General features: G+C 38.0%; 2 protein-coding genes across 2 annotated transcripts; both read left to right on the top strand.

Moving 5' to 3' along the window:
* Positions 1-3,397: 3,397 nt before the first annotated feature.
* VPS4B (vacuolar protein sorting 4 homolog B) lies at positions 3,398-24,098 on the top strand. The gene is made up of 11 exons (XM_015811514.1): positions 3,398-3,449; positions 5,592-5,703; positions 7,203-7,353; positions 8,538-8,605; positions 9,932-10,051; positions 11,983-12,139; positions 13,521-13,669; positions 13,884-13,965; positions 15,190-15,409; positions 16,482-16,619; positions 22,180-24,098. The coding sequence occupies exons 1-11, from the start codon at positions 3,426-3,428 to the stop codon at positions 22,279-22,281; spliced, it is 1,323 nt and encodes a 440-aa protein (XP_015667000.1). The 5' UTR covers positions 3,398-3,425; the 3' UTR covers positions 22,282-24,098.
* A 9,990-nt stretch (positions 24,099-34,088) lies between these two features.
* Positions 34,089-63,854, top strand: KDSR (3-ketodihydrosphingosine reductase). The gene is made up of 10 exons (XM_015811513.1): positions 34,089-34,269; positions 44,180-44,269; positions 48,107-48,163; positions 52,383-52,448; positions 52,551-52,646; positions 53,975-54,166; positions 55,534-55,617; positions 61,126-61,212; positions 61,789-61,890; positions 62,669-63,854. The coding sequence occupies exons 1-10, from the start codon at positions 34,141-34,143 to the stop codon at positions 62,777-62,779; spliced, it is 1,014 nt and encodes a 337-aa protein (XP_015666999.1). The 5' UTR covers positions 34,089-34,140; the 3' UTR covers positions 62,780-63,854.
* Positions 63,855-72,089: the final 8,235 nt, after the last annotated feature.

The following is a 72,089-nucleotide window of genomic DNA, read 5'->3' as shown; positions in this document are numbered from 1 at the left end:
CTTTATATCAAGATCTTTAAACATTGGCAGTATAGTATCAGACTTAACAGAGATACACAGAGATACAGATATAGACAGACAAACACATATACCCAAAAATCTGTACTTGGGCTATATGATCTAGGAAACAATAATGAGGCTTATCAGTTTCTGCCAATCCAATGCTTCCCTTCACTACTAATACATTCTTCAAACAGCCAAAACTTTAACTGATACACATAGATTTTAAAGAAGCTGGTTAGAAAAAGTATTGATGTTTTCAACTTTGGTGTTGAAGAGAGTAGAGTGGATGAGAGTAGAGTGGATGAGCAAAACATGCAGATCATAGACCAAATCAATGCAGATCATAGACCAAATCAATCCAAAATTCTCACTTGAGGCACTAGACTCAAATTATATGTTGGGCACATAATGCTTAGACCCAGCTGAGAAGTCTATAGGAAAGTGGAAAGAAATAGAAGTGGATGGCCAGCAGCAAGCAGGATGGGTTCATTTACAGTGGGAATGGATGCATTGTTGGACCAGTTGAGACAGATCATCCTAAAGGTCTATCTAAGAGATGACCTGGATTTGATAGCACATAATCAGTCAAGGAATTAATATCTTATTGCAATTTGCTGTTCTATTTCAGGAATGTGCAGCCCATGTCTTCTATTGGAAAGCAATTTACACTGAATATCGTAGGTCCAATTGTAATAACGTGAAATCTCTTTAACTTTAGCTGAATATCTTTTTGATTAGAAGTATATTTGACTTGATTTGTAAAAATAATCTGTGGTCAGATTATGTTAATACCTTCATTTTGGTGACCATCCATGAGCCCAGAATTTTATAATCTGAAGGAACTTGTCATTTACACTTCTAGTAAATTACATAATAAAAATGTTCAATCATTTGATATGAAAGAAAGTTGAACTGGCCTTGGGAAGGGAGAAGGAGTAATCAAGCTGGGAGGAAATTCAGAAAAGATTACTCAGTATGGGAAAGAAGAAAGAATCAGAAAGAAAGTCAAACACCATCTTGATTTTGTTTGATATAGGATAAACCAGAGGCAGAAAGTCTTTGTCAGACTTTCAAGAGTCAGTTATTCTACTGTACAGCAATAAAAGAAACATTCCTGGACTTCCTTGCGTGCTTATGTCTTGACTTTCCCTGTCTTGAAGGGCCGATACCTGGTGAAAGTTATTATTTGTGCACATAATTTAACAACCTTAAAAATATTGTAAATTTGTCTTCAGCACATTTGCTATTCTTTACTTGGATGAATCTGCAAAATAAAATATCTGTGTCTCAGAAATCCAGAGGAAGTTCAGGAGATAGCAATTTTGAACAGTTTCAGTTCAACTACTAATATTAACTAGTAGTCATTAAAGATACTATATCTACATGGAGGGAACTAAGCAGTGGGGTACCACAAGGTTCTGTCCTAGGCCCAGTACTCTTCAACATCTTCACAAACGACCTAGATGAGGAAATAGAAGGGGAACTTATCAAATTTGCAGATGATACTAAGCTGGCAGGAATAGATCAGGCAAGTCAAACTACCAGCCCACGGGCCAGATGCATCATGCCGAAACCGCGCCTATCCCATTGTCGGCAATGGGGGGAAAGTCGCGATACGTCACGCAACATCGCAAGTTTGACATGCCTGCCCTAGATGATAGGCTCAAGATTCAGAGGAATCTTGACAGACTTGAACACTGGGCTCTATCTAACAAAATGAAATTCAACGTAGAGAAAAGTAGTCTTACACTTAGGCAAGAAAAAACAAAAGTACACATATAGATTGGGTGAAACCAGGCTTAATAGCAGTAACTATGAGAGGGATCTTGGAGTCTTAGTGGACAATCAATTAAATATGAGTGAACAGTGTGCGGCAGTAGCCCAAAAAGCCAATGCAATCCTCAGTTGCATTAGCAACTGAGATCACGTGAGGTCCTAATACCACTTTATAAAGCCTTAGTAAGACCACACCTAGAATACTGCAACCAGTTTTGGTCTCCACACTATAAAAAAGATGTTGAGACTCTAGAAAAAATATGCAAAGAGCAACAATGATTATGGGACTGGAGGCTAAAACATATGAAGAACAGTTATAGGAACTGGGCATGGCTAGTCTAGTGAAGAGAAGGACCAGGGGAGTCAGGACAGCAGTGTTCCATAATTTGAATGGCTGTCACAGAGAGGAGGTCAACCTATTTTCCAAAGCACCTGAAGGCCAGACAAGGAATAACGAATGGAAATTGATCAAGGAGAGATTCAACCTGGAAATAAGGAGAAATTTTCTGACAGAACAATCAACCAATTGAACAGACTGCCTTCAGATGTTGTTGGTGCTTCATCACTGGAGACTTTCAAGAAGACACTGGACTGCCATCTGTCAGAAATAGTGTAGGGCAGGGATTGGACTAGATGACCTACAAGGTTCCTTCCAACTCTGTTATTCTATAACCTGTAACTAGTTTTGCATGTGTTGGGAAAACTTTAAGGTAAGATGCAATATCCAGTGCAAAAGCTACCTATTCACATAAATCAGCATTTCTGAATGTGATATTTTCGGTAAATCCTGCACTAGAACTTCAATTATACCCAGCTAGCTGGAATAATGGCTCTAATCCAGATGCTGACAGTTTGGGGAAGTCTGACCTATCAAGTACAGATAAACGTGCTTTCTCCATTAGTGTCATCAACATGCCAACGACGCCCAACGCAATGATGTTCAAAGGGCTTTAATTCCATAGGAGGGCTCACTTGTTTAGCACTAATGTGCTTTTCTTGATGGAGCAAGAAAAGCTAGCCTATAAAACAGCGCAATCTCCATTTCTTCCGCAGGAAGTCGTCAGCACATTAAGCATCAATTTAAGCAAGCCTACTCAGTGCAGCAGGATTGCAGCTTAGGATTTTTAAGTTGCTTTTAAACAAAAGGCGCGTTCATTTACATTTATATTACAACACAGGAAGCAATCATCCGCATAACTGCGAGCGTGATTATCTCTAAACACCGGACAAGGAAGGACCCGAACGCAAAACAAGGAGGCGGAAAAATGGACCGGCTGCTGCGCACGCGCCTCCCCGTATTACTAAGCCCACCATTTTGCACTTCCGGTTTGACTTCCCGTCGGTCCTGTTCCGACGGAGACGCGATGTGTGACGTCAGTACCTTTCAGCGGATGCGGAAGAGCCGTTTGGGTCGATTTCGGCCGGCTGCGGGGACTGAGTTACGGAAGTGCTAAGAAACTCGGGTTAAAAAAAAAAATAATAATAGTCATTTTGGTCTCGGCAGAACGACGGAGGAGCGGGGGGCGGGACCGTAACAGAGAGACGGACTTTCTTAAGGCGGCGGGCGGCGCAATAGTTTTTATTTTTTTTCCCTTCCGGTTTTCTTTTGTCCTTTTTTTTTCTGTTCCCTCCTCGCCCGGCCCATCATGGCGGCCACATCCAACCTGCAGGTGAGCAGTTGCTGGCCGTGCGTCGCATTCCGGGGGGGAGGGAGAGAGGTCGCGTGGGAAAGGCGTCGCCCACATCCCAAAAGGAAGGGGGGGCGGTGACGTTCAGAGGGACGGGGGGGTGGCGATGCTTGACTTGGGCTAAAAAAGTTCCACCTGCGCCCTCCGTGGCGGTTTTTAACTTGTGGTGCTGCTACAACGCCTCCCCACCCACCTCAGACTAAGCTCCGTTAACGTGGAAGTTGTCCGGCCCGCTGCTGCCCTTTTTGCCTTCCTCCTGCCTCTACGATGAGTAACTGATTGGCCAATGTGAGCCAGCGCTCTCTAGAACCGAACTTGTAAACTTAAAGAAGCTTTAAAGAAGCCCGGAGGAGGAGGAGGAGGAGGAGGAGAAGAGTTGAGCTAAAAGGAGTGGCTAGGAGATAAGTGGTTTCCTGGAGGAAGTTAAGCTTTAAATCACAAGGATTTCTGGGCCTGGGTTATTAGGTTTCAAGGAATAAGGCTGAAGTTCAAAGGCCTTGTGGCAACTGCTGGATATTATCCTGATTGTTTCCGTTTGCCAAATACAGACAGGTCTTGACTTACAAACAGCTTGTTTGGTGGCCGTTCAAAGTTACAACATCGGTGAAAAAAAAAGTGACTTACGACCGTTTTTCACACTTGCAACCGTTACAGCATCCCTGTGATCGTGTGATCAAAATTCAGGCACTTGCCAACTGGTTCATATTTATGACGGTTGCGGTATCCCGGGGTCCTGTGATCACCTTTTGCAATCTTCTGGCAAGCAAAGTCAATGGGGAAGCCAGATTCACTTAGCAACCCTTGTTATTAATTTGACAGCTGCAATGATTCGCTTAACAACTGTGGCAAGAAAGGTCGTAAAATGAGGCAGAACTCACTTAACAAATGTCTCACTAGCAACAGAAATGTTGGGCTCAGTTGCGGTCGTAAGTCGAGGACTACCTGCGGCTCAAGAGCTTACCTAGGTCAGAGTCAGTGTAAGGAACTCAAAATTTGAAGTTGGTTATTATGTGGGTGGAAGATGCAAGGAGCATTCTTATTTATTCCTCTTCGTAATCAGTTGATGGAAACAATTCCAATTTAATGTGATTATGCCTCTGGGTCCGTAGCATAATTGTAGCCACATTTCTAGATTCTCAGTATTCTTCCACAAATACTTTAATTGCAGAGCCACACGGGAAGTGTAGTGGTCATGTTTAATTGTTCTGTTATTAAACCAAGTTATTGTTTGATTGGAGTTGTTTAACATACAGCTAAAACAAAAAAAATGCTTAATTAATACTAGTAGCATGGTAATGAATTAGTTACTCTTGCATTAAGTTGTTAGTATAACTTTTATTATAATTTATAAATGTAAAGTCTTACTTGAAAACATGTATGTATGTATTTGCAAAGTAATTATTACCTTATTTTATCCCAATTTTAATGTAACTATTTTTCCAGTAAATGATTCAATACTAATGGCACAGTAAATAAAATGTTTCCTGGTTTTTGCAAACAAACTTACAATATTAAGTATGTTGGAAACTTAAGTATCTGTTTTTTTTAAAAAAAAAATCTGTTAATAAAGATTTTTGATATACATTTTATATATTATAAAGAATGAAACATCTATATAGTATACAAGCCACGTTCATATCAGTGAAATGTGCTTGGTCATCATAATTTTTAATTATTACTATATAATATAACATGCTAGATACGGGACAATATCTTTTAGTAATCCCTTATGGATCAATTTCATTGCTTTCAATTGCAGTGTGGATGCCTCAGGATTCAGTATAGATAGGAATGTAAATAAATGCAGGCAATTACAAAAACAAACTCATACCGTATGACGTAATAAATCCTCAGGTTAGAAGAGAAAGAAAGCTTCTGCTGAAACTTTGGAGCCTGGCAGGAATGTTTTTGTGGGATTCATAGAAAATAATGCAACATAAACATCACACACAGAGACTTTGTTTTCACGAGATCTGGGCAAAGTACTAATAACAGAATAATGGTTTAAGGCTGTTACAAAATGGAGTTGTAAGGTAATCGAACTGTATTCTTGGGTTTGTGTGTTGAAAACCTATTTTAATTTAAAGAACAATGGACTTAATATTTTTAATATTTTTTTTCTAGAAAGCAATAGACCTCGCTAGCAAAGCAGCGCAAGAAGATAAAGCAGGGAACTTTGAGGAAGCCCTTCGTTTGTATCAACATGCTGTGCAGTATTTTCTTCATGTTGTCAAATGTAAGAATTATACTAAATACACATGGCTGGAAATAAACTTCACATTCTTCTCTGTTTTAGAAACAAAATTAAATGCACTGATCTTCCCAATCGCTTTTAGAACTTTTGGGGTGTTTTCTAAAACGACAGATTACATTTAAATTTTTATGGCCTCAAGAGAAGGATACGATTAATTGTTCTGATTAGGGTCCTATCCTACTGTCCCTTAAAGGATTCCATTTGAAGGTGGAAATATTAACTTAGTAATAAATTAAAATGTTAATATGTGACTTGTCACAACTTCAGTTGAAACAAGCTCATTAGCATTTTAAGGAAGAACTTAAGAATTGTTGTGAAAGAAATACTTGAAGAAATGTAAGTCGGCTACCAGTGAGAGCAAAAGGCAGAAAATGAATATATTCTGTGTTTGGAGAAGAATGCCTTCCAAAAGAATCCTAAGATTATCAGAAAGAGTAAGAAAAAGCAACGAAGATAGGAAATTAACTAACTTGGGAAAGAGTAGCAGGAGAGGGAAGGACTAAAAATGGAAAAGATACATGAAGACTCTGAACACTGAAGTATTGCTAAAAGAGGTTGACTCATCTTACCTATAATATCTGTATTTATGCCTTGCTACATTTTCTGAACTATCAAAAGACTATCTAACACTTCAAGGAAAAGTTTTAGACCAGTGGTGGTGAACCTATGGCATGGGTGCCAGAGGTAGCACTCAGAGCCCTCTCTGTGGGCACGCGCGCCGTCGCCCCAGTCCTACGCCTTCAGCTGGGTTTTATAAAACCTTTTCACTTTAGGCTTCTGCCGCTGTGTACAAAAAAATCAGTCAATTTCAACTTCTTACGGGGGGAAAAAAGATCTTGCAAAGTTGGAATTGATTGATTGAACTTTTTAATCCCACCCAGTCTGCCATTACCACTGCAGCCATGCCCACCCAATGGGACACACCCACCCGATTGACCATACCCACCCAATGGGACACATCCACCCGGCACCCGACGATGCATAAATGGGTTTTGGGTTGCAGTTTGGACACTCAGTCTCTAAAAGATTCGCCATCACTGTTTTAGACATTTATTTAACCTTTCCTGCTCACTCCAATTTGTTAGAAATAACTAAGTAATAATTTAGTTACTATTTAGTTTATTCATTTGCTCATGCTACTGATTTTACCTCTTTTTATCTATTTCGTTTTCTATGGCATTATAATGTGTTTTTTTCTCCTGAGGAAAGGTTTGCTGAAGTATAGAAACAAACAGATGCATATCTGTTTGTTTATAGGTCCCAATCTCTTAAAAAAATATCCTAATCCATTTTGTTTTTAAGTTCTTTAAAAAATCTAATAATTGTTAAGCTACTTCAGAGTCTTAATTGAAAAATCAGCAAAACAAGAATAGTTTATTCATTGATAATAATTTGAAGTGCTTTAAAGAGAAAGATTGGGGGTGTGTGGTTTAAGAAGCTATTTTTTTAAGAAGTAAAAGTTGACTTTTTCTTATTATCAGATGAGGCACAGGGTGACAAAGCAAAGCAAAGCATCAGAGCAAAGTGTACTGAATATTTGGACAGAGCAGAAAAGCTGAAGGACTATTTGAAAAAGAAAGAGAAAACTCCTCTTAAACCAGTGAAAGAATCTGGTTCAGCTGATGAAAAAGGGTATGCCAGCTTCATTTATTCCAAGATTTTATAAATTTGTTCCTCTCTGCATCATGCAAAAAAGTACTCCAAAAACATTGCTGGGTTTTGGCAAATTATGGAAATATCACACTATATTTTTAGAAGTTATTCTCTACCAATTTTTTTTCTGACTCCAATTAATTTACATATCATTGTTTCTTTAACATAGTCATTGTGCTTGTTTCTAAAATATTTAGTTCTAAAAATTATGTGCATTATGATTTCCTTTAATTTGTTTTTCCAGAGGTGGTTAGAAAATAATGAACATAGTACTGAAGGCCCTGGTTTTTTATGTATGCATGTATATATCTGATGGACGTACATCTTAGAATCAAGGATAAAAAAAGGGGAAGGAATGGAGTCAAATACCACTGAAGAACTTTTTGGTTTTTGTTAATTAAGCGAGACTTTATTTGGGTATAACTTTTGTCAAGGGTACTTTGTAAATTTGGTTCTCATCTGCTGGATTGAAATCAGCAGTGGAATGATTTCCATGGTATCTGTTTCATCTATCTTGTGGGGGGAGATTGTTAGGCTTTTGGCGTCTGCCCTCCTTTCCTTGCATTTTTTGAAAATTTGTGGTAGACTTATTGTTTCTACTCATGAAATAGTGAGCAGTAGAATATTGGATTGAATTCAGAATTAATGGCTGTTGATTTTGTTGGGTCTATTCCAAAAATGATTTAAAATCGGATGCATCCATTGTATTCAGATTAATTTTGGACCTCAGTGCTTTTTCCTGTTGAAGGCAGAAAAACAACTTCCATGCTGTTTGGAGAGAGCTTTGACTAAACCTATTTGGTTCTTCCCTGCAGCAGTAGCTTTCCAAACTTTTAACTCTCACACTTACTGGAAAAAAATATTAAGATTAAATGTATACCTTCCTCAACATGTTGAGGAATCTTGTATAATTTGCGGGGTGGGGGTTAGAAGAGTAAGTGGCCAGGTCAGAATACTTAAGAAAGACTAACTTACATCTGGCTATAAACAGTTTTTTGTTATTCTTTTGATAATAATATATATTAAGCTGTATAAGAACCTGAACTTCTAGCATTTTTTGATAGATTTTCTGAGGGAAGATTATTTGTGTTAAAAATGAATCAATCGTGAGCAACAGAATCTGTCTCTGTTTTAGCTGTGTGCTTTACTTACACCCAAATTAGGAATGATAGTGATGGGGAAGGAGAATCAGATGATCCTGAAAAAAAGAAGCTACAGAATCAACTCCAAGGTAGCCTTCCATCAAGCTTTTAACATTTTGAACAAAACTGTTTCTCTCAAGATGTCAGAAGAAGAGTTGCAAGACATGTAAATATTGAGTGCACTAAGAGGCACCTAGGATACTTTCAAACCTGATTCACTAGTAAGGGATTTGCAACTGGGTTGTGGAAACGGCATCCTCCCTTGCACAAGCAAGTGTAGCCGCTTGCGCAAATGGAACTGCGTGTGCACACTTACTGGCTGCTTGTACAAAACATCGCCTCCTCCCCCCCCCCACACCACCACCACCACCAGTCCACAAAGCCAGAAATGTTGGCTAGGCTTCTTTGAGACTTCCCAGAGTATTACATATCTTGCTCTTGGTGATGTTAACAGTGGGGTTGAATTGCCTTCATTTGTACACGATCTGCCTGACTGAGACCTGATGGAGTCCAAACTCTGGAAATAGTTCTGTGACGTTTTCCTGCCTAATGAGCATCAACAGCTATTTTTGGGAAGTGCTCAAAAAATCTCCTTTGTTTAAACCATGGCACACTTCTTGTGTTGCGAAGAACAGACTGTTAGAGAATATCCGGAATTCCCCCCCCACACACACACATACACTTATCCCTGACTATCTTCTGTTGATTGAAATACCTGACTCTAATTTCCCCTTCAGATGAAATTATAATCCTAGAGGTTCATATCCTTTTGCCACACACAGATATTTAACTTTGGATCATTTTCCTCAACTGATAAACAAGCATAATGTTTTTGATCCCTTTATTTAATTGGGATGTTTGTCTAGTTTTAGGGCTTGTTTGGAGAACAGATCCCATTTTAGGTCATATTTTTGCAGAAATATTAAAAATTCAAATACGCACATCCACAAACCTTTTAGCATCACTGTACCTATGGTGAATTGGTATGAATGATATAAAAAGGCATGAGCTGTCTTATGGATTTCACAGCAATCTAAGGGCATTAAATAAATCTTCCCTGTTTACTTCTTGGAAGGTGGACCAACGTGCCTCGGTTCACCCTATTCAAGTTAAAATTGAGATTTAAAGAAAAACATACAGGACCTTTAAATTTTGGCAGTCACTCAATGAAATTGTAGTATTAGTACAGTAGCACTCTGCAGTTAGCTTGGGTTAGAATAGTATTTTCTGTAGTGAAATGAATTGCTTACTTGATTTTGTGTGAAGTAAACCCTAAATATGCTGTGGTCGCATTCTTCTATTGAATGTCAAAAATTTTGTTTCGGAAGTGATTCTACTTTAAAGGAGATATTTACATTTAATTTTTAAAGAATTATAGTATGGAATGTGGTTACCTATGGTCTTTTGCTTTACAGGTGCCATTGTCATGGAACGACCAAACGTAAACTGGAGTGATGTTGCTGGACTAGAAGGAGCAAAAGAAGCCCTTAAAGAAGCAGTAATATTGCCCATTAAATTTCCTCACCTTTTTACAGGTGATAAGCAAGTGAATATACAATCAGTGCCTTCTTGGCATAATCCTCAGGTGTTTGAGATAGAGAGTACAAGTAAGGTCATTTAGCTTTCATAAGAAAGATACATGCAATGTAAGTGAGGCAATACAATTAAGAAATCTGTTCTCAAAGGAAGAATAATAGTTATGGCTAAATGCAAGAATATGAATGTATGGAGTTATCTGATTGGCTGTTTTTGGATTACTTAATGTTACATATCTCTATGGGATTTTGTTGCTATGTAATGGAGTAAAAATCTCCGTTTACAATTTTTTGTTGTATATTTGTTTTGTTTTTTATGCTAGTCGTGTGACTGAATAGACTGTGCTAATTCTTGAACCAATGCCCAAAATTTGTATCTTTATTACTGAGGAACTTGTTGGATACTGCAGTTTTCTATCAAATACATAGAACTAGTGCAGAGTCCCCAACCTTTTGGGCACCAGGGACCGGTTCCATGGAGAGAGGTTTTTCCATAGACCGGAGGGTGCGTGGTTTTGTGTGCTGCCTGCATCCCACGGATGGGGCTTTGCTTGTTTGTGCAGACCAATTGCTGGCATGTTGCGGCCCGGTACTGGTCCACGGACTGGGGGTTGCGGACCCCTGAACTAGTGTAATGTAGAGCTCACTGAAGTGAGACTTCAGACTGGAAACATCTACATTAGTATCTCCCAGCCAGCTTAATTAACTATATTTGGGCATAAAATAGGCTGAGCAGAGGCATTATGTACTGGCTATGTTCCTTGAAGAGAAAAATAAAAAGTGACAATATTTTTCATCATCTAAGTAAAGTCTTACTCTTCCAAGAAATTTTAACTACAAAAGCTATTCTTATTCTTTAATAGAAGCTCATTAAAAAAACATTCAACTGTTTCATTGTAGAGAAGATTGGTCAACACAAAATTTGCGTACAGGTAGTCCTCGACTTACAACAGTTCATTTACCGTAGTGACCATTTGAAATTACAACAGCAATGAAAAAAGTGGCTTATGACTTTTTTTCACATTTGTTGCAGCATTCCTATGGTCCTATGATAAATATTCAGACACTTGGGAACTGATTCAAATTTATGGCAGTTGCAGCATCCCAGGATCATGTGATCCCCTTGTGCAACCTTCTGACAAGCAAAGTCAACGGGGAAGCCAGTTTCAGTTCACAACCATTTTATTAACCACTGCAGTGATTCACTTAACAACTGTGGCAAAAAAAGGTCATAAAATGTCCCGGCAACAAAAAATTTCGGTTCAGTTGTGGTCATAAGTCGAGGACTATATGTGTTTCTTGTAGACCAGCCATCCCCAATCTGGTACTACTGAACTACCTTGGGATAATTAATTGCAGTATTTTAGGCTGTCTGGGTCTAATGACAATTGGGACAATTTCATTATTGTGATGAAAATCATAATGTTCCAGAGTCAGAGTTATTTTAGTTTTGGGATTCTGTAATTCCACTTCCCGTACAAGTGTGGCTTGATATGTGGAATAAAAGTCGCTTCTCCACTTTGTCCATGAGTCCCTACTTGGTGTTAGCTTTGGACAGAAAGAAATCCTGCTAAGGATGGTCATGTTTGTATGGATTATAGTAACTCTCCCACTCCTATGATCCAGCCTGCATTGAGTGCTGCACAGAATTCCTGTGAGGACACAGCCAAGTGACATCAGCTCTGTCCAATTCACAAACGCAACTCAACTTCCTTATCTATAATTAAGTTCTGACCTGGCATTAAATAATAGTACTACTAAGCTGACCAAGCTATCCAGATTAAGTCTGCGCAAAAAGGGAATGCAAAAGGGATTTTTTTTAACCTTTAAAATATATTTTGAAAAGTGTGTGACTGCTTTGTGCGTGCTAAATGAGCTGGTAACTTACTAGATTTTCAAAAAAAAAAATGTACCGTGTCACTCATTTTTAGGGAAGCGAACTCCCTGGAGGGGGATCCTTCTGTTTGGACCTCCAGGAACTGGGAAATCCTACTTGGCAAAAGCTGTTGCAACAGAAGCTAACAATTCTACATTCTTCTCCGTATCATCTTCAGATCTTGTTTCAAAATGGTTGGGAGAGAGTGAAAAGTGAGTAATAACTGATCAAACAATTTAAACGTTTGGAATCTTAGAGTTATATATAAACTTAAAGAGCCAACTGTTGCCTAACATAAAATGTTCAAAGTATATAGAAATTATTACACTGTGGAGCAAGGCAAGCAAGCTGCCACTGATATCTGAGTAGAATTGCAATAGATGTTCGGGCATGAAGCATTTGTTCTTCTCCCGCTCCAATTATATTCAATCTATCCTGGAATCCTGAGAAATGGAAATTATATGTATCTCTGGTTAATGTATCCCTATGAGGACTGATTCTATTGTTCTCTGTCACTCTCACATGTATCACATGCATCATTCACAGCAGCAAGACCCATTTCATAATGGTTACTTTTTTTTTAAGAGTTACTCAGTTCGGGTACATACATAAAAGAATCAGATTTATAATCCTGAATTTCTTAGTTAGGAAAGAATTAAAACAGTGGAGTCTATAAAATAATTTATCCTTCTGAACAGGTATAAAGTAAATTTGATGGCTTTGCACTTTTCATGATAAGCATTGATGGGAAAATGCTAGGAGCTAAGATACCTTGTTGGGGGAAAAATTGAATGAAGAGCTGGATGAGCAGCTCTTTTTTTTTTGTCGTCTTATACTATTCAGCAAAACAATGTGCTACTCTCTGACCAGCAATCTTCAATGTCTAATAAATTTTGTCTAGATTTTGATCCAAATCTAGGCATTGTTACAATTTTACTCTCTGCTGGAAGGGGACAAATGGTCACCTTCTGCTCTCTGAAGCCCCATAATATCTTCATCAGAATGAGCAGTTTTGCTTTTAATTATTGGGCCCCGTGTTCTCTCAGTTATTCATTGACCATATTTGATAAAACAGTGGAATGAATTAAATGTAAATTTTATGCAATTTTTATGTGATCAAGGGCTAACAAAAGGGATTAAAAAGACTTAATGATTAAAGAGTAAGGATAAAATGAGTCAGAAGGGAGGATGGTCTTATAAATTTCTCTTATGGATTACCTCCCAAAATATGTGTGTTTCACAATTATTTATTTTAGAAATGTTTAAGGCCATCCAATTCCTATAACAGCTATTTATCATAGATTATCTAACTGCTTTGCAGAAAGGATGTTTGAACTAATGATCATTAAAAGCTGTCCAATAATGTGTGACTTTATAGTTTAATTTGTGAAAATGTGTCTAAAGCAATTAGATGAGAGTTATTTTTATCTGAATGACTGATACCTTAACTAAAATTTAATTGTAAAAGCTTTAAATGCCTTCCTACATATGGTAGATTAACATTTTACATTAACATTTTATACCCATAAAAAGTGATTGTTTGCTGTGCTTTATCACTGCACTTTCTTTGATATAATTTAAATTGCTTTCTAGGCTGGTGAAAAATCTATTCCAACTTGCCAGAGAAAGTAAACCTTCAATTATCTTCATTGATGAAATTGATTCTTTATGTGGTTCCCGAAGTGAAAATGAAAGTGAGGCAGCTCGGAGAATTAAAACAGAGTTTTTGGTTCAGATGCAAGGTAAGATTATTAAAGTAGTTGGTTAAAGTACATTAAAGCATGAGTCTATATTACATAATGGCTATAAAATACAGTAGTGTTTAATGAGACTACGTGCATCAGGCTGTTTATAATATGTGGAGCTGAAAAGTTTTATAGTATATTATTGATGCTATACTTCTTTATGCTATACATTCTACTAATGGGCACTTACTAAATTGACTTGTTGTTTTAGGAGTTGGAACAGACAATGAAGGAATTTTGGTTCTTGGAGCTACAAATATCCCTTGGGTTCTAGATTCTGCCATAAGAAGGAGGTAAAGAATTGACTTGTCTCTTATCGTTTGAGCCAGCATGGCTCATAGTTTCAGAGCACTATGGACTGGAAAACTGATTTTACATCACAATTAAAGCATTTCCTTGTTTATGTAAGCAGCAGATTTGGACATCAGCATAAGACGTTATTTTATCAATATTAAAAAAGGGAACTAGGGTAGTATAACATTACATTCTTTTAATAAATAGTAATAGAATTTAGACTTATATATCACTTCACAGTGCTTTTACAGCCCTCTCTAAGCAGTTTACAGAGTCAGCATATTGCCCCCAATAATCTGGGTCCTCGTTTTACCAATCTCGGAAGGATGGAAGGCTGAGTCAGCCTTGAGCTGGAGAGAATTGAACTGCTGGCAGTCAGTGGTCAGCAGAAGTAGCCTGCAATACTGCATTCTAACCACTGTGTTACCATGGCGCAGGGCTAGAACACATTGTTCCATTTAGCAGGCACATTTTTCAATTAAATTATTAATTCTCAATTTCTGAATTATTTTTGCATAACAGGAAATAGTGACTAAAAGAAAACTAGGACTGAAGTTTAAACTTGGCAAATAATAGTGGAAATATTCTGCCTTCTTATTCTCAATTCTGGTTGTTGAACTAGGAATGTTATATACCCCAGGTGACTCCTTAGATCAGTGGTTCTCAACCTGTGGGTCAGGACCCCATTTGGGGTCGATCGACCATTTCACGGGGGTCGCCAAGAAAGGCTATCCGCCATTTTTTTTGTCCGCCATTTTTTTTGTCCGCCATTTTTTTCCCCTTTTCCGGCGGGTGCCTTACCTCCCTTGGGCTGGGCCAGCTGGTGGTCGGCCTGCTCCGTCTCTGCCGCTTGCCAGCTATGCCTCGGCCGGCGCAGGGGGCGGAACCACGCATGTGTGGCGCTCCCGGGCAGGGAAAGTCCTCGAATTACAACCGGTTGGGTAGTCCTCGACTTACGACCGGTTCAGTCCTCGACTTACGACCGGTTTAGTCCTCGACGTACGACCGGTTTAGTCCTCGACTTACGACCGGTTGGGGTCGCGGCATTAAAAAGGTTGAGAACCACTGCCTTAGATTTAGTTCTTTATTTGCTGTCTTGCAAAAACTGTTTTGATCACTTGTTTAACTTAGATTAATAGAGGAGCGTGACTGTCATGTTCAGCATTTGAAATGCTATATCGTGGGCATGGATAAGAATGTTTGTGATTTTTTTTTAAAATAAGGTTTGAGAAGCGGATTTATATTCCCTTACCTGAAGATCACGCAAGAGCTGCAATGTTTAAGCTTCATCTTGGGACTACTAAAAATACCTTGTCTGAATCAGATTATCGGGAACTTGGAAAGCGAACTGATGGCTATTCAGGTGCTGATGTTAGCGTCATAGTACGTGATGCTCTAATGCAGCCAGTTAGGAAAGTTCAATCAGCAACACATTTTAAAAAAGTGAGTAGCTGGATTTCTTTTCTTTTTGCCAAGAATAAAGAAATATTGCCTAAGGGATCTGTTTTCTGATACCATGTCTCTGAAATGCAGCAAGAACTTAAAGAGTTCTTCATTTCAGTCTTAAGTTTGAAGTGCTACCAGTCTTAAGCTTGGAGTAGTGGAAAGCAAACTCAGTCTCTTAAGTTCTGTTCTTGGAGCAGAAAGGGATCAATAAAAGCAACAATTAGCTCATTAACGCAAACTTTTTCCCTAAAGTTTTCCTACAAGTTGGTTTAAAAAAAAAAGGTTTTGTGAATCTCAGTTTTAAAAATTGGGGCCTGTTTCTTAATCTCAGATCTCTTGAGAGAGGAGCTGTTGGAGATGCTAATGAAAGAGTTAAATAAAATATCCTCCTGCCTTTCCCAACCTCTCCATCTACTACTACCTCTTAGTTCTCTTACTTTTACTACTAGAGGGATATGTTTGGTCTAGAAATATATTAGTGTTTACTAATCCTGTCAATGTACAATGGCATAGTACAAAGATGACAGAGAGGTTTCTTAGACAAACAGTTTTATTGTGGCCTCATCTGATACCAACATATACCTGATTTTCTCTGGGCTTAAACTGAAGTTTAATCAAAATGTCTCTGGTTAGAATGGAATTACTATTTTAAAAAATTGTTCCATTCTTTAATGAATTAATTTTCAATATTATTGAGCATTACAGTATTACTACCCCATGCGGGAGAAAGATCCAACCTATTCTTCCATTTCCAGCATTTTGGGGGGAAAAGAGCTACTCATTTAGCTATTATGAGTGGGCAACTAAATTTCATTTTTGATGTGTGCCATTGTGCCCACAGTAAAAAAATGACAATAAAGGTTATCTTATCTTATCTTAATAATATACCAGCAATAAAACATCTTGTACCAGTTTTCTCTAAGTATGATGTTATTTTTAGCAGCAATGTTAACACTAATTAGACAAAAGATGAAAAGCCTGTACTGATTAACTGCCCAGTATTCTTCTTAATTGTACACGCCTCTAAATATTTTCAATTCTGACCTCAAAATTCTTGTTTGTTTCACAGGTGAAAGGACCATCGCTATCAGATCCCAATGTTCTAGTAGATCTCTTCACCCCATGTTCTCCAGGGGAATCCAGTGCCATTGAAATGACATGGATGGACGTACCAGGAGATAAACTTCTGGAACCTGTTGTTTGTATGGTAAGTGTTCATTTACTATCAATATTTTGACTTTGGCCTGCTGTAGCATCTTAGAAAAGAATTGAGGCCTTTGAACTATGGTGCTGGAGAAGACTCCTGCGAATCCCCTGGACTGCAAGGCAATCAAACTGGTCAGTCCTAGAGGAGATCAACCCTGACTGCTCTTTAGAAGGCCAGATCCTGAAGTTGAAACTCAAATACTTTGGCCACCTAATGAGAAGGAAGGACTCACTGGAGAAGAGCCTAACGCTGGGAAAGATTGAAGGCAATAGAAGAAGGGGACGACAGAGAATGAGGTGGCTGGATGGAGTCACTGAAGCAGTAGGCGTGAGCTTAAATGGACTCCAGAAGATAGTAGAGGACAGGAAGGCCTGGAAGAACGTTGTCCATGGGGTCGTGATGGGTCAGACATGATTTTGCAACTAACAACAACAACAACAAGCATCTTAGAATAAAGATCACAGATTCAATCAGGGCCTATTTTCAGAAACCTCAAGTATCTTCTAAAATCCTTACGGACTGCAACAGTGGTATGACAGATTGCCAAGCATGCCTGGCTCAGAACAAATGGAACCCTATATCTATCCCGATACGCCCTGCGTAGGCTGAGCATCTCCATCCTGTGTTCCAATACATGTCCTTTTTTATATCTGAAAATCAGAAACTTTGTATATGTTTATCATTCTGTATCAATCTATAAATCTTAATAGCTACTACTCTAGCTCACAGCCACCCTATAGACAACACTGGGGCTATTATTACTATTATTTTCATTATAACTCATGGTTGTGAAAATATTTAATAATCCTGCCTCCTGTTTCCTTACCACAACAACCTTTGGTGTTTGGATTGAGAGAGAGAGAGAGAGAGAGAATGACTGACCCAGAGTCACCCAGATAGTTTTCATGCCTAAACTAGGCTTAGAATTCAGTGTCCTGTTTCTAGGCCAACAACTTTACTGCTCTATCAAACTGGTTCTTTATATTATATACAGTGCTGGTTTATATATAAATACATAGGAATGTAGATACCGTATCATTTAACTTAGATTTAGTTGCTCTGACTTATCAGCAATTCAAGATTCAAAATGAAGTTTTTTCAGTCTTTGAAAATGCTAATAATTGAACTCAAAATCTTTGTTACACAAATCAGGCATTATACCAGCTAAGTTTTTTTTTTTAATTGTATAATGTAATTTATGCTTAATAATTAAACATATTCCTCTTCTGGAATTCTGAGTTAACCTTAAAACTTAAAGGATTCATGAATGTTTGCTATCATAAAGCTTCTAAAGATTGGTTATGAAATATGGGATGTAATAATGTAGGCCAAAGAAGATTAATCATTCAAGATTTTCACCCTAAAACCTACTGCATTGTTATTTAGAATTAAATTACTTGCATAGCAACTCAACAGTGATGTCTTTGTAATAATCAATCTGCAAGGTAATTTTCAGTTTCTGTTGAAAATATTTGTAAAATGTAGCCCTCAGACACTGAAAGTTTTTTTTAACCTTTGGCTTATGACAGCAAGTTTCAGGATCCCAATTAAACTATGGCTTAATATGCTGTATGAACAGTGCTTTAATTTCCTCAAATAGACAAAAATGCATAAGAATTATAGTCATATGATAAAGTAAGTACACCCCACTGATTTTTTTTTACTTTTTCAATATATTTAAGTATACAGATATTTGATCCTAATTTCAATAATAGTGATAGATAAAGGGGATATAATAAATATATAAGAGCCTTGGTGGTGCAGTGGTTAGAATGAAGTATTGCAGGCTAATTCACTGCTCACTGCCAGGAGTTCGATTCTGACTGGCTCAAGGTTGACTCAGCCTTCCATCCTTCCAAGGTTAATAAAATGAGGACCCAGATTGTTGGGGGGCAATACACTGACTATGTAAATCGCTTAGAAAGTGCTATCGCTAGTGCTATATACCATGTACATTTTATAATCCATTGTATGGATAAATAAACATAAATGCAAAGCCAAGCATTTCAGTGGATTGCTATACAGGTAATCTTCAACTTATGACTATAATGGAGCCTGCCCATCATGGTCATAAGTCATGACGGTTGTAAACCAGGTAGATCATGTGACCAATTTGATTTTACAGCCTTTTTTAGTGGTTAAGCAAATGCTGCAGTTATTAAGCAAACTAGTACTTTGCTATGGGCGCAGTTTTACTGAAAACTGGAAGTAATTGCCCAATTTTTGGCAAAAACCATCATAAAACACAGTCATGGGAACATGCAAACAGCCATAAATGCGGCCCGGTTTCCAAGAGCCCAAAGTTCAGTCACATGACCATGGGGTGGTGACCATTCTAAATTTGAATTCAGGTCATAAGTATCCCCAGATAGGACCATTGTAACGTTGAGCGGTCACTATGCAGCCAGTAGCAAGTGACTAACCATACTTTTTCACATGACTGTATCTGTCATGAGTTAAAAAGCATTATTATCAGCTCATTCACCTTAATAAGGAAGAAATGGTTTCCTTGAACACAAATTGAAGGTGTTTACAATATGAGCTCTTGGCTTATAGAAAGGCCTGCAGTCATACTTTGGTATACTTTGACAACTTCTAAGCAAGTAATAGTAGGCTTCTCTCAAAAGGGGAAATGAATATATATGGATTATAATTTTAGTTACAAAAACATTATGCTTCAGTAGGTGACAGCACTTGGCTGACTTTATCAGGGCTCCCAGTGGTTTAATACCTGGATAGAACAGGGGTAGTCAACCCTGCTGGCTCAGGAATTCTGGGAGCTGAAGTCCACAAGTCATAAAAGAGCCAAGGTTGACTACCCCTGGGATAGAAGAAGACTTGCAACTACCAGGGCTGTAGGCTATACTGGGAAGTTGAAAAATACCCTTGAAGAAGGCAGAAGGCAAGCTTCTGATCTAATGTTGCTAAACAGCTACCCACAAGTCTCCAGGCATCATTGTTGATTAAAGGAGACCTTGCCTTTTACAAAAGTGATTGTTGAGTAGGAGCTGGCCTCTAGCAAACAGCTCAGCCGCCTTAATAACTTGACCCAAATCCAGGGTTCATCTCGTGCTTGTTTATATATCCAGAGAATATAGTTGTTGCACAAGCAAACAAACACTATAATTTTAGATGCTACTTAAAAGATTTTTTTTAAAATTGTGGCCTGATTTGAGAAATGCTAAGATTTTTTTTCTTCTATATAAAAACTTAAAAGTTCCAACGCAAAAAAATAGCTTAAGCATTTTTATGTTACAAAATATTGAACTAAATCTAGACCGAAATTGGGTTCATAATACTGTATTAGTTCAAAATGCAATTTGCTGCTTAGCATATTGCATGAATCCATCTCAGTACTGTGTGTGTGGGAGGGTGTTATCGATGCTTAAGCAATGATGGTTTAGTTTAATGTTCCAATTTAAATCTAAGTTAACCCTTTAAAGATGGATCGATCTAATGTCCTCTTGATTTCAGTGGACCAAAGTATAAGTAAGCTTTCCGATAAAGGTTCTGGAACCTAATGGAAATTATATATAATGGTTGTCATTATATATATACTAACACTAAGTATCTATTGAGACAGTGGCATCAAGCTAGAAACTGGGAGACCATCAGTTCTTGCCCCGCCTTGGGCACAAAACCAGTGGGATATCTTAGCTCAGCCACTCCCTCTCTAGGAGGAAGAGAATAGCAAATGTCTTTTGAAAATGCCACCAAGGAAACCTCTGGTAATTGCTGAGAGTCAAAGCCGATTCGAAGGCACACCCCTCCCCAAAGAAAGACTGTATAGCAGGGGTCCTCAACCTTGGCAACTTTAAGACTTGTGGACTTCAATTCTGGAAGTTGAAGTCCACAAGTCTTAAAGTTGCCAAGGTTGAGGACCCCTGCTGTATAGAGATTTGAAGTAAAGAAGTCTGTGCAACATTTAATTTGAAGCAAGAGCTTCAAGTACAGAGTACAAATTGGCGGTGCAAACATGTTCACCTGTTCTTTTTTTAGGACTCAGTAGAGACTTTCTGAACCTTCTGTTTCAAAGACCTGAGAAAGTATTGCTGATCCGTAGCAAGATGATGGCCTATTTGGTTTTTTAAATTAAAAAGTACAGAATAATCTTGCTGTGCAAGGATGTAATTTAATGTCTTAATTTAAACCATTCCTGGGCATATAATTTAATCTCCCAGGTGTGCCATTAGTTCCACTAGCATTGTGGGTTTTTTTTTGAAGGGCCGGGCATTCAAAGTGGTTTCTGCATTTCTATGCAGAGGCTGCAGATTTGAATCACCTTTGGGTTCCCTAAGTTTGTTTACCATTCAGTGAGCAGACTTGCTCTGCCAGGAGAAGTGTGAATGCATACAATAATCTCACCAACCCAAGGCCACAATCTCTCTTCTCAAAACTTGTTCAGAAAAAGAGAAGCTGTTGCCAACAATTATGAGAAAGGCCTTCTTCCTTGACATTCTTCAAAATGTATTTTGATTTTATGTTTTAAGGGACTAACTTATGCCATTGAGGGGTGTGTATATCTAGTCTCCCTATTATATAAATTTCTGCAGTTACTTTTTCACTTAACTTCATTTGCAATAGAATTAACTATCCATAGTGAAATATCCCGTAGTTGTTCTTTTATTTTCCTGTAAATTGGCATTTTGAAACCTTTCTCTAGAGTGTTTTCAAATTCTGAGTTAAGGAAGAATGAAATCTCACCCTTTGGGCTGTAACATATAAAGTAGTAAAGCATTGTGAAATGTGAAGGCTGGTTGGAAATGTTTAGGCTGTGGTATATAAGTAAATACTTGAGAGTAAACCGCTTAAGTGAACTTTGCTTCTGAGTAAAAGAGGGAGAGGGGCTGTGCTGTTAGTTAAATTGTAATCAATAAAATCATTCTATAGCAATGTATTCCTTCTAAGTACAGGTAGTCCTCGACTTAGACCACAATTGAACCCAAAATTTCTGCTGCTAAGCAAGACATGTGTTAAGTGAATTTTGCCCCATTTTACAACCTTTTTTGCCACAGTTCTTAAGTGAATCACTGTAGTTGTTAAATTAGTAACACGGTTGTTAAGTGAATCTGATTTTCCCATTGACTTTGCTTGTCAGAAGGTTGCAAAAGGTGATCACATGACCCCAGGACACTGCAACTGTCATAAACATGAACCAGTTGCCAAGCATCCAAATTTTGATCACGTGACCATGGAGATGCTGCAATGGCCATAAGCGTGAAAAAGGGTCATAAGCGCTTTTTTTCAGTGCTGTCGTAACTTTGAACGGTCACTAAATGAACGGTTGTAAGTCAAGGACTACCAGTGATATTTCATAGTATCTTGTATTGTTAGATTTCCAATAATATTGTTAGACTTCTGATTTGTGGTAATTATTTGAACAATTGTGAAAAAACTGTTAGAAGTGTTAGTGGCTGTTAGAGGTTTCTTTGTTTTTATAGCTTCTTTTGGTTTCTTCTCCCATGCCATAACTCACGTAATTATAGTGTATGTGCTATCTATGTGAATATGTATGATGGAGAAATGTGCAGCTTTTAACTCTTCTTTTATTTATGTGCAGGCTGATATGCTGAGGTCATTAGCCAACACAAAACCAACAGTAAATGAGCAGGACCTGGAAAAACTAAAGAAGTTCACAGAAGATTTTGGACAGGAAGGCTAATCCAAACAGCTCTCTAATCTTATTATTTCTTTATTTGGCATTATTGCTTCTATGTTGCCAATAAATAAATTGCTCGTTCCTTTTCCATAAGAACTAAAGAGCCTCTTGCAAAGATCTTCGGGCTTATGTATATCACTTTCCAAAAATATCTATTAAATGTCATTTACTAGGAGCACGATAATAAGACTTGTTGGCAAAAAAAGGACAAATCTGGAATATATACTTTAACATTTGACAGCCCCTTTGGAGAATTTCTCAGTAAGAAATAATATATGCTACCCCTGATCCGAAGTATTTATAAACTCCTATTGGCCTAAAAAATACTTCAAAAGTATTTTTTTTAAAACTGAATTCTATTTGGTTGTCAAGTGTCGATTTTTATTATCAGTGAATTTGCTTGCAAAACAAATGCTCTTTCTTGAATTATCATCTGGAACTTGATAATGCATATGATTAAAATGTTCCTATCAATTATGGTTTCAGAAGGGAGAAGGCATAGAAAGTCAATACTTACTGAGTGCAGAATTGAAGTTCTGATGGTTTTTTTTTTTATTTCTGCAATATGGTATTGCCTTAAAAACATCAAGCACTGTTCTGAATAACTCACAGACACTCACTGTGCAAGCTACCAGAGAACAGACTTGAAATGTAAATAGTGTGTGATTCCTCTTCCTGTCTGGTTTCATCTTGCTTTATTCTCTGTAAGAATTTAAACAAAGCAAGGGACATATTCTATTAAAATTCCATGGAGAATTCTGAAATCCATGTTTTAGCCAGCCATTTGTTGACAGAAGTTGTTTCTGAACAGACCTTCATTTTGAAAGAAGCTCTTGGAACGATGTGCTAAACAGCCTGAACTTCCCAAGGATGCTCAGGGGAAATGATGTTCTTCAAGATCTACCTTTAAAAAATTAGAAAGAAAATCTATATTGTTAGTTAAATAGATAAACTATATTAAAAATTAAGCACAGTGCATGTTTTGTTCCCAAAGCCTTTTGTTAAAAAGTATGCATTTTAAAGAAATTCTTAATATGATATATAACATTACAGTGGCCAGTTTCAACATTAAAAACATTTTACTGAACCTCAGGCTTAAAGTCTTCCTCCTTCCATATAACGGAAGGTGCAGTTACAAGTTTCTTGCTTCTGGATTACTTTAACTGCAGTCAACAAATTATCATTAATGTTATACATGCTTTAAGTAAGCTTCAAACCATGGGTAATGAAGCTGCCTTATGAAATATGCCAGAGTTAAAATTAATCAGAATTGAAGATTCAACAAATATTAGCCTCTAGTTAACAAGAAGCAGAAACTTCCAAAATTTTGGCCAGGGTTATGAGGGAGGAAAAGGAAATATGCAAATCCAGGACATTGTTCTCATCATATCAAATTGTGTTCAAATGCAGCCATGACAGCACTGAATTTGTGCCTTGGAAATTTGCCCTGGTTGTAGATAAGTGAGTGCTGTAGTATCTGTGTAACACAAATTACATTTCTGTTATGGAAATGTATCTTGTAGATGCTTATGGTGTTGCAAATTTCTGTGTAAAGTACTATATGGTCATCTTAAGAGGTTTTATTTCCTTCTCATGTCTGCATTTTGTGTACAATCATAGGAATGGTTGAAATTTGTTGCTGGATGAAGTAAGTTGCAAGATATTACTAGTTTACATTTCTGATGTTAGAATCATATATACCTTTGTTAAATATATGGACTATTTTGCTCAACATGACTGTGCAAATTATACTTTGAAATCTCGTGAAAGGAACTTTTGAGAATATGTCCAAGTTGTTAAAGTTATGTACATGATCATTATGCCATTTTGTCAGATCTCTTTACTCTCCGGTTTATGTATTTATTTATTGCCTTTATACCCTGCCTTTTCTCTGGGAACTCAACCAAAGTGCAAGGATCACATTTCATAACATCCCATGAACAATCCTACGAAGTAGATTGTGCTGAAAGAGATGATTGGCCCCAAATCACTCAGTGAATTCCACGTGGTTTGGGATTTTGAATCTGAGTCTTCCTAATATATGTCGAATCATTTTTCCTTCAATTTTTCACAGCTTGCTTCCTATGTCTATTGCAATATATTTGTTTTGAAAAATATAAGTTCTTGAAAACAGCTATAAAATTTCATAAAGATTCACTACAGTACTGCTATATGTCATATTTACTAAATATTCATCACTTTTACCATGGAAACTAGGTCACCAAAGTTCTCAAACGATATAAAATCCAAATTAAAATAAATTTGGTATTAAATATGTATTTTTGATAAATTACTGCATTTTTTCCAGCCAAGTAATTCCCAAGTGAAAGCTAATACAGCACTAGCTTTTTCTTCCACTGACTATTTAATTTTGAACCTTCCAAAACGTAGGATTCCATCCTGTTTCCCCATGAGTGAAGAAACAGTTGGAAAATGTTGGCAAGGCCTCATTCCTCTGTTCAAACCTGCAGTTGCTTGTTGCTTGGTAGTTTTTATTTGGGCCCTTTTTCCACATAATGGGAACTATATTTTAGCATCAGTGAGGTGGATAATGCCTATCTGGTGAGAAGATTGTTCTGACTACTGTTCAATGCGACTTTTTAGAATTGAGTGGCATATGACTTACGAATTTGTCTAACTACCTACCATAAAGCACAATGTCACGTGACTGTCTCAGTGATGACAATCCCAGCTGTCCACCGGTAGCTGTCACAACCACAGGACATGCGGGTTGTTAAGCAGGAAGAGACGGGGATCTCAGGTAAGCAGACTAAAAGAGTGTAGGAGTAAAGTCATGCATGAGTTGGGGAAGGCCAGCTTCATGTGGGCAGTAAGGTACTTCAGGTATGACAGATCTTTCCTGCAGTGGGATTTGATTTTGTTTGTGGGAAGCCAGCAGGGAAGGTAACAAATGGCAATCACATGTCCACAATGCTCTGTAACGTAGAAGTCATGAGCTGAATATCTGAGCACCTGGATTGTGATCACTTGACTGCAAGGTGCAATAGCCAGAACTTTGGGAAGTTCTAGTTGTGTGTTCATTTTTTCAGTGCTATGCTAACTTTGAACATTCACTGAACAAATTATTGTAAGCTGAGGACTACCTGTATCTTTCCTTCCTGGTCTTCCTCCCAAATAAGCTTATTTTCATATTGCAGAATTTAGGTAAGAGGTTACAGAAAGGGAGATGGAAAGCATTTAGATGGTTAAGTATTTTGATGGCAGGCTGCCAGGAAATCAGGCTAAAATCCTCTATCCTTATATCTACCTTGAAGTGCTAACACAGTGATGGTGAATCTTTTAGAGACCGAGTGCCCAAACCTCAACCCAAAACCCAGTTATGTATTGCCGGGTGCTGGGTGGGCGTGGCTGCTGGGTGGGTGTGGCCTGGTGGGTGGGTGTGGCTACAGTGGTCATGGCAGACGGGTAGGCGTGGCCAGCTCGATGTTGCTCCTGGGGAGGGACACCTGTGGGGGCAGGGTTGGGGGAGATCCTCCAGGGGTCTCTGGCGGGTGGGGCAGTGGGCAGGAAGCTAGTTCTGCGGGGTGAGGCAGGGCGGGGATGCCATGTCACGGCAAAGCGAGGCAGGGGCTGGGGTGGCTGCTACCTGACACATCGGCCCCCGCAAAGGCCAGCAAGCGCATGGGTGCTGGGATGCATCCGGCCACGTGGGACCTCGGCAAGTTAGCGGGCGGCTGGTTGAAGAGGACGGTTGCCATCTCGGGCATGGCGCATGCCCACAGAGAGGGCTCCGAGTGTCGCCTCTGGCACACGTGCCATAGGTTCGCCACCACTGTGCTAACATATTTGAATGCTATTATTTATGGTTCAGAAGGCTGCACCTTACCAAACATTTCCATTGCTGAAAATGAACCACAGAAATAATCAGAATGGGACAACTCCTTTTATGTGGAAAGGCAGGAAATGCTGGACATTTGTAATTTGGAAGACAGCAACCTTTTCCTTTGAAGAATACTAAAACCCAGGTGCACCCTATAAAGCTGAATAGCGGAAAGTCAAGGGCAACAACACACTTCATATATCTTATGGTTAATCTGAAGAATTCAAATGAAGTAATTGTCATCAATTTGGGCAAGTTTAACGGGATTAATCCTCAACAGTGGTATCAGTCCTTTATCTGAGAGTGAAGATAGGGATGTGGGTTGTCTTGATTTGGGAGGGACTGAGTGGAACTAGAGCCAGGATGTGCAGGGTATAGAGAACAAAGGAACATTGGTACACTGGATTCAGTAAGCACCGGTTTACTCTCGGAACTGGGGTTCATGGCACTTTTTTTTAAATTAGGAAACCTGATCATTCAGTGGGTTTTAAGAATCTTATCTGATGCTGACAAATTATGATTGATGGTGTACCATTGTCTCTGTTACCCAATGGCATCCGTGCTGAGATGGGTACGGTTTTGAAGGACAGTTATCGTGAGGATTTAAATACAGATAGTCCTCGACTTACAACAGTTCATTTGGTGACCGTTCAAAGTACAATGGCATTGAAAAAAGTAACTTATGACCATTTTTCACACTTATGACCATTGCAGCATCCCCATGATCACTTGATTACAATTCAGACAGTTGGCAACTGACTCATATTTATGATGGCTGCAGTATCCCAGGAACAGGTGATATCATCTTTTGAGACCTTCTGACAAGCAAAGTCAATGGGGAAGCCAAATTCACTTAACAACCATGTTACTAACTTAAGAACTGCAGTAATTCACTTTTAACCGGGGCAAAAAAAACTCGTAAAACGGGTTAAAATTTACTTAACAAATGTCTCAGTTAGCAACAGAAATTTTGGGCTCAATTGTAAGTCATAAGTCGAGGATTACCTGTATTCATGATGAGTTGCATTGAATAGTCCAACTTGTAGCTTCCAAGATCTTGATGAAGTTATTTCAATGGATAATTGGCTCAGTCCACAGGCAGGTCAGATCCATGATCAGGTCTTTGTCTTAGATGTGAAAAGAAAAGGTCTAATTATAGGAGGGAAAGGGGAAAAAATCACTATATTGGCATAGTCGGGCCAATTTCTAATGAAATTTGGTCTCATTGGGGCACAATTCAAAAACCTGATAAAATGAGTTATCCTTTGAGACTTATGGAATCTAATGCATTCTTGAATGCTCTTCAAAAATTTCTGGCTGGTAGAGGCAATGATCCAGTTGTCGCTTTAGTCTTAAAATGAGATGGTAAGGCAAAGCAAGCCATCGACAGGAATGTTCTTCAGCGTCTTCCACAACACTGGAAAACATCAGATTTTCATATTCTTTGAGCATATCAAACAAATCAGACAACATCTAGGAGATTGAAACAGAACAGACAACACCTAAAAGGCATCTGGTACACACTTGGGGTACAGTAGATATAAAAAGTCTACACATCTCTGTTAAAATGCCAGGTTTTGAGATGTAAAAAAAAAATTAGACCAAGATAAATCATTACAATTTTTTTCCCACCTTTAATATATAAGCTGTACAATTCAATTAAAAAAAACCAGAAATCTTTTAGGGGGGAAAAATAACAATAAAAAACAGACAATAATGAGGTCGTATAAGTGTGCACCCCTTAAAATTAATACTTCGTTGAAGCACATTTTAATTTTATGACAGCATTCAATCTTTTGGGGTAGGAACCTATCAGCACGGTACATCTTGCCTTGGGAATCTGCCCACTCTTCCTTGCAAAAACGCTCCAAATCTTTCAGATTGTGAGGGCATCTCCTCTGCCCAGCCCAAGTCAGCTCTCCTCACAGATTTTCGATTGGATTCAAGTCTGAGCTCTGGCTGGGCCATTCCAAAACTTTGATCTTCTGGTGAAGCCATGCTTTTGTTGATTTGGAGGTATGCTTTGGGTCATTGTCGTGTTGAAAGGTGAAATTCCTCTTCAAGCATTTTAGCAAAGGCTTGAAGGTTTTGTGCCAAAATTGACTGATATTTGGAACCGGTCAATATTCCCTCCACTTTGACTAAAGCCCCAGTTCCAGCTAAAAAAAAAAACAGCCCCCCAAAAGATAATGCTGCCACCACGCTTCACTGTGGACATGGTGTACTTTTGATGACGCACAGTGTTGTTTTTGCATCAATCATACTTTTAGGGAATCATGGCCAAAAAGTTGCTCTCCTCAGACCATAACACATTTTCTCACATGTTTTGTCAGACTTGATGTAGCTTTTTGCAAAATGTAACTGGGTTTGGATGTTTTTCTTTGTAAGGAAAGGCTTCAATCTTGATCCCTAACGCACAGCCCAGACCTATGAAGAATATGGGAGATCTTTGTCACATGTAGTACGAAACCAATACTTGCCAGAAATTCCTGTAGCTCCTTTAATGTTGCTTTGGCCTCTTGACAGCCTGTCTGACCAGTTTTCTTCTTTTTTTCCCCATCAATTTTGGAGGGACATTCAGTTCTTGGTTATGTCATAAATGTGCCATATTTCCTCCACTTGTTGATGACTATCTTCATTGTGTTCCATGATATATCCAATGCCTTGGAAATTGTTTTGTATCTTTCTCCCAACGGATTCCTTCCAACAATGTGGTCCCTTTTATGTTTTGTAAGCTCACTGCAGACTGTGGCTTTTGCTGTAAGGGCAACTGAATAAATGTCAGAAAAAGCCTACTTGAACAGCTGAATTTTATATGGACTTAATCAGAGTCACTTTGATTGATGGTAGGTGTGTTCTACTATTATTTAATTAAAGGTTACATTAAAGGTGGAAACAAATCTGAAGTGATTTAACTTGATCTGATTTTTTTTACATCTCTGACATTTTAACAGGGATGTGTAGATTTTTTGTATCCACTGTAGGTTCATATTCAGGAGTAGGTTGTTTTTGATTTGTCATTGGAGCATAAAGTAGTCTTGGAGGTCAAAAATACCTATTACAATTTTAGTTTGTACAACGAAAGATTTTCTAGGATATGAGTAATCTTGTCAGAGAATACCATGCATTGATGACTTCAAGACTGGATTATGAAATGCATTATAGGTGGGGCTCTATTTAGAATGCTATACAATAGATTCAGTGGATTCCTTATACATAATGCCTATCCTGAAAAATCTGTCCTAGTTACCAGCTATTAAGCAGGCTGATTGGTGTTGCCTTAAATGGGTCTAAAGGTTAAAGGCCAAACTGTAGAAGGAATACCTTGTTTTACTATTGAGCTACTTTGTTTTTATAATTTATAGAGAATATAATAGCTAATGGCACTGCTAAAACCCAGTTTGAAACAGTGCAAAGTTCTAGGCACTGGTGTCAGTAATATAAAGCTCCTTAGAGGTTAGTCATGCCTCCATTAATGTTTTTTTTACCATAATTAAAATCTTTTTTACTTTGCCGGCCCTAGGCCTTTTTAATCACTTTATTTTCATCGCTCTAATAATTTTTTGTACAGTTTGTCTTGTTTCTTAGAACCATTTTAGAGTTTTTTTTAATTCTGGTGTTTTTCTGTTTTATGATACTGCATGCATCAAATGGTCAGGTAAAGTAGAAGCTGAGTCCCAAAGGGAGTCAGACACCAAAGAGCTTGGAAACCTTTGGAAGGCTTTTTGCTGCCTGTCTGACTGCATTTGGAATCCAGCTTCTGCTATGCATGGCCATTTGTTGCACATTGTGCTTTTGGGCTGAACCTTTTCTTCAGATGCTACACACAAACACACACACAGCAGAATTATTTTCTTGGCTTGTTTGCTTCCTTTCATCTGTTAGTGATTATGTATTTACCATAACTTTCATTTTTAATTCTTCTTGTTAGAGGAGCATAGAACATAAAATCATAGGGCTGGAAGGGATCTTGGAGATCTTCTGATCCAATCCCTTGCTCAAGGCAGAAGACCTAATACCATCCCGGTCAAAGGGTTGTCCAATCTATTTTTGCGAATTTCCAGCGATGGAGCACCTACAACTCTAGGATTACTTATCCTCACTGTCAGGAAATTTCTCCTTACTTCTAAATGAAATGTCATTAATAACCTTTCACCCATTACTTCTTGTCCTGCCCTCTGGTACTTTGGAGAATAAATCAATCCCTTCTTCTTTGTGACAGTCCCTCAGAGTACTGGAATACAGTTACCATGTCCCCCCCCAATTCTTCTCTTTGATAGACATACTTAGCTCCCTGACCTGTTCATCATAATTTAGCATCCAGACCCTTTAGCATATTTGTGGCTCTTCTCTGCACACTTTCTAGGTCTCAGCATCTTTTTTATATTGGGTGACCAGAACTGTATATAGTATTTCAAGTGTGGCCTCACTAGTGTGGTATAAAGTATCATCCCTTCTCTTGATCTTGATGCTATCCCTCTGTTGATGTAGCCTAGGATGCATTGGCTTTTTTGGCAGCTGCAGCACATTGCTGGCTTAGGTGGCACTCCAGTAGGATCATTTAGATCTTTCTCACAGTTTCTACTGTTGCACCAAGTACTGCTTATTCTGTACCTATGCATTTGGTTTTTCCTGCCTAAGTGCAGGATCTTACTTTTCTCACTACTGAACTGCATCTTGTTGGATAGAGCAAGTCTGTTAAGATCCACCTGAATCTTGAGCTTATCTTGCAAAGTATTAGGAAGTCATCCCAGCTTGGTGTCATCTGTAAATCTGATGAGTTCCTCTTCTATCCCCTCATCTAGATTGTTTATGAAGATGTTGAAGAGCACTGGGCCTAAGACAGAACCTTGAGGTACTCCATACTGCATGCTTCCCTCTACGTAGATGTAGTTCCTTTGAAGACTGCATACTATACAACATAAAATATGTGAGAAATTTTAGAATCAGGCCCCCCACATAGCATCCGGGAACACCAATATTCCCTTGATTCCTGACAGGCTTTCTGGCATATAAGACTTTTCCTGCCCCCAACGCCATTTCCCCAAAATGAAACCCTGCAATGCTGAAAGTGATCAGCATGGCTTTTATTTCCAATGCATTTCAGCTCCAAGTACTGTAGATCAGAATTTCTCAACCTTGGCAACTTTAAAATGTGTGGACTTCAATTCCCAGAATTCCTTTGCTGGTATGCCTGCTGGAGAATTCTGGGAGTTGAAGTTCACACATCTTAAAAGTTATCAAGGTTGGGAAACACTGCTGTAGATCATATAACTTATAAAAATATAATTATGTTTATATATATATAAATAATAACAGTCCAATGCTTTTTTGCTTGTTTGTCCCCTGATCCGGAAATATTTTAAATAAATACCTGGACAATAGGAAAAGGCTAGCAAATAGGATTCTTGTATATCTTTGTAACATCTGGCAGATAATTTGTAAATGGGCAGATTAGCCTCTGGGAATCATTCAACAAGAATGCTCACAACATATTTTCAAAATTCCAAATGTGCTCACCAAGGCAAAAGTAATATGAACTCATGAGAACATAGGCTTGTGAAACTGGATTTCTTAGGCACATGCTAGACTTATTTCAGTAAATACTGTAAGTAGTTGATATTTCAGCTAAACCAAAGCAAGTACAATTTAAGACATTTGGATTTGGATTAATTCCAGCTTTTATTTATTTACAATACATCTATATCCTATCCTTCCTCAATAGTAGTCGTGGCTTCCTCCTGGATCTTCATTTGCAAGACAGACCCGTATCTATGGGTCTAGGACAACTTACCATGGGACAATTCAACGCTATATTAATTGTTTCATTCAGTTACTTTTATTATTGGTCACCCCTATTTTCACCGAAATTATTATAACTCTTGTATTTCTGTATTGACTTTCTTTATTTTATTATTATTGGCCACAGTTCCATTGAAATTAATTTAACTTTTGTATTTGTTGAATTGTCCCGTGTTGAGTTGGCTGCAGCAAGTTGGCGAATTGGCCCACGGCAAGTTGTCCCATTCTGATACCTGGTGCCACGGCGAATTGTCCCATTCCAAAATCTGTCAAACAGTAGTTTTATCTGAGCTCTATCCTCTGAAGAGGTTTCTGTCCTTCTAAAGTGTTTTTAGAGTATTGCCTGCTAATTTATCTGCTTATATCTTTCATCATTTTGTATTTAATGTAATTATTGCTTTCCTTCTTTCCTTCCTCTTTTACCACTTTGGGGTAAATGTATTGCTTTTAATAGTTTTAATATTTATGACTTTAATTGTAAACCACCCAGAGATGAGATGGGTAGCTTATAAATTGGATTTAAATTCAATCAATAAACAAAATCTTGCATTCTATTTTTATACAAATAGAAGGAGCATTAACCAATTCATACTTTTCATTTGCTGGACATTTTGAAAATTGTGTTTTCTTATTTGAACAGGTCATTTCTAAACTAGATCTGCTGCTATGTAAAGACTATATTTTTCTTCAAGATGAAAGGAAAATGTACAAGGTATGTCAAACATCAAGCCCTAGTATAGGCCCATCACAATATGTCTTATTACTAAAATTGTTTTTCAGGAATGTCCAAAGATCACGCATCAAACAAGTAATGAAGCATTTGTGTGTCCAGCATTTTGGCTTGCCTGGGCCACATTGAATGAAGAGGAATTGTCTTGATCTACATATAAAATAAATAATATAGTTAATGTATATAAATCACATACTTTTAAAAGTTTATGATCTTGTGGGGTCGTATTACTAGCTGTCCAGAGCTGCAATGTGGCCCACGGCAGTTCTGACATGCCTGGTTTACAAGAACATGACAACCCACAGTAATTTATATAATAGCTGAGGAGCATGACTTTTGGCAAGTATTCAGGAGACAAGTTCCAGATTATGTTTTCAAATAGATATCAGAAAAGCACCCATCCCACCTGAATAAGTCTTTCACTCCTTACTCCAAGCTAAATATGAAGTAATTATAAATACCTTAAAAGTAACAAAATGGAATGTATAATAACGCAGTAAAAGACTCTTATCTGCCAACCTGTACTTTTGTTTTTATTTATAGATGTCTTGTGTAACTGAATGGGGACTTTTTAAATTCTCCTTCAGTGCTATTCTTCAATTATTTCACAGTATTAACCTTGTGAACGCTCAGCTTTCCTCTTTTCGCTATGTATTCAACATGGGCAGTGATTAATATTTATATGTAAGGGTGTAGGTATTATTATTTATTGAATTTATATACCGCCCTATCTCCCTTACGGGACTCAAGGTATATACGTATGTTGTATATAACATGTTTATATGTGTTGTGTATGTGTACACTTTTGAGAGCAGGCAACAGAATTTCATTTTTAATGTGTGCCCACAATAAAAAAAAAATATGACAATAAAGGTTATCTGTTTGGAGTTATTTAAGGCAACGATCCTAAGGGCATATTAATTTGTGAGTTGGTCCCCGTTCTGGAGGAATCGTGTTTTAAGTATAGCAGGACGAGGTGTTGCTTAGTCGCCCTATTTACATGTGAAAGATCGACTACGGCACCGTCGCCGGTTTTCCTCCACCTGCTTCTCCTCCCCTCTCCCTCCAGCGGCGCCGGCGGGAATCGGAGCCAAGGACAAAACAATAGCCGGCCAGCCCTCAACTGCCGCCGTCTTCTCCATCCCTCCCAGCCGAGCGCGCCAACCCTTCAGTCTGCACTCCAGGTTCGAGAGGCCCGCCAATCGTCGTGCGGATATGTCATCGCGCTCCGTTCGTATGCCCCCCCTCCGACCTCGGCATAGGCAGCCAATCCGATCTTCCTTTCCGTCTGCTTCCCAATGAGAAAGCAGCTCTAGTTTTCTTCCCGCCCCCTTGTCCTAGGGTTAGTTTCCTTGAAAAAGCAGCCGTAGTACGCCTTCGTTTGGCTGACCGGGTCACTCGGTCGAGCGGGACCGCGGAGGGGAGGGCACCGGCACCGGCGCTTTCGGCGGAGGGCTTCACTCGAGTCTGTGGCATTCGTGGCGCAGTGATGCCGGGGGCGGTTCTGCTGGTGGCGGCCACGGGGGTCGCTCTCGTTGTGGCCTTTCTGCTGCTTCTCTACCTTGTCTCGCCGCTCAACTATCCCAAACCGCTGTCGTTGTCCGGGGCTCACGTTGTGGTGAGAATCTAGCCAAGATTATTGCAGAGTTGGGGACTTGGGAGGGGCGAAGGGAGGCTGGTAGAAAGATGACATTTGCGGTCCTGCTGGCAGACACTTTAAACCTCTGGTTCCTTTCCCGCTTCTCTTCCCCCAACCTTTTCCCGTCTGTGTTACTGAATTAGATGCCTACTTCTAGTCTTGTGTATTTTAACTCTATCCACAAACCTATGGTGAATATCGGTTTCAAAATGCAGCCTTCCAAAAGCGGTTTCTGGAATGTTTGGGTTTACTTAGAAGTCGAAAAGGGTGTGAATGGCCTCTGTTATTTTTAGCCTAAAGCGATAGGTGTTCCTTAAATTCCTTTTTAAAGAAAAGATTTTGAATCGACTAGGAAATAAAAAGGATGTTGATGATGTTTTGATAGGTTTTCCTGATTCTCTCCCCCTTCCCCCCTTTCAAGAATCCCCACTTTTATGTTCTGCAATGTTTCAGTTCGTAAATACTCAAAATTGTAACGGCTTTTTATTAAAGAAGCTCTTTATGAAGGAAATGCAAGCTGTAAATCCTAACCAAACATTTCTTAGCCCTATAGATTTTAATATTGAACACTTAGTTATCTTAAATACAGTGTCACACGTGCTTAAAAACAAGTCCGTAGTATTTAGTGGGTGTTTGACTTCAAATGACTTTGTTTTATATTCGTGCTGTAAAAATATATCTAAACTGCATGTACACTTTATATGAATGTAGTATATAAAGCAGAGCAGGTATTTCTAATAGTTTGAGAAAAAGTTTTCAAAGCGCATGTAAAATTTTGGTTTTTCAGACATGATGTGCATAAGCTAAACAAAAGTGAGAAGCTATAGCAATGTGTATAAATGAAGTAAATCTTTGCAAAAAAAACTCACGTTGAAATAATTGTATTCCTATTCTCATATTTTATTCTTTATACTTATTGTATTGATTTGCCACATTTAATGGAGATTCTTTTACTATATTTTTATAATAGATATCTGAAACCACTTTATATTACACATGGACCTACACCAACACTCTTAGTAGCAATACCCATGATGGACTCCAACTGGATTTTCTTGTTTTGTATATATAAGGATTATCTTAAAATAACAAATATTTGACCGCAAACAACCCCTAATTCCCCTTGCTCAAAAGAGGTTGTTTTTTTAACCAAGGCAAAGAATGAACAAACCGCAGTAGCAAATCATACTCAAATTCTCAAATCATTACATAATGGTATGCAATAACATGCATGTCCCTCAAGAAAAATAACATTTAAAGGTAGTCAAAATTCACAAGATTTTGGCCATTTTGTTAAAAATCTATATATTTTTAAACAATTAGGATAATATCGGGCATGTGTTAGCACATTGTAAATCCCTTTTGGGTTATTAAGAAGTTTACTGTTAAATGATAGTGTTTGGGTTGTGGATGTGCAAGTCTTGTTCTCACCATAGGAGATTAAATGATAGAATGCAGTCTTTAGCTCAGTTCTTCTAGTAATATTCTCCAGATTGTAGTTTAGCTTACTTGGTACTTAATTTCTTTGTTTATTTGAAACTTATAAGAAAATCAAAGAGCAGGAAGAAGTGGAAATTCTCAGGTTTCAGTTCAGTTTGGTTACTAGAATTTTATATAATGTATTCACTGAAGTCAAGTTCTCATGAAAATCAAGCATGTTTTATATTGAAAGCCACTACTGCTCTTGGAGTTTTGTTCATTTGGTTTGGCTATGCTTTTAACTAAACAACTGATTTGCATTTCCAATTTATAATCTGCAACTTCATCAGCATATTAATATGTGTGTAATGCAAAAAATACAGTACACATACTTTTCAATTATTTAATGGATATAGTTTGCAGAAGAAAGCATGCAGTAATATAGAAGTCAACCCCACACCAAAGAACTTGTTTTTTAAAAAAGATCTACTAGGCAGACAGTTGAGAACAGTCTTTGTCAGTTTTTATGTTTGGAATAAGACAGCCAGAATCTCCTCTGGAGAGTGAGGCCTTGCAGTAGTAATGGGATCTTAAGTACCGGTAACTGCTCTTTTCCCCGGCCAGTAAGAGCAGCAGGAGCAGCATAAACTGAAATTACTTTGGGAAATTGAACTGAATTTCAGCAGTCAAAGCTGGCAGAACATTGGAACTAATGCTATTCATAATTTCCTTATTTAGTCTTAAGGAATCATATAAAATATTATGGTCAAGGCCAAGGTAAAAATCAAAGAATTGCTTCAAACTTTAGAAGAAAACTTAGTGAATTCATGTAACAATGATGTAAAATAATTAAGCTAGTTATGCAGCTGATAAACTGCATAGGTTGTCAGATAATAAGATATAAATACTGAGAATGCCAAGAAATCAGATTGGCATCAAGAGTAGGTCTGTGTTTGAACTTCTTTAAACACTTAAGTCCATTATATTACTCTTAGATATTATTACAAAATGTTTATAGAATTTTTTTCATAGGGATTTCATTCTGACATAGAGATAGTCCTCAACTTATGACCACAGTTGAATGCAAAGTTTCCATTGCTAAGCAAGGCAGTTATTAAGTAAGTCATGTCCCCTTTTACAACCTTTATTGCCACAGTTGTGAATCACTGCAGTTCTTAAGTAAATCATTAAGCGAATCTGGCTTCCCCGTTGACTTTACTTGTGGCTGGCTGTGAAGGTCGCAAATGTGGGTCACGTTACATCATTCTGGGAGCTCTGCAACTATATGTACTGGTTGTCAAGTGCCCAGATTTTGATCACTTGACTGTGGGACACTGTAATGGTCATAAGTATGAGAACCGGCATAAGTCACTTTTTTCTGCGCTGTTGTAACTTAGAACAGTTGCTAAATGAACAGCTGTAAATCAAGGACTACCTGTACAATGTCTGATCTCCCAAACTATTGTGTTAATATGAATCCAGTCTGTATGTAATGTGGTATTCATTTTTTTCTTTTGTGTCATTGATTGTTTTTTTAAGAAGCAAGCATGAATCACTAGTGGTCATTGTTTTGCTGTCAGATTTAATTTGCATTTGTTGTGTATGACTCAATCTATTGAAGCCGCCAAGAGTTGCTCAACAGTGAGATGGGCAGCATATCATTTTAAAAAACAAACAAAAAACCGAGTAATGTGTTTAATTGTCTTCATACAAAAATAATATGCATGGCCTAAAGGCATTTTTTTAATCTGTTAAATCTTTGGGATATTATTTCTCTCTATATAGATAGCAAGAAATGTCTGTTTGCCTTACAAAGGTTCTTGGAGGAAAGAAAATGTTCAACTCTGAATATTCCTTTTGAGGGGTGCACTTTGGGGCAAGTTTCTGTAGCCAGGATCAAAACTGATATATTCTAGTATCACTTGCAGTCCTGAAAACTGGTAGGTGGCTGGATAGCTGTCTGCAGAAAGAATTTTAAGAAATAAAAAGCTGATCAGTGTGTTGCCTTATGAGATAACTGTTCCAACTTTATGCCTTTTAATTTTCCCAACTAACAAAATAGATGCCTTTTGTTCCATTTTTTAATGCAAATCTACCCTCCTGGGATTTTTTTTTTGTTGAACTGGATTATTTAAAAGATAATTTGGAAAATTATCTTTAATTTGGTAACTATACACAGATGGGTTCTTGTATATATCTGTATTGATGTATGGGATACCAGTTTCCCTCTTCTGTTTATTACTTAATAAAATTCTATTCAGTATACAATGGATTGATACCCAACAGAGGTTTTATTAGACCAGCACTGATGATGTTACCTAGTTCAAATAATGAAATGTCTGCAAGAAAACAAGTAAGCTCAGAGAGCACCAAGGACCCTCAGAGGGTTTATTTCTGCTTATTATTATTATTTTTATATCTCAGTCTTTATTCAGGAGCTCAAGGCAACCTATGTAATGTTCTCTCCTTATAACTGAGAGTTTAGAGTTTCCTAGCATACAGGTAATCCTCAACCTATGACTGGTTGCTTAACTTGATAGTTTGATATTGAGAGCTTATATACTGCTCAAAAAAATAAAGGGAACGCAAACTACTTCAGTTCCATGTTAAAATGTTCCCTTTATTTTTTTGAGCAGTATATTTCTGTGGCATTATAGAATAGATGCTTTTTTGCAATGTGTTATAACGGTGTTTTCATTCCCTTAATTTTAAAATGTGCCATTGTTTTTTTTTTAAATTGTCACCTTATTTTATCTTACTTTCTGAAAATAGCTTTTAAAGAAAAATTAACTATTCATTTTTTGCATCATAGTTTACATGTACAAAAAACACAACCTTCTTCAATTTATGTTCCCGAAATAAGTTATGGAGAAAAAAATGTTCTGCTAAATGCATATTTAACAAGAAACCATTATACAAACTGCATAGATTTTTAAAAGCAAATATCAACCAACTGTATTAAGTTGACTTACATCATTTCCTTTTCAAAAAAGTATTAGAATGAGAATTTGCACCTTTTTGGATGCATTAAGAAATCGTTTAACCTCTAAGAGGTTAAACTAAGAACTAAGAATTTCTCTGATTTTTGAATTTGCATAACAAATATACCTTTGAGACAATCAAATGGTGGACCTGATAGGCATGCTATTTGCCTTTAACCTTTGTCACTTAAAGATAACAGGTATTTCTTGTTGAATCTTGTATAGTAATTTCAAAACTAGTCTAATATCCAATATCACAGTCTATGGATTTTTTCCCCCCAAATAAGATATTTGTCATCATCCTATCTTTCCTCCATTCCACTTCTGAAATTTCATCAGGCCTTCACTGGGCCAAGATGGATGTACTACCCTCTACAGATCCGTGGGGACATTATAAAAATATCCCTTTACACCAGCATATATCCCTTGTGGGGACGCTCTATCAAGTTCCTCTGTTGCTCTCTATGCAGAAATCTTAGATGACATTCATTTATCCCATTCTGAACAAAACATCCTGGCAAAAAGTATGAAGCTTATTTGTCACTTCTACTCTGACCAGGACTCTGATGTATTCTCCCATGTTGTTTGATTTTGTGCTTCTGTTTATAATCTTGGTGATGCCAATCACAATAAATATAATAAATGAAGAAGGCAGATTACAGAGTTTACGAAAATTCTGGTGGCAAGATTTTAACGAAAAGTAGCCTTTACAGTCTCTTTCCATACTCAGGAATAGTAAAATTAACAGGCAGCAGAATTTCAAAGTAATAATACTTGGAAATGCATTATTAAAGGCACGTAGTGACACTAGAATTAAAAAATTAAAAATTAAACAAAATTAAGCTATTATGATAACCATACATATGACATTTAAATAATCACCATTTTAAAATGGTGGGGGTGGGGTTAATCTGTACGGGTATTTTTAATTGGTTTTAGATTGTTTTCAAGCATACAGTATATAGATATATTCAAAAATAATCTTATAGAGAGGATGTATATCAGCAGGAAGATAGGCATGCCACAAAAAGTAAAAAATGTCCAATTGTTTCCTACTTTTAGAGTTATAATTAGTAAGCTATTATATTAATGGTCTTGAACCTACCTTGAACCAAAAACACTTATCTTAATCCATCTTTTGGTTGACAAAATATTTTCCTGTAATTTTAAAAGATATTTCAGCTTCAGCTATTGTTGACTGACTACATTTTAAAAACCACTGTTTCCTGTTTGTTTAGAACAATCAAGAAATACTGATTTACTTCTAAAGTCAGTTTACAATATTAGGACTATGTTTCAAGAAGTTTTATCCTGAAATCTATTACATTTAGCATTTTACTGTGAGAGATAATTGTGACCTTGATGAATGACCTTTATTTTTTCTTTCGAACTTAGTGTTAGTTTTAAAAAAGATAAAAGCAAGAATTTAAAGAAATGTAATACTTTGTTCTACTAGCTTTAGTTTCCCCCACCCTTTAAAGAAGTACCCTTCTGTTTTACAGGCCCAAATATACATAGGAGTTTTGTTGGAAACCTCTTCTGAAGTGGAGGCAGATTTTCAGAGCTGTTTTCTTTAAGTTTAGAACATCATAAGAGCCTAAGGAATTATTTAGATTTGGTCCTGAATGCTCGTCATATTCCCCAAAACAAATATTTATCATTTTGTTGTAATAAATATACAACATCTGTTACATGCTTCTATCCTTTCCTTCATTCCAATGTTAATAGATAATTCTAGATAGATATGCTAATTTTTTTATTTTCAACAAGCTCCCAAAAGCATCAGTTTAATTAAACTCTAAAAATGTTCAACTGGTTTAAAATGCAACTGAATTTATGTTTTAATCAATAAAACCACTACTTTAAAATCCAAATTAATTTTTTTTAAAAAACAAAATCATATGTAATTCTATTTTTTTAAAAAATATGGTAGCCTGTTGCTGCAAAACAAGTATTCTAATATCTCAAAAAGATACTATATGTCAGTGGTGGCGAACCTATGGCACTCGTGCCAGAGGTGGCACTCAGAGCCCTCTCTGGGCAAGCCCTGGAGATGGCAACTGTCCCTCTTCAACCAGCCGCCTGCTAACTCGCCAAGGTCCCACGTGACCAGATGCATCCGGGCACGGCTGGTTTCCCTCCCCCCCGTCCCTCCTGGCCTCGCATGCTCTCCTTTTCCCGGGCACGACCCACTGCATCGCCTCCTTAGCTGTTGGCCAGCTATCCAGCTCATAAGCGACTTCTTTGAACTGCTGGCGGCGGGCTGCAGAGCCCCAGAGTGCGCCGGTCGAGGGGCCAGCAGGCTGTGGCTGCTGACGGATATCGTCGGCCCCCATGCGCTCGCTGGCCTCTGTGTGCGGGGACCGATGGTGTCAGGCAGCAGCCACATGGCAGTGGCACCCCTGCCTCGCCTCATCCACAGGACGAGCCTCCTGCCTACCGCCCCACCTGCCAGAGACCCCCTGGATCTCCCCCAACCCTGCCCACCCCCCACAGGCGTCCCTCCCCACGAGCAGCATTGAGTTGACCACACCCACCCAATCTGCCATGACCACCACAGCTACACACGCCCACCTGGCACCCGGCGATAAATAACTGGGTTTTGGGTTGCAATTTGGGCACTCGGTCTCTAAAAGGTTCGCCATCACTGCTGTATGTTATGGATTATAGTCAATTTCATCAAATGCATTGGCTGTTATCTTGGGCAAAGAATATATATAAGAAGGTTGGAGTAGAAAGAAAAATAAAGAGGGGGAAACAAAATGCACACTGTCATTATCCATTTTGACTGTTTGTAGATCAGCTATTGGGTATGTCAAACTGGTGACCTGGATAGCATATACAAATATAATGACAATGTACTGGCTCTTAATATAATTGAACCCATGAATTAAAGAAAAACTAAAAATTATATTACATGATGCACCCAAAAAAAGAATGTATAAATGTCAAAAAGAACATATGAAAATGATAAAGGCCTCACAAAAAAACAAAAAAAACACAACAAAGAGTGATAAACTGTTAGAGGAGAACAGCAATTCTGAGATTAATCTATTAGATTGCTTTGGTCTATTGCAAGATTTGGAAGAGATGAACATTACGGACCAAAATGAACAAATAGTTACAGTGAGGAAAAAAAGTATTTGATCCCATGCTGATTTTGTATGTTTGTCCACTGACAAAGAAATGATCAATCTATAATTTTAATGGCAAGTTTATTTTAACAGTGAGAGACAGAATAACAATAAAACAATCCAGAAAAACGCATTTCAAAAAAGTTATAAATTGATTTGCATTTTAATGAATGAAATAGGTATTTGATCCCCTATCAATCAGCAAGATTTCTGGCTCCCAGTTGTCTTTTATACAGGTAATGAGCAGAGATTAGGGGCACTCTCTTAAAGGAGTGCTCCTAATCTCAGCTTGTTACCTGTATAAAAGACACCTGTCCACAGAAGCAATCAATCAATCAGATTCCAAACTCTCCACCATGGCCAAGACCAAAGAACTATCCAAGGATGTCAGGGACAAGATTGTAGACCTACACAAGGCTGGGATGGGCTATACTAGGGGTCCCCAACCCCCGGTCCATGGACCAGTATTGGGCCATGGCATGCCAGCAATCGGTCCGCACAAACAAGCAAAGCCTCAACAGCGAGTTGCAGGCAGCACACAAAACCATGCACCCTCCAGTCTGCGGAAAAACCTCTCTCCACAGAACCAGTCCCTGGTGCCCAAAATGTTGGGGACCTCTAGGTATAAGATTATTGCCAAGCAGCATTGAAAATGTGTTGTGGATGGGTATTCCAGCATGACAATGATCCAAAACACATGGCCAAGGCAACAAAGGAGTGGCTCAAGAAAAAGCACATTAAGGTCCTGGAGTGTCCTAACCAGTCTCCAGACCTTAATCCCATAGAAAATCTGTGAAGGGAGCTGAAGATTCAAGCTGCCAAAAGTCAACCTCGAAACCTTAATGACTTGGAGAGGATCTGCAAAGAAGAGTGGGACAAAGTCCCTCCTGAGACGTGTGCAAACCTGGTGGCCAACTACAAGAAATGTCTGACCTCTGTGATTGCCAACAAGGGTTTTGCCACCAAGTACTAAGTCATGTTTTGCGAAGGGGTCAAATACTTATTTCACTCATTAAAATGCAAATCAATTTGTAACTTTTTTGAAATGCGTTTTTCTGGAGTTTTTTTGTTGTAACCTACCATTAAAATTATAGACTGATCTATATAAAATCAGTAGGGGGATCAGATATTTTTTTCCCTCACTGTAAAAACATCCATGAAACTGCTACATCTATAGCACTGCTGGAAAAACACTTTGTACAGTCAAAACTCTCTGGTGAAACTGTTGCTTTAATGAAAAAACGATGGACAATGGAGAATACCAGAAGTTTCACTAATAATTACCTACTATAATGTAAGACATCCCCTGAAAATAAGATCTACTACAAGGTGATACAATATCACCTATCCTTTTCTCAGCCTGCCTTGAAGAAGTATTTCACAAAGTAGACTGGGCAAAAGATGAAATAAAAATCCAATTTAACTATTTAAATAAAAATATTTAAATCACTTAAGATTTGCAGATGTTCTCTTATTACAAGACTCAGAAGAGCTACAAAGACACATACAAGAGCGGCACAAAGCAGGAGAACCATTTGGCTTAAAAATAACCTGGAAAAGAGCCAGGTTTTGTTTAATAAATTCATCAAAGAAAGAAGAAAATTATATGGATCTCAATGGTAGGTGATACAATAGAGGAAATTGAATGACGTGTTAAATGTGGTTGGCAGGCATTCGGCAAGCGAAGCATAATTTTCAAGAACAACCTGTCCCTCTGCCTGAAGAGAAAAGTTTTCGATCAGTGTATAACATGCTGGTGAAACATGGACACTAACCCCACAATTGATACAAAAGCTACGAATGGCACAAAGAGCCATGGAAAGATACATGCTTGGCGTTACAAGACAAGCTAGAAAAACCTGCACGTGGATTAGGGAACAAACAAAAGTATACAATATCATCAAGAGAGTAAAAGAATTGAAATGGGCTGATCACATAGCAAGAAGGACTGGTGACAGGTGGACCAAGGCAGTCATAGAAAGGATTCCACTTGATAAAAAGCGTCCACAAAAGAAACCTAAAACAAGATGGATCAACAGGCCCAATTGGCAAAAGAAAGCTCAGTAATAAGAGTAGGATGTAGATAGCTTAGTAGTAGATTAGGGTGCACAACTCTATTAAATAACTAAGTTTAAAATGAACTTGATTAACCATGGAGACAACTTGCGGAGCATTTCTATCATTGTTTACCATCTTCATAATATAGCCATGGACCAGAAATGTCCCATTGCAAATGGAGGAAAAATGCTGGTGCATGCAAGTGTGTGGCTTCTACTTGGAATTCTTATTTCTAAGAGCTGTACAATGACAATTTACTAACTTCATGACTTTAATCCATATCTCCTTTACTTAAAGGTAACTGGAGGTTCCAGTGGCATTGGGAAAAGCATTGCTATTGAGTGCGTCAAGCAGGGTGCTTTCGTGACACTGATTGCAAGAAACGAGGTAAATTTTTAAGTTTGGTTATTTAATAATTATCGTGTTTTAAGCTAATTACCGGTTATTACACAACAATGACTATAAGTCACTGTTGTTTAATTAAATGCATTCTGGGATTCAAAATCAAGCACTGATGGTCTTGACCAGGGGTGTCAAACTTAATTTCATTGAGGGCCGCATCAGCATTGCGGTTGCCCTTGGGGGGCCGGGTGGGTGTGGCCAGGGTGGGTGCGGCCTACTGGGTGGGCGTGGATGGAGTGGGTGTGGTCTACTGGGTGGGCGTGGCCAGCTCTACATCGTTCGCGTCAAGGGTGCCTGTGGGGGCCTGGGCAGGAGTGGGACAGATCTGAGGGTCTCTGGCAGAAGGGGGTGGGACCGGGGCAAGCGCCAAGGCATGGTCCATTTGTTCATTACTCACAAAGGGTGACACCTCCCCAACATGCACCCAGGGGGCGGGACCAATGCAGCAGGGTCTGGTTTCCCCTCTGTTTCTGGACGGCCTTGTGGAGCTAAGACTGAATGTGTTTCAGCATAGATGGCCACCACAAAATTGTACATTGGCTCCTGGCTGGCCTGGGCCAGGGCCAAGGCAGAGGGGGCCGTTCCCTCACCTGTTTCCAGGATGGCTTCGCGGGCCACATGAAACCACTTTGCGGGCCGCATCCGGCCCCGGGGCCTTGTGTTTGACATGTCTGGTCTTGACTAAATCCCATTGAAAAAAATTGAAATTAAATTAGTGAAAGCGAGCTGTAGCTGATTTGTGGCATTTCTAGTGTTTTTTCAGTAGAGACATTATTCTTGTAAATCTGGATCAGATGTAGGAAAATCAAGATAGGATCACATCAGCGTCAGCCCTTCAAATAACATCCGTGGATTGGGCTATGAGGAGAGAAAGCCAACATCCTATTTTTATAGGATGGTTTCTCAGTGCACAAGGATCAATATCTTATACTTCTTTGTGCATTGAACTCAGCAATCCAGAGGACAAGGCACAGAGCAAGTGTTTTTTGTCCTTCTGGTATACTTTTTCACGTGTGCCTGGTTCCAATCTACTGTCTACTGTCAAACTGCTGTTTTGCATATGGAGATGTGCAAGTCTTTATTGGTGGAATTCAGCAGGTCTCTACTGCAATGTTTCACTGTAGCCCCACAAAGCTTAGGGGTGAAATGGTTTGTGATCAGCCACTTTACTGCTATAGAAGCTTTTCTACACTAAACAGACTTCTTCATCCAGGGTGCTGCAAAGCGTGAAGTGATATAGTCATAGACTCAAAAGAAATTGTGTACAATGCGATTGGAAATTACCCACAGTTCTATAAGGCTAAACAATGGCGTGAGCAAACAGCCTCCATGGAATAGAGCCAGCAGAATAAGTACATCTAGTCTCTGTAGTAAGTCATCAAAGAACATTGTGACCAGTTCCAAAGCCAAGGCTTTAGATGGCGTCTTCCCTTGCAGAATGAAACCTCCTGGCCCGAGTTGATTAATTAATAGATTTTTATCCTGCCTTCATTGCATATACAATACTCCTTTCTCCTATTTTACCCACAACCTTGTGAGGTGGGTTGGACTAAGAGAGTGATTGGCCCAAAGCTGACTTTCATGCCTAGGATGGGACTAGAACTCACAGTCTCCTGATTCCTAGGCCGGCACTTTAACCACTACACCTTACTGGTTCTCCAGTTTTCAAGTGTACACAACTCCAAAGCATAGTTTTATGTCGTTGCCATTTCTTCATTTCAGTCTACACCAAGGTAGCTAAGCCACACCATTATGGCGCAGTAGTTAAAATGCAGTATGGCAGGCTACTTCTGCAGACTGCAGTAGTTCAGCAATTTGAGGCTCACCGGCTCAAGGTTGACTCAGGCTTCCATCCTTCCGAGGTCGGTAAAATGAGGATCCAGATTGTTGGGGGCAATAGGCTGACTCTGTAAACTGCTTAGAGAGGGCTGTAAAGCACTGTGAAGCAGTATATAAGTCTAAGTCAGTGGTTCTCAACCTGTGGGTCGGGACCCCATTTGGGGTCGATCGACCATTTCACGGGGGTCACCAGCAAGGCTGTCCGCCATTTTTTTTGTCCGCCATTTTTTTCCCTTTTCCGGCGGGTGCCTTACCTCCCTTGGGCTGGGCCAGCTGTGGTCGGCCTGCTCCGTCTCTGCCGCTTGCCAGCTATGCCTCGGCCAGCGCAGGGGGCGGAACCACGCATGCGCGGCGCTCCCGGGCAGGGAAAGTCCTCGACTTACGACCGGTTTAGTCCTCGACTTACGACCGGTTGGGGTCGCGGCATTAAAAAGGTTGAGAACCACTGGTCTAAGTGCTATTGCTATATTGGCAGAAATAAACCTCAGAAACAAGCTCAGGTGAAGTTGTCAAGGCAATGCTTCCTTTTGGCCAGCTCTTCAACAAAGACTGCCTCGGACTCATATCAGCTGATCTTGCTGCAATTATTTCTTTTCATTAGCAGCTAAAAATAAAGGTGTAGGAAGAAGCTGGAGCTCTCAGATGTTTAGTGCTCCCATATCAGGCCTCACATTTTTGGATAGAAGTTGTGTCCTTTCATTAAGGAAACAGTTATTTATTACTTTAATTTATACTTTAATTTTAATTTATACCCCGCCCTTCTCCCGAGGGACTCAGGGCGGCTTACAGGTAAATAAAAACAGAGCTATACAATAAATATTTAAAAGCCAAATTAAAATTAAAATATATATTAATTAACCTGTATTAGATATTCCATATATATTTATGTTGTTTCGTGGGCTTGAAAACATTGTGTAGATTCTGGTATTATGTACTTACTGTACATTATATATTATAAACTTTAATTTTTATTTTGTAAGTTGTAACCAGCTTTTTATGATTGAATCAAAGAAGCATACATCTACTTTAATTAAAAACATACCTAATAATGGAACAAGCAACAATACAAACACATAAATAAAGCATTAAAGTGCTGAAAATGAAATATAAATTGATAAGTTAAAAATGTCCACTAAAATGAAATACCGAAATTACTTTGTTTGCAGTGATGTGTATCGGATGCTACAATATTATATTACTTTTTTTTAATCTTGAACAGTATTGGCTAGAATTCCAGCCCTTAACAGATTTACACGTAGTCCTGTGTTGGTGACGTTATGCCATTTACAGACTAATAAAGTAGGGATGTGCGGTGCTTCTGAACTAAAATTTAAAAAGTGCTTTGGAGGGGTAAAAGCATGCACATCTCACTATTTAGCATTGCTTAAAGTAGCTGCATCTCTCCCTGGACTCAGAAAATAGCTACATGACCCCAGGAAAAGTTAAGGAGGTGGTGAGAGCATACCATGCCTTCCACAAAGTTCATTGTCCCACCCTGAAGGTGCCTTCTTAAATTGAACATGTGGCTGAGTTATAATATAATAATGACTTCCAATTAAAGGGCGATTACCACTTCCTGCATTTCTGTTACCTTTCTGTTGCCATTGGAATGATATGTGTCATGTGGATGCCTCATGAGAATGATTTTTGCTTCTTGGGAAGTAGAGCTTAAGAATAAAGGTTACCCTAGTGTAAACTTTTACATCTTAATAAGTCCCATGGAACACAAGGAAACTTCTGAATACACTGATGGGCTTGTATATAGACATAACTCAAGTCAAAGTTCTGAAAATGGAGTTAAATGGTTGATTTAGTTCAAATTGGCTAAAGAAGTTACTTACATAGTTATAGAACTTGCAATACATTGATTTCTATATAGATTTGTTCTATACTAGATGGTAATTTTTAAAATAATTTTAGAAATGCTTTACTTTAACATAATTATTTTAGTAGAAAATCCAAGGTGTGCTTATTTAATTCCAGAAACGTCTCTTGGAGGCCAAGAAAGAAATTGAGACATTTTCAGTTAATGATAAACAGGTAAGTTTCCACTTTCACTTTTAACAATATTCCCTCCCTCCCTCTCTCTCTCTCTCTCTCTCTTCCCACACACATACTTAGAGTACATGAAGTGTTGTTATCCTAACTATCAAATGTTATAAATAAAATGTGATGTAATAGTTTCCTCATGAGTCATAAAACTAAAGTACTTTGCAAATAATTTCATAGATAATCCGAAGCTTGTTTGTTAAAGAAAAGGAAGTCCTAAATTATATATATATATATATCCATGGTGCTAGCAGCCAGAAGGTAGAAATACACATTTATTTTGACAGAGACTTCTAAAAGTTCCCAGCAGTATCTTTTCTGAAACTAATGGGATTTGCATCCTTCAGTCAATGTCTTTAAGGCATAGGGAGTTCCCAGAATAATTATATTATTCATGGTAGAAGGTTTAACCTATGTTCTATCTCTGAAATGAATAACCCATAATAAGTACCACATGTCAGTAGTGTAGGTCAGGGGTCCCCAACCCCAGGTCCATGGACCAGTACCGGGCAAATAGTCACAGTTTGCCTTATTTTTGGTTTGTTGAACAAATCACAGTAGCTCTGTTTACACTATACAACAATCCATATTATGCCAGCAACCGGTCCGCACAGACAAACAAAGCCCTATCTGTGGGATGTAGGCAGCACACAAAACCACACCCCCTCCAGTGCACAGAAAACCTCTCTCCACAGAACCGGTCCCTGGTGCCCAAAAGGTTGGGGATATCTGGTGTAGGTGGCTGAAAACCTTAGAGATCTTTGTGGCTTGCTACTTTATATCCATTAAATAAATGTGTTGAAATCGGAGAAGTATTTGTTAGTGAATTCGTAACATTCCTTGTATGCAGAATCAACAAGTACAGCAGACTAGTCTACAGTAGCATATATTGGATGATGACGACATGACTGCAGAGTAATTCAAGGGAAACAGGGAACCCGTGGCTCTTAGATCTCACTGAATTACTATTTTTCATTATTCACTGTTTCAGTCATTCATTATTCAGTCTTTCATTCATTCATTCATTATTTCACTGAATTACAGTTTTTGATTATTGGTCAAGCTGAGACTGATGGTAGGTAAACTTCTGTGACCTCAGGAAGGCTACACACTTTACTTCTTGTAGTTGTAGTTTACTACATGTAGATCATGGTGGACAATTAATTTTCCCAAGGGGCCACATGAGAAATTGGGACTGTTGAGGAAGGATGGCACTGCTGCCATCTGTCCCCCTGCTGCCACCGCCTCACTACTAGTACTCCTACTCCTACTCCATCTGCCACTTGCCACCGCAGGCCAGACAGGGACAGCCAAAGGGCCAGGTGTGGCCTGCAGGCCATACAATGCCCAGTTCTGTTGTAGATGATCCGTGCAATGCATGCTGGTTGGTTTTACGTTGTAATAGTCACAATTTGCCTTATTTTTGGTTTGTTGGACAAATCACAGTAGCTATGTTTACACTATGCGACAACCCATATTATGTTTTAGAATGATGCATAAGCCAAATATGTATGTAATGTAATGGGTAGCTGATATTTGAAACAATGATGTGTTTTGGATGAATAAAGAATAGGGAGAAAACATAAAAGATAAATATGTAAATCGACTAATGGTCAGCACTAAATTGGTGCTAGATAAGGGTCAATGGAATTCAGGGTAGGGCTGGACATGGATCTCTTGTGACAATGCAAGGACTCTAAACTCCACCCTCCCCAGCTCTGCCTACTCTTCTCCTACCTCTATCCAGCTGTAAAAATATTTACAAATAGTATTCTTTATTTCTGAGTTTCACCTATGTGGAATGGTTTCTGATCATGTATCTAAAAATGCTGTCTGTTCATTTATTAATAGTACATTCAAAGCAGGGTTTTATTTGAGATGTAACATTGTTCAGTATTCGGGGGGTGTTGTTAAGTTACAGTTTTCTCTCTTTCCCTTTTGATATCCTTTTAAAAATAAGGATTTTCTCTAATTAGAATCTTTTGGAAAACTCTACAAAATTATACATTTAAGTACTTATAGCTGTCTATTAATACAATCCTCTTGCTGGGTTTCTTGATTTTTAGAATGTATTGAATGGGTTACAACAATTTTGACATTAAATTTGTTATTTAACTGTATAAAGAAAAGAGATGAGCTAGCTCAGGCATATCAGCCTATCTAATCAAAATTCCCACAATGGTCAGCCATGAATTAATAGGAAGCCCATACATAAGACCCCCTACATCAGTGGTTCTCAACCTTTTTAATGCCGCGACCCCTAACCGGTCGTAAGTTGAGGACTAAACCGGTCGTAAGTCGAGGACTACCCAACCGGTCGTAAGTCGAGGACTTTCCCTGCCTGGGAGTGCCGCACATGCGTGGTTCCGCCCCCTGCGCCGGCCGAGGCGTAGCTGGCAAGCGGCAGAGATAGAGCAGGCCGACCACCAGCTGGCCCAGCCCAAGGGAGGTAAGGCACCCGCCGGAAAAGGGGAAAAAAATGGCGGACAAAAAAAATGGCGGACAGCCTTGCTTGGCGACCCCCGTGAAATGGTCGATCGACCCCAAATGGGGTCCCGACCCATAGGTTGAGAACCGCTGCCCTACATAATAATACCCTTCTATTCATTTCCCTAGCAGCTGTTTCCAGGAGACTGTTCAAAACCATTAGTTTTCATTGATACAATAATTACATCCTGCAGGAAATCTTTGTCCTGATAAAATAAAACTTAGACATTCACCTAATGCCTTAATAACTAGCCAAAATCTGTGCTTGCTACCACACTTACCCATTTTTCAAACAAGGAGGGATGGCCTCAGGATGATGCCAACTTAGTTTTAGTAGTGCTCAAGGTATGAATCTTTGTTAATGTTAATGTTTGTGACTCATCATTGACACATTGGCGAAATATTTATTTGCTAACTACAAATAGTTTTCTTGAAAGTCTGTTTGTTTGAAAGCCAGTTTGGTGTACAGCAGGGGTAGTCAACCTTGGCTCTTTTATGACTCGTGGACTTCAACTCCCAGAATTCCTGAGCCAGCTGTGCTGGCTCAGGAATTCTGGGAGTTGAAGTCCACGAGTCATAAAAGAGCCAAGGTTGACTACCCCTGGTGTACAGTATCGATTAAGGTGCTTGCCCCTAGAAACCAGGAGACAGTTCTAGTGCCATCTCAGGCATGCAGACTGGCTGGGTGACTTTGGGCCAATCACTCTCTCTCAGCCCAAGCCACCTCACAGGGTTGTTGCTGTGGGAGAAATAGGATTATTACATATGAAAAACTTACACTGTTGGAGCACCCACAACTTCTGGAGGCAAATCATTCCACTGATAAATTGTTCTAACTGTCAGGAAATTTCTTCATAGTTCTAGTTGCTTCTCTCCTTGATTAGTTTCCATCCATTGCTTCTTGTCCTGCCCTCAGGTGCTTTGGAGAATAGGTTGACTGCCTCTTCTTTGTGGCAGGTCCTTAGATATTGGAAGATTGCTATCATGTCACCCCTAGACCTTCTTTTCATTAAACTACACATACCCAATTCCTACAACCATTCTTTATATGTCTTAGTCTCCAGTCCCCTAATCATCTTTGTCACTCTCAGCATCTTTTTTACATCATGGTGACCAAAACTGGATGCAGTATTCCAAGTGTGGTCTTCTCAAGGCATTATAAAATGGTATTAACACTTCACGTGATCTTAATTCTAATTTCTCTGTTAATGCAGCCTAGCAGTGTGTGGGCCTTTTTGGCAGCTGCAGCATACTGCTGGCTCATATTTAAGTGATTGTCCACTAGGACTCCAAGATCCCTCTCCCAGTTACTGCTCTTGAGCCAGATACCACCTATACTATACCTGTGCGTTTGTATGCAGTGGTATAGGGTTTCCTGCTTGAGCAGGGGGTTGGACTAGAAGACCTCCAGGGTCCCTTCCAACTCTGTCACTCTGTTAAGTAATAAGGGCAGGATTAACTCTAATAAAATAACAAACAAATATTGTTTAAGTCACATTTTAGATATGGTAACCTAGGGTAAAATATATTTTATTAGTGTTTTTATGTAAGAAGTAATAATTCTGTAGTTTCTTACATAATATGGCATTTGGGAAGGTAGAAATAATTCAAAACATGTAAAATGCTAATTTAAAATGGTTGTAAATTATGAAATCAATTACATTCAACATTACATTACATTCAATTGAATGGAATCATATAATTCATTTTTTTTCTCATATAGGTTGTGCATTCTATTTCTCTTGATGTTTCCAAAGATTATGCAAATGTGGAGAAGTCGCTTAAACAAGTAAGGGAACTGCTGGCTTTTATAAAGCTTATATTTTCATTTTACGGTAGAGATATTCTGTTCAAATAGTAGTATATAATTTGTGACACCGATGTATTTTAGGCTCAAGAAAAGTTGGGTCCTGTTGACATGCTTGTTAACTGTGCTGGAACATCAATAACTGGAAAATTTGAAGATATCGATACCTATAGGTTTGAGGTAAGTGGTCCTAGCTTAAGTCTTAAATAAACCCTTTTCTGTTGCATTAAATTGATTATTCATATCTTATGTGAAAGTGAAGTTATTAAAAATTAAAACTTCTCAAGGATCATATAAACGTATATTGATGCATCTGGACATATAAAAACTAAGATATTGAATATTAATCTTTATATAAAGCAGGCATGTCAAACTATGGCCTGTGGATAGCATATGGCCCTGGATTACTAGCTAATAATCCCACATGATTGTAAACTTTTAACATTATGATGTACATTTATATACATTAACTATATCAAAGTTCTCCAACCTTTTCAGCTTTGCAGCCCGGTGGAGGGGGGGAGGGGGGAAAGGTCCCATGCACGCATGCAGCTCCATTTGTGCAAACAGCAGACACGCCCACGGTCACCTGCGCGAGCGGGGATGCTCACACAGTCACCTGCTCAAGGGGATGTGTGTGTGTGCGTGTGTGTGCGCACACACACACACACAGTCGCTTGCCGCTTCCAAAAGACTCAAGCCTGATAGTAGGCCATGACCCAGGGGTTGGGGACCCCTGAACTATAGTGTATATTTTATATAGGCTCCAGTTCAATTCTTCTTCAATCAATATAGGCCAAGCAAGCCAAAAGGTTGGACATACCTGATATAAAGTGTACCTGAGTTTGTTCTGTTGTTACTACTTATACTGAACCAGGTCGAATCTTTCCTACTTACGTTATAACCTAATAAACATTCTTGGATACTTTTATGCATAAAGTGTTACAACACTGAACCAATTTAATTTTATGGATGTGTGGGATATTAATTAAGAGAAAATAGAACTGTCATTTTTAGAAGACGAGGCCTTATAGCTACTATGTAGTTTTATAGTAGTTTCTCATTTCTTCAATTCGTAGTGAAGACCTATTGTTGGGAGTGAAGTTAGGTTACTTGTAACTGTATTGCTAATAAACACTGGAAACTGACATAGTGGCTTTCCAAAACTTGACTGTCAAAAGGATTTCTTGAAAGCTTTTTCCTCTGGGGAGGAAACCCAAGAACATTGCACAGTATCAAAATGGCTATAGAACTGAGTGCAACACACACCATGGACATTTTACAAGATTGTAAAATCAGCACAATGCATGGAGCAATATTTTGTGGGGGTTTTTTATTATAGGTTTTGCATAGGATTGTGCCACTCTTTAATTTGGATTAAGATTGCTGAAACCTAAATGTGAAGTTACAGGCTAGCACCACACCTGTTTTGATCTACCTATACATTAACGCCATCTGTGCTAAATTTATTATGGAAGCTGTTGACACTAATGTATATTTATCTACAGCAATTAATGGCTATCAACTATCTGGGTAGTGTTTACCCAACTCGTGCAGTAGTTGGTAAAATGAAGGAAAGAAGAATGGGGAGGATTGTGTTTGTCTCATCACAGGCTGGACAAGTTGGTGTTTATGGCTATTCAGCTTATTCTGCAACAAAATATGCTCTTAGAGGATTAGCCGAATCTTTACATATGGAGGTATGATTATCTTTCACCAGTATATGTGGTACTTAAAGAAAATAGTAATAACTTGTTACAGCAGTAGCACCTAGACTTATATACCGCTTCATAGTGCTGTACAGCCCTCTTTAAGCCCCCCTCTGACCTTTACAGAGTCAGCACATTGCCCCCAACAATCTTGGTCCTCATTTTACCGACCTCCGAAGGATGGAAGGTTGAATCAACCTTGAGCCAGTCAGAATCAAACTCCTGGCAGTGAGCAGTGAGTTAGCCCGCAATACTGCATTCTAAGCACTGCGCCACCACAGCTGTTATACTTTTTAATGTAAAAACGTTTTGTACAGTTAGGCTAACTGAAGAGTATTATTTTTTGAAATGTTTGTGGCTAAAACCAAAACATAGAATTAATGATAGAGATTTGTTTCAATTTTACCATATTTGAATGATTTACGGTGAACACAAAGCAGAAGATGATTTACAGTGTTACATCAGGCACAGGAAAACTTAATTCTTATGGGATTTACCTCTTTCTTTTCCAGAAAATTTTAAGGCTCACGAGTTAGGGATATGGACCAAATAAAAGGTCAAGGCTGAACCAGAGGCAAAATAGTATCCTGAGATGGAGAAGTTTGCTTAGATTAATTTATACACTAAACTAGAACTCTCCTATTTATTAAATATTTCTGAATCGCCAGATAATTTATTTAGTTGTTCATTTAATATAATATTGATAAAGTATGTCTCTTCCATTCTATGCATTCTGTGGCAATGCTAGTTGTCTCAGTCTGGCAACAGAATACTGGTACTTTTCAAAATAGCCACTGTTAGTAGCATGAAAATAAACTTTCCCTGCTCTATAGATGTATTCAAATAATTGTGCCAACATTTTGCCCAGGTTCAAAAGTAAGAATTTTTTTTCTTTTTATAAAATATAGATGAATAACTATATGCTCATAAGTCAGCTTCACTTCTTCTGATAAAAGAATACAATTTGACATCTTAAAAAAAAAACAAGCAGAACATAGAAGGTTGAAATTACAGTTCACATTCAACTCTAAGTTCATAGTTTTACTGTATTATTTTATAACTTGCATTAAGCATCCCAGGTTTTACTGGGATTTATACATCTTATAGCCCTGGTAATATGATATCCTACTTGCACTACTGATTTAACTGGTAAGCAGCAAGTGATCAATTAGAATAAAATATGAAATAATTGTACAGAGTGAAGGTTAAGCAGTATTTTTAGAGTATTACCAACTTCTTGGCAACTGTAAGGAAAATATGTGCCTTTTCTTGCATCTCACCATCTATTTTTATGTAAGATTAGTAAGCATGGAGCTCTAAAACTACTACAGCATAAGCCTGAGTATTTTTCTCAACAGGTAAAACCATATAACATATGTGTGACCATTGCCTATCCACCAGATACAGACACACCTGGCTTTGCAGAAGAAAGTCAGAACAAGGTAACTTCTTAGTTTCTTTCAGTCAAATTCCAGATATACACATCAATATGTTTTCTTCAAACTCATTTTAAAATTATGTTTATTACTTTTATGTTGCATAACAATTACCATGTACGCAGCATTCACCACAACTCTGAAAACTTTTATTTATTTTATTCTGATCTAGAACAAAAATAAAATCCTGGATTACAGGTAAAAAGATTTGCAAAATGATTATATTTTTCATATACATTATATTTTATTTATTTTATTCTGATCTAGAACAAAAGTAAAAACCCGTATTGCAAGTAAAAAGATTTGCAAAATGATTACATTAATATTAGATTTATCTCTAATTAGACAGTGAACATTTCAATATTCCCCATTATTAATACCAAAACTGTAAAATAGCTGCAAGTATCAAAAATGTCTTGTTCTACCATGAATTTGAATGTATATATCTCTGTTCCAAAATCTAGCCCAAAATATTTTTCATCAGAGAAAATGTGAGTTTCTTGCAAAAAAACCCCCCAAACCCTGCCCTTTAGAAGTTGTGTAAGAAAATCTTTCCTCTCTATATAACTTTCAACTCTTTAACATTATTGATTTACAAAAGCTATGTATTTAAAGAAAGGAAAACATAAGATTTTGTTTAGTTATTTAGTTAATTATAGACAACATAATGCTTATAATTGTAATTCTTATAATTAATTATTTAACAAAACAATTGATTTAGACGAGAAAACTTTATTCTGAAGATAATATGTAATAATCACAAAATCGGAGGCCACTATAGCTATATTAACAACAGCAAAAACTTACAGAAAAAGTGAAGCAAATAAAAAAGTAAACAAAACTGTTACTTTTTTTTTTTTAAAGGAAAACTAGGCCTACAAGATTTCTAGCAGGAACTTTTACCGCAGACATACTATTTTCTCTTCTCCCAGAGCTACATAAATGAGGGAAAGGAAAAACAAATTACAAAATAGAAGGGAAGGACAAGAAGCTCTGCAGCGTGGGAGGTACTGAGGGCCTCAGCAGTAAATGTTTCCTTAGTAATCCCCCATTCCACCCAGTGGAAACATCACCTCAGTCAGGCCATCTGCCTGACGTTATAAGTGGACTACATCACAATATTGTGGTCCCAACACTTTTGTTCTGCTCTTTATTGATTTTTATATGACCTGTGTGTACATGAGTAGATTATTTTTTTAACTTATTGAGCCTAGCCAAAATTATACTGCTTGCAATGTCTGATCATGCTGCAGTAATAATATAGTTGGTTTAGAGCAGGGGTAGTCAACCTTGGCTCTTTTATGACTCGTGGACTTCAATTCCCAGAATTCCTGAGCCAGCTTGGCTGGCTCAGGAATTCTGGTAGTTGAAGTCCACGAGTCATAAAAGAGCCAAGGTTGACTACCCCTGCTTTAGAGTAAGAAAGTTCAAACTAATAGGAAATAGTATTTTGCTTCTATATACTTCTATGCAAGTAGTCCTCGACTTGCAACAGTTCATTTAGTGACTGTTCAAAGTTACAATGGCACTGAAAAAAGTAATTTATGACCATTTTTCACATTTACAACCACATGGTCGTGTAATCAAAATTCAGACTCTTGGCAATTGTCTCATACTGTATTTATGAGGGTTGCGGTGTCCCGGGGTCAGGTCATCACCTTTTGTAACCTGTGGCAAGAAAGGTCATCAAATGGGGCAAAACTCACTTAACAAATGTCTCACTTAGCAACAAAAATTTTGGTCTCAATTGTGTCGTGAGTTGAGGAGTACCTGTATATAGGAGGCAGGTTTTTGCCTGCTAAAGATGGAATGCAATAGATTTGGATATAATAAGGCAACCAGAAAGAGAAGGCCTTGGAACCCCGCTTCCTATACCATTCTGAAGGACTAATCAACCAACATTTTTATCAGCATCATGGCTCTTATTAGTTTTTATGCTTGCAGACCATCCTATTGCTTCCCATAATGGCTGCTTCATAGTACACAAGGCGCTTTGTTCACTTGGATGGTAGTTGGTGTGTCCAACAGCAACTTTACCGCAAACTAGGTTATGCAATGGTATATTTTTAGTATTTGAATTTGAAAAGACAACATTGCTAGGAGAAATCTTACACACTTCTACTTTCTGGAAGCTGTGCACAGATCTGTGTGCATGTGCACGCATGCTCATTGAGCCAAGTATTCAGTTAGAACAGATGGTGCTTTTCAACATGGGAACCCTTGAATCATAGACAAGATCCATGTACATCTATGATAGCATGTGTATCTCCCATTCTCTGCCTCATCTCTGGATTAATCAGATTTCTGTTTGACAGCTGAGATCCTAACCTACATAACTTTTGAAAAACGTGTGCGATAGGATCTGTAAGAAGAAAATTGAAGTGGGTGTATTACAACACACTAAGTTTGTTTACATTGCAAAGAAAACCACAACCAACTTTAATTAAGTGAGAGGGAGTGTTCTATTGGGCATAAGGAAAATTAATGCCAACTGAGAGGAGAGGAAAGGGAGAGGACGACTTGAGTTCTGCTGAGCTTTGAAAGTTCACTGCATGAGACTTTCAGGAAAGAAATGGAGAACGAAAGATGGCTCCATTAAAAAGAGAGTTGATTATTATAGTGGAATGAAGGGCTGGCAAGTAGACTGGCTTTTCATATAGGTAGTCCTTGACTTATTACCAGTCACTTAGTGAATATGAAATGTTACAGTGGACACCCCCTCACCCACAAAAGATATTTGCAACTTGGTTTCAAAGTTCTGGTGGCTGCCCACCCACCCCCATTTCTGTAGTCCCATTATCGTATTTTGGATATTTGGCAACCGGCCCACATTTATGGTCATTTGCCACATCCTGTAGTCATGTGACCAATTTACGATGTTTTTGCCAAAAAGCGCCATTTGCTTAAGTTTTCAGTAAAAATGCCCCATAACGAATAATGGGTTTGCTTAACAAGCATGGCATTTTGCTTATGACTGCTGCACAAAAAGGTTGTGAAATCAGTCGGTCACATGGGTAAGTCCCAATTTTCATGACTTATGACCGTAATGGCCAGGCTCCATTATAGTCATACTGTAAGTCAAGGACAACCTGTAATTCCTCTGGACAAGAACTTGCAATCATTCACAAATGTTCCATACAGTTGCTTCTTGTCAGGAGATTGCAAGACATTGGTCTCTGGAAGATTTAGAGCTTTCGGAGATGAAGAAATACCCATCTTTTTCCTCAAATCATGTTTGGTGCCTTTGAAAGGACACTGGGTTTACATACTTCCACATACTAATCACATTTAGAAATTGTTTGTTAACTAGAAATTGCTTGTTCACTAACCAACTATTGGGATTGACAGGTTTTACAGCACTGGGTAAATTTCCATCAATCCTTAGTGAAAGAAACTTTGAAGACAAGTTTAAGGAGTGAGGAAAAAATATTTCAGAATAAACATCAAAGGGGTGATTAGAATTTGGAAAGTTACAAACAGACTGCAGGTCCAAATGGATTTGAAATAATTATAAGAATATATCCTGTGGATTGTTTACAATTCTATAAAAAAAATGAAGATTCTGAAATTAAGTATAAGAAATCTTCCCTGTGGGAAAATGCTATTGATTTTTTTAAAAAAGACATAAAAGAAGCTTTGAAGGTTGGAGTGTAAAGAGAATCAGAAAAAAATGAAAATTTATCATTAGAAAAGAAACAGAATGAAGCAAAATACTCTTAACTTTGGTAGAATTCAAGGATATTTGGAAACAGTGCGCTCAGAACTTTTAAGATTGTCTTCTACCATAAAAATGGAATTAAAAATGGCTACAAGAAGAGGAACAGGTTTTACTGTGCAAGACTGAGATTCGAATGCAGATTTTAAAACGATGGGCCACAAGAATGATATGCAAAAAGATGTTATATTGGATTTACAAATGAACCGGTCTTAATAATCAGTAGGGATATACAAGTAATTAACCAAAGAGTGACCTAGATTCGCTTTTCTATAATGCATTTACAAAAGAGAGTTGTTAATGACACAAAGAAAAAATGAAAAGAAATCAAGTTCTAATCTAGGACATTTGAAAGATCAAGATTGTTAAAAGTAAGATGGCGGCGCCTGGATCGGCTGCGGCTGCATTGGTTCTCGAAGGTGAAGAGTTATGGGAGGGATATTAAGGGATATAGGCCACATGATCAGGAAGGTTTTAATGTGCTTGAGCAATGTGGTGGAACTAAGGTAACACAACATACGACTGACAATCTTTGCTGGCATGGCGAGTTTCTAGCTGTTTCGGAACTGTTGGTGAGACCGTTAAAAGTCGTTGGTGCTGTTTGAAATTGTTCTGCCGGCAGCAAGATCTGACAGCTGGCCCAGCGACGGATTCTATTGCAAATAAGGACTGTTTCCAAAGGAGGCCGAGGAGGAGAGGTCCCGGGGCTTATGGAGCAAAGGAACTGGATGAGGCTGTCGGCAGGCCCAGAGGATGGGAGAGAGGCTTTTGGAGGAGTTGGTGGCGGCGGCAGCGTTCTCCAGGGGCGAAAAGGAGTGAGGCCTCTTTAAGGAAAAGGTGGAAGAGATAAGAACAGAAAAAGAAAAGGAGGCGAGGTTGTCATGCAGGAATACAAGCTAATTTGAGGGATAATCCACATGGAGCTCCATTTCCATCTGTCCTGTTTGCCATCGTTCACTCGCTAGAGACTAAAATGGAAGATCTGAAACTTGAGCTGGCCACGAACAAGGAGTGTATATCGGAGGTGGTGGCCCTTTGAGAGCTGTATGCAACGAAATTTCATTTTGATGTATGCCGATTGGTGTACTTTCAAAGTGACAAAGTTGTTGTTGTTGTTATTATTATTATTAAAAGGAAGGAATATAAAGTTTTATTTGATCAAGGTTAACAGATATTTTGTTATTATCTCTGATAGCTTTTAATGGACTTTTGCTGATCAAAACTGAATTATGAAGCTTTAAGGATTTTATAGATAAGATATGGAATATAGGAAGAAGTGATCATTTTTTGTATTTTAAGAGAAGGCGATAAGTTACTAAATTTGTTTAACTTATTGGGATATAAGGAAAGTCATTTCTTTATATATATACTTTTTAGTATGTTTTTTTCTATTTTCTGCAATTTCTATTTTTTCTTTTTGTTTTATTTTTTAATTAATATCAGTTTATGTTTTTAATAGTAATGTTTAATAAAATTACTATAAAACATAAACATTCTTTTTTAAAAAAAGAAATAAAAAAGCTTGCTAAGTCAAAAAGAGGGAATTATCCATGGGTGCAGATATATGGTTATAGAAATGGTCAATGGACACTATAAAACACTTCATTATATTTAGTTTTACTCTCAGTATCTACAAAAAACAAATAATATATTTTAGGGTTTAAAAATAGATACTGTTGGATCACTCTTGATGCATCTGTTTTATTTAGCAGAAAGGTTTCAGATGGGTGGTTTTTGTGGCTAGATTTGTCAATACATTTATCTTTTACATACATATTATCTTTGTATTTCTATTTAAGGTGTTAGAAACCAAACTTATTTCAGAAGCATCATCATCAATCTGCCAACCTGAATATGTTGCCAAAATTATTGTTAAGGATGCTGTTGTAAGTAAAATACTGCATTTTTCCTATATAACAAGCAAACATAGGTGGATTATTAGTTGGGAAAAAATAAAACAATTATACTTTTCAAAAAATTGATTTCATGTATAGTAACTTTTCTTTCCAAGTATCAGAATTGAACATTTTAACACTACAATATTGAGTAGCATCAGAAATGTAGTGTCTTACATTGTTAAAAAAAACACACCTCTGTTCCAAAGGGTATCAAAAGCTAAAATGGATATATAAAATTATAAAAAGAGGAAAGAAGTTTGGGCAGTACTATTGGTTATATATATATTATTTGTTCTTTCTTCCATGTTTTACAAGACAGTTTAGGTTAATAGGCTTTGCATTTTTATTTCATTCTGGTTAATTTAAATGGCTTATTCTGATAAATCCACTTTCTTTGGTTATGTATACACAACACCATTTTAGTTTATAGAAATGTCCCCATTAAGGAAGGTAATATGAAATTAACACTATATTGTTTGAAGTCTTCCTAAAAATAAATCATACATTGATGGAATTGTTTTGATAATCTATTGGTGTTTAGTTTGGTTTTATGATTTCCCACAGCAAGGAAAATTTACTAGTTCTGTTGGTGCTGATGGTCACATGCTGACAATATTAACTAATGGAATGGCCCCAGTTTCTTCCATTGCTGAAATCCTAGAGTCGGTAAGAAACAAAAATCAAGATAGAAGCATTGTTTTTGGAATTATTGTGATGCTTTGTAATGGTCGAAGTTAATGGGTCTGTGTACTTTAAAATCATGTCATGACCTACAAGGAGGGGGTAAATCCAGTATTCATAGGGTTAGGGTTTTATCTTTTTCATAAAGTTCCATGAAACTTCCTCTTGGTTTCTCTAATTTGAATCTTACTTCCTTTTCAAGTAGTAATTCATAGCTTACAGTGAAAGATAAGGCACTCCATTTATTCTTGACTGAATTAAATTCATTTTTATAAAATATGTACTCATCCATACTTGAGGCTATTTTATTTTTATTTTTTAGCAACAACATCATTCACTTAAAGTAGAATATTTGGTCTGGTAGGCTGAGGCCTCTCCTCTCCACTTAAGAATTGTGCCATCCATCCCAGTGTTCTCCTGCATGAACAAACATTTACAGGACAGGACAGAACCAAGTAGGAGGTCATTGGCTAAGCATTTTTATCCGTACAAGAAAACAAATCGGTGAAAGAGTCATGCACGGAGATATAGATATTACTTGGTGTAATCTTCCAGCTCAGCAAAGAAATTGGGGATTAGATTAAGCTCTTAGACTTTCATTTCTCTACATCGGATTTAATTCGTAAGAATTGTGAAATACCTATTAGGCAAAATATGTTGAATTATATACTTCATTTGCATATAATGAAATATGTTATTTTTGCAATTTTTTTAAAAAAAATAAAAACTTACATTAAATTAAATGTGATTGTTTCTCTCACAGGTTATGTTCCTGGGCATTTTCCGCTTGGTCAGTCTGTATTTTATAGCAGGTTTTGACAGCATTGTTCGCCGTTGCATGATAGAAAAAGAGAAATCTAAAAAGACAGACTGAAGTAGAACAATGCTTTGAACTGAATCCTGATTAGAAAGGTGGACAATTTGTTGTTACATAGGACCATGCTTGTGTGGTCTGAATATGCCTCATAGTGATATATATATATATATGCTGAAGTGATGGTGATCTTCAGTGGTGAAAGAAGGAAACAAATGAACAATTCCAGAAAAAGTGCTACTGAAGAAGACTGCTGTTTTTATTTTCTGTTATTTGAAATTATAGATGTTGCCTTAGAAATGAATTTATGAAAGAGCAGAGCTTCAGAGTAGTCTTTTTGCTGGTAATTCTGCACAAATACATTGTTTTAGCAGTTTTGAAGGATTTAGTCAATGGTGAATTTAATCCAGAATTGAAGTAAACAACTTGGTCTCTTCCAGATATCGAGGACTACAATTCTCACAGATGTTTGCCATTGTCCCTGCTATTGCCCTCCCCCTCTTCCTGTCCCCTCCAAGCCTTGGAGAATGTAGGGTTGCCTAACCAAATCTAAAATACAGTTAACATATTTCTATGGTGTAGAACACATCTCAATTGCCTCAGATCTAACCCTTATTTTGTACCTCTCAAAAGTCATGCAGTTGAATTGTCTTGCCCATACTGACACTTTAAATAAACAAAAGCTCTTTTTTTTACAATTTAAATTATAGTTAGTCATGGGAGGAAGACTATATCAAATGGGAGAACTAACCTTTCGTAGGACAGCTCCATTGGATTTAATATACCGAGTCAAGAATTGGTAGGTTTCCTCCCATGTGTTCTTGGGACCTGATCTAATAAGATATGGTAATTAATCTTTTCTGCTCTTAAGTGCATAGTTTTGTGAAGTATTCATTCTGTTTTATTACGCACTGTACCTGGATGGCAGGATATTATTAATATGTTCCAAAGTTCCCTGTGTGGGAGCAATGAAGAATGCTTTAATTGTAACAAATCTTCGGGAAAAATGAAGGACCCATGACTCACTGAGAAACTGGGATGTGTGTGTATTTTTTTCTGTTTATGCCTTATGCCTTGACTATAAATAAAACAGATGTAAAGTGTTGCTACCTAATAAACATTGTCTGTAATTTAATTCATGCTTATTCTTTGCCAGCTCAGTAAGAGGCAGAGGTGGGTTTACATTGTATTAAACAAATGGAAATTATTAAGTTGTATGCTTGATACTCTTAAACATTGCACAAGAACACGCTTGGCTTAATCCTATGTGGTAATGTCACTTGCAATATTATCTTAAGGTTTTAAACATAGGATGTCAACGTTTAATATTTTAAAAAAAGCTTTTAGTGCAGTGATTCCCAATCTTTCCGGCTCTGCGGACTGATAGTGGTGGTGGTGGTGGAGGGGATGGTTTTGCATGCACAACCTAATCCCATGCATGCGCAAATGGAGCTTTGCATACTTGCACGGCCCAGTTCCCAACGCGCCGCAGACCAGTACCAGTATGTACATCTGGAAATTTATCATCCAGATGCAAGGACTTGGGTATTTAGCCAATTGAGTGTCTAATTTGAAAGGATGGAGTTAGTATAATAATGGTCTTCATAAGCTCTATGCAATATACTCTTAAGGTCTCATAAACTTCAAACTTCAAATTTCACTCCCATATGTTTCAGATAAACTGTATGCTGGGAGGAAAGCAATTATATTTTTAGAATGTTTTAATTGGAACTGTTAAATTAGAACGTGTTCATCTAATTGCTATTCTGACCATGTGCCAGAGTTGGTGCAAGTAACTATAGAAGACCACTGAAGCTGGTAAATAAGGCATTTCATTCAACGTTGAATTCTCAGTTCTGTAAAAGATGTTAGAAATACCACAAACAGTTTGAAGAAGCAAGATTCATTTGCACTTCTCTTCAAGGGCACGATAAACTTGCTAAAACTGATGAGTTTTTGTAAGATCATTTATGGATGGATGAAGCTTCTTCACCGTTGACCTAAAAACAATTACTCTGTTTTTTCAGCCTAAACCAAAAAAGGCTTTTGTTATTTTCAGATTTTCCTCTAAATAGTTGTGACTGGCTTGAACTTTATTTAAAATTATGGCTCATATTTTGTGAAAATTAGAGTTAATAATAAAGAAGACAATAAATCATATATAAATGTATACTGTGAAAAATGTTATGCACTTTTAATGTTAATGCTGAATATGGCTAAAATCCATTAGTGCTTAGCTTTTTGCTGTGGCAGAGTTATAAATTTTAATATTTTGTATTTTATTAAATAAAAAAACTACATTCCCCTGCGCCTTTCTTCAAAACTGGTTCAACTTGTTCTCCTGATCCTGCTGTGTAAATGTGTTTCTATTAATGGCTGTCATAGTACTAAGGACTTAGAATATTTTCTTTATTTCTAAAGAGATTTTTAAAATGAGGTTCTGAGAGGAAGGGGGGGGGAGGACAGCTAGAGGGCTCCTTCTCTTCATGTCTGCCATGAAAAAAATACGGGGAACGAATTTATGGGCATTGTTCCCTGAGCTGAGCAGAACAGAAGAGGTTGAAATGCATTAGATCCCAGCTTAGAACCCCAACTACTATGGGTGGAGAAGTCTTCTGGATTGCTGATCAGAAGTAAACTGCTAGGACAGGTCCTGCTGGGAGCAATGCAATGCAATTAATTGACTAATGAGAGCTCTATCCTGGTGTGCTCATACTTTTCTAAACATGTTATTATCACGTGTCTTACCTTTTTTTTTTTTTTTTAGAAAGTATTGAAACATTCCTTTGCATGGCAGTTGGGATCAAATCTCTTTAAATCATTTTTCTTGCTGGACATCCACCCTTGCAGTTATTTGATAGCCAGTAATTTAAGGAAGTAGGAAAATATTTTATACTAGCTGTACCCAGCCACGCGTTGCTGTGGCTCAGTCTGGTAAAAGCGTGTGTTGCTTTTATGTCCAACAGATGGCGCTGTTTTTCAAAAAAAAGCATGATTTACCTGTCACAGGTGTGACATCTATATAATATAGGTATATAAAAACACGCGCGTATTCGAATGCAACGTTGTGTCAAAATTTCAAAGCAATCGGTGAAGAACCTTCGGAGATTTAAGATTTTGAACAAACGAACATTTACATTTTTATTTATATAGAAGATAATGGAATTATTTCTGTCCCCAAATTGTGATCCCAGTTAAGGGAAACCGCCTCCTCTCTTATATTTTATAGGGAAAAGAAAATGACACAGTCCTATGCCAGTTTTTAGTTTGCTCGTAATAATGAAACGTTGGCAGATGCAACTCATCAAGCCTCATACCATGGCTAGATGCGTTGCCTCCTCTTGAATTATTTTTCTATGGTGATGCTAAGATTTGAATTGTGATTGAATTATAAAGTCATATCAGAGATCTCATGTATAAGATGCACTGGGCATTTTTATATATTCTGTCTTAACATTTCATTGCTCATAAAATTAAAAAAAAATATTTTAGAAAATAGGAGATCACATGTATACCACAAATGGACAAAATTTGATGCTGTGTTTTGGCAGTTTAAAAACCCAGTATTGAATACAGTTACATTTGGACAGCAGAAAATCCAGGAAATTGTTAGATCGCAGTAAAGTGATCGGGAAAATTCGACTATGTTGGCTTTTGCCGCTGAGGCAGAATAATAACTCTTGCACTGGCAGACCCTTTTTTTTGTAAAATGTGTTTCTTTGTTAGAGGGCCCAATACATTATAAGATAATATTGAGGTAGACTTCTGAGTGATTCAGTGTTCTGCCATAATCAATTCCATGGTCCTAATGTGAATTTTAAATGACATATTCCGAGAGCAGAACATATTTTAATAGCTTCTAAATCAGTGGTTCTCAACCTTTTTAATGCCGCGACCCCCAACCGGTCGTAAGTCGAGGACTAAACCGGTTGTAAGTCGAGGACTAAACCGGTCGTAAGTCAAGGACTACCCAACCGGTCGACATTCCCTGCCCGGGAGCGCCGCACATGCGTGGTTCCGCCCCCTGCGCCGGCCGAGGCGTAGCTGGCAAGCAGCAGAGACTGAGCAGGCCGACCACCAGCTGGCCCAGTCCAAGGGAGATAAGGCACCCGCTGGAAAAGGGAAAAAAAATGGCGGACAGCCTTGCTTGGCGACCCCCGTGAAATGGTTGATTGACCCCAAATGGGGTCGTGACCCATAGGTTGAGAACCGCTGTTCTAAATGTTTCTAGTAGCCAACTAAGAATCTTCCTATTCTTGTTTTTGAATTTTTTTCCCCATACTTCCTTGCAGAATTCTAGTTCAGAAAAAAAACAAACCCAAGGCCCCAAACATATACTGAATGTTTGAAATTGCCCCTCCAATTTTCAATATTATTCATGTTTGGGGACTCAGAAGGCCATTCCAACATTTAACTTTCAATATTTAAATATTGTTTCAGAGTTTGGTTACAGAGCATTGTCTTGCTGAAATATATAATTTTGTCAACATCTTTATTAACTCTGGGACATCAACTGGAAAGTCAAGAAAAATCTCTGCTGGGACAGGAAACTAGTCAGATGTATAAAATAGAACACACACACACACACACACATCACCGCAAACTAAAAAGTTAATTGAAAAGTTTAGCTAACATTACCTGTAAATGTTAGAGATCCATAATATAGTTTGATTACACAACAATGGGATATATGGAAAAGTTATATCTTTACATTTTCTCCACGTGAAGTATTAATACCACTTTACAATGCCTTGGTAAGGCCACAGTTGGAATACTGCATCCAGTTTTGGTCACCACGATATAAAAAAGATGTTGAGACTCTAGAAAGAGTACAGAGAAGAGCAACAAAGATGATTAGGGGACTGGAGGCTAAAACATAAGGAACAGTTGCTGGAATTGGGTATGTCTAGTTTAACGAAGAGAAGGACGAGGGGGGACATGATAGCAGTGTTCCAATATCTCAAGGGCTGCCACAAAGAAGAGGGAGTCAAGCTATTTTCCAAGGCGCCTGAAGGCAGGACAAGAAGCAACGGATGGAAACTAATCAAGGAGAGAAGCAACCTAGAACTAAGGAGAAACTTCCTGACAGTTAGAACAATTAACCAGTGGAACAACCTGCCTCCAGAAGCGGTGAATGCTCCAACGCTGGAAGTTTTTAAGAAGAGACTGGACAGCCATTTGTCTGAAATTGTATAGGGTTTCCTGCCTGAGCAGGGGGTTGGACTAGATGACCTCCAAGGTCCCTTCCAATTTTATCATTATTATTATTAAAGCAGAGGAACATGCAAAGCAAGCTTGTCTCCAGTGGCTTCTGTCCATCCCACCGGGTATACTGGGATTTCTGTTATTTTGGGTATGCCTTATCAAAATACCTCTCCTATGAAGCAGCTTCTACCCTGAAATCCAGTTGATTTCAGTCTTGTTGGCAAGGCTTTGAAGGCCAAACTTTCTCAGGTGCTGTGGTCACAGAGTTAATGGAGCCTGGCAGGCGTGTTTTTTTTTTCTTTTATCCTGTTAGGACTCTTTGTCATGGTGTCTTTCTTTCTTTTGCAAGCTACCCAGAATTGCCTGGTTAAGAAGAGGGTAGCTATGTAAAGTTGCCAGATAAATAAATAAATCTGGTTCCCTGGATTTTACCTTCTTTTATATATTTATTGTATGGTTTTTAACCTGTACATTGCCAAACGTTGCTGTGAGGAGGGAAGGCAGGCTGGTTTTGGAACAAAGTGCTTTGGACTCATGGAACAAAAATTGAACTATTCAATCCAAGATACTGTTGGGAGAAAAACTGAACATTTGAGTTCATTGCCAACATTGCCTATAGGTAACCATGGCTTACTGTTGTGTGGCAACCAGAGGCATAGCACAGGAAGTACTGTACTGAAGGAGGGAGGATAAATATCCACATACCCTTCAGGAATGGAACATAAAGTACATACAGAGTAGTTTAATTGCAATATTAAAAGGATGCCACTAACTTCTTAAGATGCCGTAACTTCTTACGGAATTATAAGCACAATGTTGGTATATTCCCCAGGTGCCTAGTTACATAGAACTGCAACACAAGTAAGCAGTATGTATTATTTTGTTTATTTTCATGTAATTTTGCATCTTCCTATTCTTACAGTGTTCATTGTATGTGTCAGAATTCCCCCTAGATATTTTTCTTTACAGACATATATTTTAAGATATTTTCTGATTGTGCAGAAGGAACCATTTTCAAATCTTTGCAATTGCCACAAAACCCCCCCCAACACCGTAATATTGCTTTTTTTTTTCCCTGACTACCTCCAAGAACAAAACTAATTGGCAATAAAGTTAAGAGAAAGGACTTATCCACTCCAATTCCTTCTTGCCTTTTTCCTGCTGGTAAGGCTTCAAAGCAATGAAATGTAAAACAGAAAGAGTTCTTATGGAAGCCATTGTTGTGAATCTGGTCTAGGACTTCTGACTCTCTTTTCAAAAAGCTGAATGTTTAGAGCAGTGTTCCTTAATCTTGGGAACTTTGAAATGAGTCAATTTGGCTTTGGAGCCATGTCAGGCTAGCATTATCCCACTGCAGTGAATTTTTGAAATCAGATGACTTGATTTGTTGAAAGTTGCCATAACCTAATCTCAAACCCATTTATATTTGAGTTCATTGCCAACACATGTTCGATGAACAGAGGACAAGAAAATCTTGGAAATAGAGAATTTGTGACTCCGACATATTGAGACCGTCATAAATACATGCTGGTTGCCGAGCACCCAAATTTTTATCACATGACTGTGGGGCTACCATGACCATCATAAGTATGAAGACTGGTTGTAAGTCACGTTTTTAGTCCCATTGTAACTTTGGACCATCACTAAATAAATGGTTGTAAATCGTGGAGGACCTGGTCAAATACGATCAACCTGAAGAAACTGCACATGGCAATGTGATCAAAAGCTGAACACAAACCTTAGGAAAGTATAATGATTTTGTAATTTAACAGACCAGGTTTTTATTTTAATGTTTTTATAAATTATTGTCTTCAGTGCTGTGAGAATAGGGAAATTTGATTTTAGGATTCAGCAAGTAGCCCTTCAAATTGCTGTGACTGGAAAGATGTTCAGATTGTTTAGTTTCTTCCATTTTTATACACTATTCAAATGCTAATTTTTACATCTTTGATAATATATCAGTAGATCTTAAGTAGTGTGTTTACTCCCTCCAAAATGTAATCACAGCACATTGTCAAAATCAAACTGGAAGGAGGTATAGAGGGGTTTGCAGCAATGTTCTTATGTTTGGTTGTCTTCAATATTTTATTCAGGTCTTAAGTGCTGAAATGGAGACAATCCTTACCAGATTTGCAGGTAATACAAAAATGGCCTGGATGGATGCTATACCCCTAAAAGATAGGATCAAACTCAAATGACAGAATTGTGAGAAGAATCCAAAGTCTATTGAGACAAAAATAAATTTAAACTTCTTTGCAAAACAATAAACTAGAGAGTAACGAAAGATAAAGCTGAATGATAGAATAAACACTTCATATCTAGGCACATGCAGTAGATAACAGAAACTCTGTTCTTCAAAATAAAGGTTGATCTGATCAGGATGTCTTCTGAATCATCAGGCTATGGTTTGCCTAAGCAGATTGAAGTTTAGATTTAGAAGAGAGAGCTTTTAGTTGCTTCTTTTTGGTCTGTCCTAAGGATTTATAGCAGTTACAGATCAAGAAATGAATCAATGAAGAACAGAAAAAGAAAGTTATGTTAATTGACATGTCTTGTTTCAGTGGAATTAAAATACTAATTCCACTAAAACTAATACAGGACGCCTGCCCCCAAGGGGTTTTAATCCAAGATTCCTTGGATTCGTTAAATAGTATCTGACAAAGATGAAAGCAGCTGCATTTCTCTGAAAACATTTCCCTTGCCACTGGGTAAATCTTAAAATTAATTCGCAGTGACACAGCTAAATAATTTTAGATCAGGGAAGTTAGATATCTTTAGGTTGTATTTGGGAATAAGCATGCTTTTTTATGCAGGAAATATATTTAAAAAGTAAAAAATAGGAGAGAGAACTGATCTGCCCAATAACTTTAAGTTTTTTTAAAAAAATGATCTTTGACTTAATATTAGTACAATGGGTATCAGGACATTTTGTCAGATCGTATATCAGCGGTTCTCAACCTATGGGTCGCGACCCCATTTGGGGTCGATCGACCTAAAGTGCCCCCAGCGGTTCGTTCCGACAGGCGGTAAAAAAGGGGGAAAAGGCCGCCCACGGAATGGAGGGAACCCGACCCGGTCGACCACCAGCCGGACGAGGCAGAGACGGCGAACGGTCGATGCGGAGCCGGCCGCGTCCCCGCAGAACCACGCATGCGCGGCGCTCCCGGGCAGGGAAAGTCCTCGACTTACAACCGGTTGGGTAGTTCTTGACTTACGGCCGGTTTAGTCCTCGACTTATGACCGGTTTAGTCCTCGACTTACGACCGGTTGGGGTCACGGTATTAAAAAGGTTGAGAACCACTGTCCTATATTGACCCAAGCTAGGACATTAACATTATTGATAGCCAGTTTGCTCTGGTGGTTAAGGCACCAGGCTAGAAACCAGGAAACTGAGTTCTAATCCTGCTTTAGGAATGACAACTGTTGGGGACTTGGGCTTGTCACTCAACCCACTTCATAGGATTGTTGTGGAGAAAATAGGAAAAAGGACTATTAGTTATGTTTATCACTTTGAGTTATTTATAAAAATAATACAGATGGGATAAAAATAAAATAAATATTCATAAACAATACGGCTTATTCGCATAACAGAATTCAATAAAATACATTTAAGTACATAAAACACATAAGAAAATAAAATAAGATAAAATTCTCCAAACTGGAATACATAACGCAATGGGGAAACATGCTATGGAAAAATACAGTTCCAATCAAGCCCTTTGAAAAGTATCAACAATAACAATATTCACCAGATGCATTCAAAGTTCCAAACAAAATTGTTGATAAAAGTCTATGTTTACACATTTATTCTGCCTTCAAGTTTCCATGAAATATCACTACTTGGTTTGGATTTAAAGATAATTGTAATACATACCACATTACCCAAGAGAACAAAAAAGGTTATACATCAAGATAATCACAAACACACTTTTTAGTCGTTAATTCTTATAATATTTAGATTGGCAAAGTATTTATTGGCAAAACAAATGAACAAAAGAGGAGACTTCCTTTAAGCTATCTGGCATTTCATGGCTCCCCCCCCCCCCCCATTTTCTTTTAACTGAATTTGAACTTGAAGCCTTTTGTANCCCCCCCCCCCCCCCATTTTCTTTTAACTGAATTTGAACTTGAAGCCTTTTGTATTCAGAATTATGGAGACTTCTAT

Source organism: Protobothrops mucrosquamatus, unplaced genomic scaffold (genome assembly GCF_001527695.2).
Source record: "Protobothrops mucrosquamatus isolate PMUCROS unplaced genomic scaffold, P.Mucros_1.0 scaffold43, whole genome shotgun sequence".
Lineage (NCBI taxonomy): Eukaryota > Metazoa > Chordata > Lepidosauria > Squamata > Viperidae > Protobothrops > Protobothrops mucrosquamatus.
This window is presented reverse-complemented; position numbering and strand designations above follow the sequence as displayed.

Excerpts from the sequence above, each read along its gene's own strand:
- VPS4B (XM_015811514.1), top strand. The coding sequence starts at position 3,426 with ATGGCGGCCACATCCAACCTGCAG. Across the intron at positions 8,606-9,931 it reads GCTACAGAATCAACTCCAAG|GTGCCATTGTCATGGAACGA; the intron begins GTAGCCTTCCAT and ends TTTGCTTTACAG. Across the intron at positions 13,966-15,189 it reads GATTCTGCCATAAGAAGGAG|GTTTGAGAAGCGGATTTATA; the intron begins GTAAAGAATTGA and ends TTTTAAAATAAG.
- KDSR (XM_015811513.1), top strand. The coding sequence starts at position 34,141 with ATGCCGGGGGCGGTTCTGCTGGTGGCGGCCACGGGGGTCGCTCTCGTT. Across the intron at positions 48,164-52,382 it reads TTTCAGTTAATGATAAACAG|GTTGTGCATTCTATTTCTCT; the intron begins GTAAGTTTCCAC and ends TTTCTCATATAG. Across the intron at positions 61,891-62,668 it reads TTGCTGAAATCCTAGAGTCG|GTTATGTTCCTGGGCATTTT; the intron begins GTAAGAAACAAA and ends TTTCTCTCACAG.